Source organism: Tamandua tetradactyla, chromosome 1 (assembly GCF_023851605.1).
Source record: "Tamandua tetradactyla isolate mTamTet1 chromosome 1, mTamTet1.pri, whole genome shotgun sequence".
Taxonomy (NCBI): domain Eukaryota; kingdom Metazoa; phylum Chordata; class Mammalia; order Pilosa; family Myrmecophagidae; genus Tamandua; species Tamandua tetradactyla.
The window spans coordinates 220,725,860-220,797,948 of NC_135327.1; the positions used below are offsets into that span (position 1 = coordinate 220,725,860).

Sequence of the window (72,089 nt, forward strand, 5' to 3'; positions counted from 1 at the left end):
AGGCTGTGAGAAGGGGAATAGATTCAGGATATATTGGGGGATTAGACTGGCTAAAACAAAGAGATGAAGAGGCTAAATTTCCTTTTCTTCTTCTCTCCATTATCCTTCTCCTCTTCCTTCTCCTGCTCCTTTTTCTTCGAATTAGCCGTAATTGAATGGTGCCTGTGATGGTTAGGTGCTGGTGTCAACTTGGCCAAAATGATGCTGCCCAGTTGTCTGGTCAGGCAAGCACTGGTCTGACCATTGCTACAAGGATACTTCATGGCTGGTCGATTAAATCATCAGTCAGTTGATTGCATCTTTGGCTGATTCCATCTGCAATCAACTAAGGTGTATCTCTCACAATGAAGTAGTCCAATCAGATGATGACTTTTAAGGAAGGAGATTCTTTCACTGCTTCTTCAGTCAGCGAGCCTCTCCTGGGGAGTTCGTCCAGCCCCTTCGTGGGAGCCACCAGCTTCACAGCCTGCCCTGCAGATTTTAGGCTCTTCCATCCCCACAGTTGTATGAGACACCTTTATAAATCTCATATTTACACATATCTCTTGTTGGTCTGTTTCTCTAGAGAACCCTGACTAACATTGTGCCATAGACTGAGAAGAGCAAGTTTGGGGTAGGCAAAAATTAAAAAAATGTATTTTGGCCAGGGCCACAGCTAGCCTATAAAAGCTAGCCTTGTGAGAATTAGAAAAGCCACTCTCTTAAGGGTTAAATTGTGTTCGCCAAAACGACATGTTCTCGTCCTGCAGTCTCATGAGTGTGACCTTCTTTGAAGACAGTCTTTGAAGCTGTAATTGGTTAAGATGAGGCCAGAGTGGATTAGGGCGGGGCCCAATCCAATGTGACTGGTGTCCTGAGAAGAAGGGGAGACTTGGACAGACAGACAGACACAGGGGAAATGACCCTATGACAAGAGAGGCAGAGACTAGAATGATGCATCTTAAGCCAAGGAAGGCTAAGGAGTGCCAGCAAGCATCAGCAGCTAGGAGAGGCAAGGAAGGAGGCTTCCTTACAGGTTTAAGAGAGAGCGCAGCCCTGCCGACCCCTTGGTTTCAGACCTCTAGCCTCCAGAACTGCGAGATAATACATCTCTGTTGTCGTAAGCCACCCAGTTTGTGGGACTCTGTTATCGTTGACCTAGGAAACCATGATGCGCCCCTCTAGGAAAAGGTGCCCCTTCCATTGTGTTGAAGAGCTCATGCAGATTTCATAGTTTAACAAACCGAACATGACTGGGTAGCCCCATCTCACCTCCTCGGTGGCTGCCTTAGGGCAGTGTACAAGTTGGCTAACAGTACCCATTGACCCTGCTTTGGGCCATTTGAAGCTTGACTTACCTGTCAGGCATCCAAGTAGAGATGTTAATAGACAGCTGAGTGGGGAGGGGATGTGAGGTGGGAGGAGAGAAGAGAAACAGTGAACTAGTGATCTTGAGGAGTGGGAGAGGGAGCTGGGCAGGGTACGAAGTAGCACTTTTGGGCAGCCAGGGCTCAAGAAAGAATTGCAACTGGCTTCCTGGCCATATGCTTTTCTCCACCCACATTCAGCCACGTGAGTGTGAGAGTGAGTGTCAGGCAAGAGGAAAGCAGGCAGAATGGAGTCAAACTAAAGATGAAGTTTTTGGGGGGATCTGGGGAGTTATGTAGGACATTGCTCAGAGCAAAGGACACAGACTCTTAAAAAGAAAAAAAGGAAAAAGAAAAACCATGAAAGAAATATAGGAGAATATCAGTATAATTTGGGAGGACAAGATTAGGTCATTCACAAGGGCAGAAATTATTAATAAGAAGATTATTTAATGAAACAAAGAGAGAAACTGTATACCAAAAGATACTGTAAACAAAATTGAAAGTAAATAATGATTAAACAAATAATATTTTGAACAGTTGCTAAGTCCAGGCCCTGTACTGAGCATTTTATATGTAATATTTTTACTTACTCCTTGGAACAATATTATATTACAGGTATTAGCATAACCATCCCTATGTTACAGAAAAGTAAATAAATTAGTGGAGTCAAGATTTGAACTCAGGCCTAATCTGACTCTAAAGTCCTTGCTTTATCTATTAAATTAAGTTATAATGCTTTCCCAAACTAGCAAAGAACATTCACAATATATGTGACTGTGAAAAAATAAATGCATGTATGCAGTTAAAAGGGGGAATTTTAGATTGTGTATATGTTACTAGAATAAAAACAAATAAAAACAGGCCTGTACAACATGAACATTGGACCCTACTGTAAGTGATGGGCCGAGTTAATAGTGCAATTATAAAAGCATTCTTTCATAAATTGTAACAAATGTATCATACTAATGCAAGACGTTAATGATAAGGTAGTATTGGAAACTGTATTTTATGCATGATTTTTCTGTAAGCCTACAACTTCTCTAATAAAACTAAATACAAGAATAAATCAAATAAATGGCAAGTTAAAATATTAAAATATTTAATATTATTCAATATTAAAAGCTTCTGAAAATCTGTAAGAGAAAGAAGGACAACCTAATAGAAAATTAAGCAAGGAACTGGAAATAAGCAATTCACAAAAGATGGGTATATAAGTGGCTAATTGTTTGATTCTCAGCATTAGTAACGTACAAACAGATGCAAATTCACACAGTCATGAAATTATTTATCTTTTATTATATTAGCACAAATTAAAAACATATTGAGACTTTGTCCTATCATACAGTTGGTTGGAGTTTAAATTGATATGATCTTTGTAAAGGGCATTTTGGCAACATTGAGATCATCTCCTTTCACACAGTGATTCCTTTTTACATCTACTTTGGGAAAATTAAGCACCCAAAGATGTGTGCGCAAGGATTTTATTATTGCCTTGTTTATTAAAGAAATAACAAAACAAAATAGAAAACTATCCAAAGGTCCACCAATAAGGAATTGGTGACATAAATTGTAGTAAACTAGAAAATGAAATGCAATTCAAAACATTATGGTGAGGTAGAAGCAAAAGAATTGGCATGTGAAAAAGTCCACAGTATATGGTTTGGTAAATAAAGGAAGTCTATTCAATACATAGACTGTGTCTCTTGAGTCGATGCTATGCACCCGCCAACTTGTTTATGTATAGAGGGAGGTATTGAACAGGACACACAAAACTATCATTGTACTTAGCTGTGTGAGACTTTGGAATAGGCAATTAGCCAGAGCCTGCTCTGAATTTTCACTTCGTTTTCTATATTTCTTATTTGAGCTATTTTACACTGATTATTATCATCAAAAATGGAATAAAATGTCATCACTTTATTAAAATTGAAAGACAGCCTCCTTAGAATGTGGCTGTTCTAGTTTACTAGCTGCTGGAATGCACTATACCAGAACCAGAATGGCTTTTAAAAAGGGGAATTTAATAAATTGCTAGTTTACAGTTCTAAGGCTGAGAAAATGTCCCAATTAAAGCAAGTCTATAGAAATGTCCAATCTAAGGCATCCAGGAAGAGAGATACCTTGGTTCAAGAAGGCCAATGAAGTTCAGGGTTTCTCTCTCAAGTGAGAAGGCACATGGCGAACACAGTCAGGGCTTCTCTCTCAGTTGGAAGGGCACACGGCGAGCATGGCATCATCTGCTAGCTTTCTCTCCTGGCTTCCAGTTTCATGAAGCTCCCCGGGAGGCGTTTTCCTTCTTCATCTCCAAAGGTCGCTGGCTGGTGGACTCTGCTTCTCGTGGCTATGCCATTCTGCTCTGCTCTCTCTGAATCTTCCATTCTCCAAAATGTTTCCTCTTTTATAGGACCCCAACAAACCAATCAAGACCCACCCAAATGGGGGGAGACATGTCCTCACTTAATCCAGCTTAACAACCACTCTTGACCAAATCACATCATCCAGGGAGATGATCTGATTACAGTTTCAAACATACAATATTGAATAGGAACTATTCTACTTTTATAAAATGGGATTTTGATTAAAACATGGCTTTTCTAGGGGGCATACATGCTTTCAAAGCAGCACAGTGGCTTATCTTTTTTGTCCCTTTTACTCTTTATCTCTTCCCTCCCTCCTTTCCTTTCTCCTTTTCTTTCCAATGATTTCTTCCTTCCCTCCTTCCTTCTTTCCTTCCTCTTTCTCTCTTTCCAATGATTCCTCTACTACTACAATAGAATTTATGTGCCATCCAGTAAAGGTCACAACTCTTTTGATTTCTGGAGCAGGCTCCTCTCGTACAGCTATTCCACCCAGGCGCCCAGCATGGCACCAAGTAGGGAGTGGACTTCCATTAAGATGTACTCAATGGGGGCTTGTTAGAATGCAGAATCTTGGAGCCCAGACCAGAGATGCTGAATCAGATCTGCATTTGAACATAACTCCCAGTGATTCCCTGCAGGTTAAAGCATGGGAAACGCTGCTTTAGAGGGAAAGCGTTTGACTGCTGCTTTTTAACTTCTAGGCTTAATGTTCTTTCTAAGTCTTTGGACACAAATTATAGGACTTTGGAGGCTTTGCTGGAGAATAAACTAGAAGAGCAGGCTCTGGCTAATTGCAACATTCTTCTAGCAAGGAGAGTTTTAGGAGGGATTTTTGTGTCAAGGATGAAATATCTGAAGTCTCATGATGTGGCTTGTGTTTGATTTCCCTTTCTCTGGCTTCAGCCTCCCCTCAAAAGTTTAAGGTTAAAGCAAGAAGGTCTTCTTATTAGGTGAGGGGAACAAGGGGCTCTTATCCCTTCCCAGCCTCTACCTGAAGCAAGTCTGGGTGGTGGTAAGAAGTCACCTGGTGGGGTCTAGATATTATTTTCCATCTGGGAAGCAGCTCAGATTTAAGCTCAGCTGCCAGGGATAGAGACGGCTGCAGCTCTCGCCTCCTCTTTGCTGGCCTGAGCTTCTAAAGCCCCATGAAATCGGCCACTGCCAGCCAGCTCATCACAGACAGACTGCACCGGGCTCAGCAGGGTGTCCGGGATTATGATTGAGGGGACCTGGCAGAGAGGAGTGGAAAACAAGGTCCCTATTCCAAGCCCGCGTCATGGATGTGTGATCCCCTCACTGCTTTCCAGCAGAGCGCTGATGCAGCCGGCCATCCACCAGGCGCTGGAGTCCTATCTCCCTAACGTCCTGACTATACCCCTGGGTGGCACCCCTTAGGGGTGACACCCCCACCCCCCACAGAGCAGCAGTTCTCTCTGGCTGCTGGGCAGATCCACAGAGATTATGGCTTTCTCAATTAAAGAGCTCAGGAAGTTGCTCTACTCTCCTTTCTCTCCCCCTTCCTGAGCCTAGCCCTTGACTTCTGTCATTCTCGCCCAGTTTATCGAGAGGCAGTTGGGTGCAGGGCTGAGGTAAGCCTGAAGCAGAGCTGAGCTGGGGTGCGATCATTCTGTCCATTGAGTTGCAACTTGACTTCATGATTGGATAGCCAGTCCGGCCAGGGTAAGATTCCAAAGAGACGGCTCCTTTGCCATCTTGCCTTTGTCAAATGGCCAGTCTGCTTGTAATAGCAGAGAGAGAGATAATTCCATTTTGGTTGTATCCAAGGCAGTTGGATAAAGCAGGATTTTGATAAAGAGGTAAAATGTAATTGCAACAAGGGAAAAGTTTCTGGAGTTTCAGGCATGTCTTATAAATATATCACATGCAAGTTCCAGCTGCTTCCTTGGACAAAGTGTTCTACAAAGTGTGGACACAACATTCCAGCTCCAGCCCAAGACAGATTCGAGGACCCAGTAACTATTGATTGGAGCTGCTAAAAATTCAGTTTGTTGCTTCTCATACACTCATCTACCGGCATAACCTCTGTCACTGGCAAAAACTGCATTTAATAAATTCTCTAAAATAACAAAGCAAAGATTATTCTGCTCCTTGAAATACCTTCCCTGTTGAAAATGCAGTACTGATCTTCAAATTTGAAATTATGTAGTGAGGTGTTTTTCATGGGAAATCTGGGCATGGGCAGGAGGTCGGCTGATGTTGGAGAGAGCATAGGCTTTGGAGACAGATAATGCTGAGTAAGAATTTTAACTCTGCCGCCTATGAGCCATGAGACTGAGCAAGGAAGTTATCCTTTTGAGTTCCAGCTCTTTCAGTTGTAAAAGGGAAATGGCAATGCCCACTGCAAAAGCTTGTTGATTAAATGAACAAACATCCATCAAGCACCTACTTCTGTGCATGCCACATCATTGGTGCCAGTAAATATTAGATCTCTTCACTGGCATCAAAGGCTCTGGGTGGAGATGTGGAATGGGTGGAGGTATCTCAGTGACTTTTATTTAAGCCTACATATTTCTAGCTCCCCTGTCTCAAGCCAACACACTCTCCCCTCCCACCTTCATATCTAGTGTCCTGGAAAATCGTGCTTCCAGGTGCTGATGTCACTGATAGGAGTATGACTGTTTCAAAAATGTGAATTTCCCTTGGAGGATAAACCTGCTATGCTCCTAACACCACTGCATGTGTGCGTGGCTTGGATATGTGTCCCTATTTCTAGAAGGGAAGTGGATGGGTGGGGTTTGTGGGGACTGGAAATGGGGACATGGGTATCAGAAAATTGTCCTTGACCCCTTCTCTCTAATGCCAAGCCATTAATTTTGTGGATGTTAAACCAATTCTTTTATAGTAGAATCTCTTCCCCCATCTATTATATATTATAAAGATTTTGTAAATGATCTCAGTAGAAGAGGTCATTACAATGAACTAACTTTTCACCACATGTTGCTTTCTCGAAAAACATTTGTCCACAAATATTCCTGGGCAACAACTTTCAAAGCCACCAATTTCCTTTCACATCATAACAGGATTCAGATATTTCTTAGAAATAATTTTCTTTTAAAAACTGCAACTCTAACTTCGTTGTCCATCTCAGAAATTTATGAAACACTGAAGATAACAGAAAGGGGATAAGGAATCATATCATAAATACACCCATGGATGTCATCCAACTTCATTTTATGGAGTCAAAACTTACAAACATAAACATATTCTCCTCATATGTATACGTGAAATAATATATAAAGAGGAAAGCAAGAGAATAAAGGCCACAGACTTCAGAATGAAAGTTCCTCATGTGGGGAAGGCGATGGGACAGAATGGGGGTGGGCCACAGAGCCAGAGGGGATTGTCAAGGACCTCCCTTCCTTAGAGGGTATTATGAACCAAAGTATTTAAAAACTTGCCTTTAGAATTCCATGAAAGCTTCCCCAGAAGATGCTCAATGAAAGAAAATTCTAGATTTCTCCCAAATCTCAGGTCTAAGAAAGGACACTGCACATTTTGGGGGGTGACACACTTCATTTCAGAAACATAAAGCAATAGGCCAGCTTTAGGACTAAATGTAGGTAAATGACCCAAATTTTCTGTACGGTGGTTTAGGCAGCCCTTAGCTTAGCTAAGCCTATTCCATTTAGTTAACACAAAGAAGTTAACCAGATCACACAAAAAGCATAAACTAAAGCCCATGTGAACAGAGCACATGTAACTTTATGTTAAAGACAGTTTCCCCCTCTTTTCAAAGCAAAGGAATTTCCATAAAATGAATTTATTTGCTATCCATCTGGTATCAGACCTATTCAAGATTGCCATAAAAAGATTATTTATAACTCAACAGCTACTCTTGTTTACTACATAGATTACATCATCATCCCATATTGTTATGTTAAATCAGCATTTTCCCCACTTTTATTGCATTTGTTATCAAGCCTGTGGCTCAGGCAAAAACGCCTTATAAAAAGCAGCCCAGGATGTAATAAACAGCATGCAATTCCAATCTGCTCTGGGTTTGAAGGTTTATCTGAGCTGGATCTATCCTTGGCCCAGAGGAGAAGCCCCCATCTCCAGTTTCCTTCAACATTCTCCCCCCTTTGTGGGGATCTCACATTGGCATAGAGCCTTTGCATGAAATTCAGATGGCTCTAAGGGAGTAAGAAGAACTTGGCACCTGGTATTGGATAGTGATGATAGAGTGGGCATTGGTTGTGCTTTTAGTTCTACAGCATCCTTTCTAATTTCTTTGGTAATAGCAACCCAATTTGGGGGAGGGAACTTAGAATTACTCCTTTCCCATTGCATAGGTTTTGGGGACAGTGTCATGCCTCCCCCCATTTAAGGGAGAGTCGTTTGATATAAACTAATCCAACTGAAGTCTCCAAAATCCAGCAGGCTTTCTGGAATTTGAATCACAATTCAGCCTGTGTGGTGGACAATAAGGGATAGAGTGATGAAAAGACAGAGTGCCACTAGAGTTTATTCATTCAATGGTGATGCCTGGACAAGTTTTTCACCGAGCTCCAATCCTGTCCCCACCGATCTGGTTCTCAGTCTTCCCTGGTCTCATGAGCTCCCTCACATTCCTCCACTAAATTCCCTTATGGCTCACTCTCAGTTTGCCAGGTTGCTAAAATAAATATGGCACAGTGGGTTGGTTTAGCAACGGGAATTTTGTCTCAGAATTTCAGAGGTTGGGAGGCTTGCTTTGTCCCAGGATTGATAGCACTCTGGCTGACAATCCTTGGGTTCTTGGGCTCTCACAGACACACTGCCCTCTCCTTGCACTTCTGGGTACCACTGGCCTTGGATCCTGGCTCTCCTCATGGCTTTCTGTCACGATGTCTGAATTTCTTCTGCTGAGAAAGGACTCTAGGAATCTGAATTAGGTCCCAACGCCATTCAGTTGGGTCACACCTTAACTAAAAATAACATCTTCAAGAGGTCCTATCTAAAATAGATTCATGCTCTCAAAAATGCAGATCGAGACCAACAACATGTCGGACTAAGCTAGAGTCTCTATTAATTCTAATCAAAGAACTCAGAAGCACCGCAGTCCAAACCTCAGGGCTGCCACTCCATAGCTGGGCAACCTTGGACAACATACTCCTTACACCTCTAAAACAAAGAACGACACATCCTTTCCTGAGGAGTTGATCACTTAAGTTGGCGAATGTGAAAATGTCCAGTCTGGAGGTATATGTGGATTGAGTCTACACTGCTTAACACTTTCTCCTGAGCATTCCCCAGGTTTCTGTTCCTTAGCTGTGTATGGAATCTATTTGGACTACAATAGAAGTGCTACTGGCATCTTCGGTACCTGGTATTCAGTATATTCTCCTCCCACCCCCAATCCACCCCACCATAGGAAGACAAACAATTGGTAGAAATATTGCACCCTCCTTCCTGTAAAGCAATTCTGCAGTGAATCAGAGGCAGCCATGAGAATTTCCCCATATTGTTGATTTCCTCTCCCCTCCCCCACACCTACATTTGAAAAAAAAGAAATGACTGGCTGTGATTCATTTAGTAGCCGCAGGAAGCCTGTCAAATTCTGACTCTCTGCCCATCTCTTTTATCTCCTGGCAGCTCTAGGAAGCAACAACAGAGGGGAATCTGCCACCACTCCCCCACCCCCAGACCTGGCTCAGGATATTTTCCAGGGCCAGGCTAACTTCATGAGAGCTATATCAGGATGAGAGAAATGAATGTTCTCATGAAAACAAAACCAAAATCAAAACAAGTGAGGCTGGCTTTGAACTGGATTTCATCCAACTCAGAGTCACATTTCCTGCCTATGCTTATAACCTGGCTAGTCACTGGGACAAGTCCTTTTTCTTTCTTCTTCTTCTTCTTTTTTTTTTTTTTTTTATTTAATCAGCAAAGTGCTCTGAATTAGTTCTGGTTTAAAGACAGATGCCAAGACTTGTTACTGATGTCTTATAAAAAGGCAGCCTGAGAGGTGGTGGCATAAAACAATCATTTTATTATGTTCATTGATTATAGAACTTTGAGCAGGGCACAGCAGGGTGGTTGGAGCTGACTTGAAAGTCTGGGGGACCTCAAAATGCTGGGGCTGAGAGAGCTGGGGCAAGAGCAGGCGCTTCCCAGATGTGCACTCAGGTCTGTACAGTGGTAGGGAAGGCTGGAAGGCCGAGCTCTTCAGGACCATCAGCTGGAGCACCCAGTGTGGCCAGGGGGGAGTCAGCAGCTCCAGGCTGCCTTTTATACCCAGCTCAGAAGTCACTTTGCTTCTTTCCTTCCATATTCCTTTAGTGGAAGCCATCACAGTCTGCCTAGATTCAAGGGGAGTGGCAGAGTCCCACCTCTCCTGGAGGAGTGTTGGAGCATTTGGGGCCATGCTTTAACACCACTACAGGTTGGCGAAGGCAGGAGGAGAACGCCACAAGCAGTCATTTTAAGCATTCACACACTGATCGATTATCAGGGTTCCAAACAGAATTCTCAAAGATTTATTTCCAGACTCTTCCTTCAACCTGCCAAGGAGAAATACAATGGACTGGAAGACTGAGGTGCAAGGTCAGCGGGAATTCCACGGGGTGGGTCAGGATAAAAGGAGAGGGAGTTATGAACATAACGTAAGAACATTCTCACATCACCGAGAGGAGGGTATGGTCAGTGCCTTGCTCACCCCAGCCTCGCCCAGAGGCTCAGCCAGGTGGGCCTGACCCCTCCACCCCGGCAGGATTTTCTCCCTTGTGGGGGCGTGACTATCCCCTGAGCCAGCTCCCAGCTCTTTGCAAAACCCCTCATAAATTAAGCTGGACCCCTTGAAAGGTCATAACCATATGCACTGATGTTTTCCATAGATCCAATTGTGCAGCAAGAGATAAAAAGAAACCCACGTATATAACTGAGTTATGCAGGAAATTCATATGCACAAGTAAGACCTTGAGTGCTATGGGCCCCTCCCAGCTCTCAGCACTGAAATAGTATCAAAAGCCTCAGGCACACTGCACTGGACCCCTCTGAGCAGGCAGATAAGCCTCTCCACACAGGCTCGGAGAATCCCAACCCACACTCTACCTGTTCTTGCATGCTTGTTTCTGCTTTAGTAGCAAAACAAAGCATGTCATCTGAGTTTTCATTCTCAACAATCCTTGAATCCTTCACTTTGCAGTCTGGCATAGTTCAACTCTAACTCCTGGCCTGGTTCACTGGAGCTGTGAGCCCCCCATCAACCCTACTGTCAACCCACCCCTGGCACCGCTGCCAAAGGAAACTCTCTTACATAACTTTAATTGGAGTAGCCTAAAAGTTCCTGTCATTTAGGCCTTTCCTGTCCTGTAGCTTGTACCTTGCATGGATTGGATTGTTGTCCCATTTTTATATTCCCTCCCTCTAGTGGAATTAAATATCCATTCCCTTTACCATGTGAATTTACCACTGGTCAGACAAGTCTACATCCTCATACATTCTCACCCAATTTACGCTGTCTTTGGGCACATGACTTGCTCTGGCTAGTGAAATACAGGAAAAGACATGATGAACAGTGACTTTAAATGTTCCTGTGTGGTTTGGTTTATCCTCTTGTGCCCTGGTTCCAGAACAAAATCCATGATTTGCAGATCAAAATCAAACCTGCAGCCTGAAAGAGCTGCCCCAGGCTACCTATAGTCCCATAAGCAAGAAAAATAAATACTTATTGTTGTAAGCAGTTGCAACAGTTTGGGGATTGCTTGTTATACAGCACAGGAAAAGCAAAAGCTGACTGATACAGATCCCATGGGGGAATATAGACTGCCTCATAGCCAGTTTTGTTAGCCCTTCTGAACTTATGCTTGGAGCTGAAGGTCTAACCCTGAAAGGCTGCTTATACCCTCCAGGGCAGCTCCTGCCTCAGCCCCCCCTTAGCTATACTCCCTCTCGCCTCGTGAGTAGCTGAGGATCCAGGCTTCCCTCAAAACAGACCTCACAGCTCATGGTAGATGAGACAGATGGTTTCTTATTGTGGATCATAAAACTGTTCAGAACTCAGATATTGTTTTCCCATCTTTCTCCCCTGATTAGGGAAGAAGTTCTGTGATGGAGAAAGCTGAAAGCTCAGTTGTCCAGTCCTTCATGACAGGGCTCAGTCTCTTTTATCCATGGCTGGTGTTTCTTAACCAGGTGGTGTATCTTGGAGGGCTGCCGATGTCAAAGGAGGGAAAAGGAATCAAAACCATGATCTCTCCCTGAAGCCTCTGTCGCCTGAATGTTGCTTGAAGTGAAGGGAAAGCAACCCTCACCTCACCTGCTTGGAGAAATAGGGAGGAAAAATACCACTGCATTCCAGCTTTTTTTCCAAAAACTTTCTCTTCCTAATTTAGCAAAACTTTTAAATCTCTGAGGGGGACGGGTATAAGGCTAAGGGTTTTTAAACATTTTTTGTTAGCCCCCTCTTTTGCAACTTCTGCCTACGCAGATGTTGTATCATCTCTAGAGGCAGTTGCCATAATTTCCTTTTCTCTCTGTATGTGTGTCCTGCTCCACTCCTCCAGAAGCAGAGTCCCTTCCTGCTCTATCCCCTTGAACGTGGACTGACCCTGTGACTGCCTTGAGTCCAAATGTGGCAGACGTGCTGCTGTGCTGGTCAGACGAGTTTAGGAGATCTAGCACCTTCTCCTTTTCCCTGGGAGAGACCAGCAGGCAGGTAAGAAGTCTGACTACTCAGTCCCCACCTGTGAGGGGGCTCAAGCCTCCCATGTGGGAAGGACCCACAAAGGAGAACTGGGCACCAGACTGACAGAAGAGCCAACGCCCCATCACATTGCCCTGGGGACCCCCGCCAAGCCATCCCAACCCGCCCCTAGCTCCTGGGCTCCCAGCTGAGGCTATCACACCTGGGGCAGAGGTGAGCCCTTATTCCCTCTGTGCTCTACAGGAATTTCTGGCCCAGTATTTTGAGAGCATAAAATAGTTGTTTTATGCCACTAAATCATGGTGCTTATTATGAAGGGTAAATACCTGAAGTGGTGGTCTCGCACTTCAGTTTGGGATGTGGGAGCACACATGGTTTTATCCTCAGCCTTTTGGAGCCTCAGCAACCCATTTTAGCATCTCTTTACATTTCAAAATCCTTGGAGAAAATGTAGATATCATGTTTTCTTAACCTTAGTGGTCTCTCTTACAAGATACTATCATCAGGAAGGAAGGAGTTTCTAAAAATAAAATTTTGGCAATCAGCAACAGGCGGCCTCCTGACTTTTGGAGCCCTGGGGCAAAAGGACAGCTAGAGACCACATGGCCTCTGTGTAAATGCCTGGAGGCTGTACCATCAGGCGAGTGACCTTTAAAATAAAATGGATTCTAGCTTCAGGCTTTGAAGATACACCTGTCCAATGCCCTGAAGTCCAGGTTTGCATTCAGAACTCTCAGACTCTGGGATCCCAGCCTAGAAGGTAGGAGGTCAGGGACAGTCGCCCTGTCCTGGCCATACCTCTGCCCCATAGCCTGGCCCCATCCTCCAGCCACCCTCAGCCCTTTCCTGTGATCCCGGGGAGGGGATTCTCCCTCCCCACACACGTGGACCACCCAGCACACAGGCCAAGTTCCCCCCACCACTGGAAGGTATGTCCTCTTAGCCCGGGGGACTTCCTGCCCCACAGAAGGGTCAGCACCGGATGATGACAGAGGGCAGCCCTCGAAGGCCGCCCTGCCACGTCCGGGTGGAATGGATTGTGTCCCCTCTAAGGGGACACAATCCCAGAGGGACAGCACAGAGCAGCAAGCCCTGTGGCTGCACCGTGACCTCTCAGAGCAGCCCGATTCAAAGGGTGCGATGGAGGGGAGGGGGCCCAGATCCAGTAAGAAGCACCCCAAGAGGCCGGGCCTGGTAGGAAAAACGCTGGGGAGGCCCAGAGGGAGCCGCGGCTCGTGCGGACGCCCGCGGGAGTGGGCTCTGGGGCGCGTCCCACCGGGCCATGCAGAGAGCGGACGGGCCGCTGTGTGGTCTCCTGGCCCCTCTGGAAGGTTCCCTGAGGAAGGCGGGTCTGCTCGAGAGGCAGGTGCCTCCCGGATCAACTTCAGCGGGGAGTCCGCAGCCCGCCCCTCCTGTGGTTGCTGACTGGGTAAGCCGGGGAGACGCCGCCCGGGTGGCAGCGTCCGCAGGGACCTTGGTATCCGGAGTCAAAGGGGGATCGCTGTCTACCTGGATGGTGCGTCTGGAAACGGTTAGGACTCCTCCTACTTATCATCTGCTTGGATCAGGAAATCACAGAGAACCTAAGGCTGGAACGGCCCAGGGAACCTCGTGATAGAACAATCAATGTTCGGGAGAATCTTTGCAACCTGTAACGTGGGCTACAACAGATGCAGTAGCATTGAGATTAATTATATGTATATTTGCATATGATTTTATGTATGTAAAGTTTAGGGTGGGAAGACCTGGCTTAATAGGGATTCCTGTGAAGAAACCTGAGCCGCTTCAGGTGAAGTGTGAGTTCCTGTGACCCTGCAGCCTAGGGAAGAGGGCCTGGGCCTGGACCTTGGAAGACGCAGAGGGAAACGCAGCCAAGACCTGAGCAGAGGTGGCGGCAGCTCTGCAGCTGTCTGTGCCGGTCAGACCGCGCCTGGGGGCAGGGCCTCGTGTTTTGTCTCCATTTTTTAATGGGCATATTAATAACTGGATCAGGTCCAGGTCAGGTGCAGGGGGAGGTGGCTCAAATGACCTGACCCTGGGAACCACATCAGTTAGAACCAGTTGGAGCAGCGCAAGATTTCGAGTCTGAAAGGAGAAGGATTGTGCCAGACTTGCAAGCTGTCTTCTAATATTTGAGGAGCTGTCATGGGGAAGAAGTAATAGATTTATTCTATGGCACTGTAGGGGGTAAGATGACGGTGAAAGGATGAAAATTACAGAAAGGGCTTCAACTCAATACAGGTAAGGATTTTTGAAAATCAATGCCTTATGGAGTCATTAGGTTCCCATGCCTGGACGTGTCTGCTCAGGGATATTGCAAAGGTTTTTTTGAATCTAACGAGATACTCGAACTCAACACAGTGGAGGATGCCTAATGGTGGAAATTTCAAGAACTGGGGCAGGCTGCAATGCTCATCGAATTATACCATGAAGGCAGTGGTCTACTGCCCCTAACAGTAATGAAAGGGGTGGCTCTGGTCCCAGAATTAGATTACTTTTCCCCTTTATTTTGCAAAGGTTTGCAATAAATCAGTATCTTTGTTACCCCAGAATGAGGTTCTGGCTTTTCGTACTGGCAACAACAATTTCTCATTTGATTGTAATGACATTGGAATAAAATTAACTCATTTTCCATATGGTCAGGTGTGCAGGCCAGCCCCCGATCTGATTCCCTTTTCCCGGATTGCAGCGCTTTGTGTGTTTCCACATCTGCACTGCTCGAGGTCCCCTATTTATAGCCGATGAGAGGTTGAGATCACCCAGGGGCTGACTTCTACTCCTTCCCCATAAACCCCTCAGCAGCTATAAAAACTGGTTGTTTTCTAGAAATTGTACCTCTATTATTTTTCATATACACAATGTGGTACCTGCAAAGATGGATCTGGGCTGACCTTGTAAAACTGTGATTTGGTTTTTCTTTCACTGCAAAGAGCACAAATGATGAAAATCAGATGGAGCTTGAGGTCAGGAGAGGTAGTTTGCCAGAGGAGTTGTACTCAGGGGATGGGAAAATAACAATGGACTTGCACGTCTTCAGGCTAAGCCACTAATTATTGTGAAATGGATCTTTTCCGGGGGCAACAGTTGAACCTGTGAATTTACATAAACATACGGGGAGCTCTTGGGTATTTGGGACCCTGGGGGGGTGGATGAAAAAGTCCCAAATGCTTAGGGGGCTGGCTTTCCTGAGAATGCAACTCATTTTCCCTACGAGCTCTGGGAAGCATCGACTCCAGCCAATTCTTTCAGGGATCAGAAATGTCAGTAGACTGTGCCTAAGCAGAGACCCGTCACCAGCCTGAGATGTAGACAGGCGCCTGCTGCCTTCATCGGAGGCTGTTAGTTCCTCAAAATGAAGCTGGCTCTTGGCCACGTGATAAGTTATAATTGCATTTACTTTCTCACCCCCCACTCCCAAGTCCCCTTTTGGGCGTGAAAAAATGCCTTTTCAAGGTTTTAAAAAATTCTGACGATCTGAGAAGAGAAGTAACCTCATAGATGTCATAGATGAGTATTTTTTACCTCATTGATGAGCTATTGATAGGGGTTAACTGGGAAATAGCACGTTTGTTCTCCCCAAAAGAGCAATAAAGAATTGGTCCTGTGGCTTGAGGGATACCACTCCCTTTTTTTCCTAGACGTTTAGGAAGATGTAGGAAGATGTAGGAAGATTAGGCCACGCACTGAATGTTTTGCCTTTGGAAGCTGTCTCTCTGCATCATGGAGTTACCTCCTCCTGTAAGGGCAGCCCAGCTGTGTACCACACGTGTGTGCATGTGTGTGTGCACCTGGGAAGGCCAGGTGGGGGTGTCAGGGGACCGGGCAGCTTCTTGGCAGTGCAAATTGAGCAAATAGAAGGCTTCTTGGCCCCCAAATTATACAAAATCTGAGCTGGGAACCAAAAGGGACCTCAGAAATGACCTCGCTGCCTGTCGAAATCTGCTGGGGAACTTTAAAAAATACGACCTTCCAATGCCAGGAACCTTAAATCAAACCACTGGAATGAGAATTTCTCCGGATGAGGCCACAGATATTTGCATTTTTAAACCCCCCAGGTAATTCTGGTATACATCAGCATCAAAGAACACTGACCCCATCTTCATCTCACATTTAAGAAAGCAAACATCTTAGGGACTGCGTGCCTTTCTTCAGCTCACACGTTTGTCTAGTACGAGGAGTGGAGTTTCGGCTTTTTAAATACCCGTAAGCCAGAGGAGGGAGATATGCAGTTATTTTGGTGTCACCAGCTCTCCCACAATTCCACATTTCCTGCTTTTGTCGGGGTGAACAACCCATTGCGATCCTCTGGGCTTCTGCTGCCCTCCAAACGCCTCCCCTCCCTTTAGCTCTTCAGCTTTTAGAAAAGACCCAGGCTCGCTAACGATAATTCCTAAGAATAACTCCATGTAATTCTCTTCCCAGGATATACACATTGGAACATATTTCCAAGCCTTTGAGGTCACTTCATGCTTCTGGAATCTCGGTTTTCTCACTTGCAAAATAGGATTTGATTCAAGGATGTGATTCTCCCCATGAAATTTTAGGGCTTCGCTAACGGGTAGAGGAGGAATCCCCTTTGAAGAGGATACCTTTGGTAATCCTTGAGGTCGGATGCAGATGCCCCTTGCCGGCCTTTGGATGCAGGTGTGAGCTCACCGCCGGGACATCTCCTGTGCCGCTGAGGTCCCCAGGCCACAACCTGGCATTCGTGTCGCTGGCACCCAAGTCAGCTCTTCCAAGCTCCTTCAGGAGTCTGCAGCGAGTTGGCAGCTCCCTAAGAGGCAAACGTGGGCTGAGTCCCACCCCCACCGCAGCAGAAAAGAAAACAAATGGTAATGTTTGAGCTGAAGAGAGAGAAAGGAAATTTATAAAGTGTGTACAGGGTTTTATCGATGCATAGCAAGCTGACAGATGCTTTAAATCTTGTGTTTTTTAATACAATTTTATAACTGTGAATTTTTCTATAAGCTTTTATTATTTTTATAATCAGAAACACAAATGAATATTTCTAAAGAGCAGAGCAAGGGCTGGAGGTCCCGAAGCAGCCTCTCTGTCCCGCTGGAAGCCAGCCAGCCTCAATCCATTTCTTTACTTGGAGCTTGCTGTTCAAAGTACAACTGCTCTTGGAAAGGGGGCTTGTGAAGCCTGTGGAAGCATTTTGTGTCTCAGTGTGGTGGAATTTTTTTTTTTGCATGGGCAGGCACCAGGAATCAGTGTGGTGGAATTTGTGAGACCCCCGCCTTGGGAGCAGTTTTGGTGATAGGGCAATGGGACTGGGTGCTAAATGCAAGAAGAGGGGCTGCGGGGGTGGCTGGGCTCTGTGGTCAGTTGATCGCTTATTGATGTTTTCTTATCCTAGCCATGATGTGAGAATTGTTCTCAGGCTTTGGAAACCAGCTTGCTCACGGCAGAGAGGGTTGAGTGAAGGCTTTACTCCTATCAGCCCACTTTTGCCAAGAAGATGGAGGGCCCCTGTTGATCTCCAGGTAGAACAAGTTAGGGAAATGATGAGTACAACTTTCTTCCTCTCTGCATGTCCCAATAAAGTGGCTGTAGTTAGAAATAACTGAGAAAAGGAATTATGGGACATATGGTGAGAGGGCAGCCACACGGGGGTCATTTTTGTGCACAAGAAGCTGATTCAAGCTTCAATGAGATACAAACTGCACTTGAGATATATAGCCATGGCCAAAACAGATACAATTCCTTCTTCAAGGAGCTTATATTATAGTGCAGGGAGGGAGTTGACAAACAACAAACATAAAAAAGAAGTAAATTATAATGGAATAACAAAAGGCACTAAGTGCTAAGGAAAAAAGCAAGGGATAAGGAGATGCAGCAAGGCTGGAATAGATCCTATTCGGGCCTCGGGGGTGGGGTGGGGTGGGGTGGGGGAGAGGTTCAGTCCCTAGGCTTCCTTTGCCCTTCCTTGGAGGGGAATGAGACATAGCCAGAGGAGGACTGGATGCCTTGGAGGAGGGCAGATTCCTCCCACCGGGGGCGAGTGGGTTGTTGGCAGGGGCGAGATGCAATTGTCCAGATCAGGAGGTTCATCCTTGAGGGCTGGTGAGCTGGAGGAAAAGGCTCAGCCCGTTCTCTCGGGCTGGATGACCTAATAAGGCTTCTTGCCTTGGCGTCCTTCGAGCCTGGCCTGAGAGAGGACTCCCTGTTCTCCCTGGCAGACAGGCCAAGTCCACAGTGTTTAGGGTTTCTGAGCACCACGGAGTGTTCCAGCCAAGGATGCCACGTGACCCTCCGTGCATGTGGGTGGGAAAGGAGGGCGCTGGGAAGGGACCTTCCCATTTCAGTCCCTGGCCCCTGACTCAGCTGAGGCCAGGCAAGGAGATGGGGCAAGAAAGGATGCTGGGGCTTGAGCTGTATATAGGAAACGTTTCCAAAGTAGCTCAAGCTAAGGAGGAAGATAATTGAGAAGGCAAAGAAAATAAAGGCCTACTGAAGCCAGATATTTGGGGATGGAAGGCCTTTCTGTAGGACTTTTGTGACCTTCAGAGCATTTACTCCTATAGGACCTCATTTGGCCCAGGCATCCCTGCAGGAACTCACCAAGTTATAGGTCTTGCCTTGCGTCTTTCCCATATAGGAGAGAATACAGGGGAACAGGGACTCCTCCTCTGGGCAGAGGAAAATGGCTGGTTTGTTTCCTATTTCTTTTAGGTCTTTAGCATACTGGCTTTGGAAACACCCAATCCAGCCCTCTCATTTACAGAGAGGAAGCCGAGGCCTTCTGTCAGTCCAAATTCTACACCATCCTTCACTGGATTTCTGATGTGTAAGGTTTGCAAGGCTTGTCTCTGCTCTGCCTCACATAAATAAAAGGAAGGAACAGAAGTTTGTTTCTCTGTGTCTTGAGCCATTTAATAGCTCACTTTAATCTCCATTTTGAGGATGGTTTCATTGACAGATGGAAAATCAAAGCCAGTGTGAGCTCCGTGGCTGTCAGCAATCTTTATGCCTCAGTGGGAGGGGCACTGAGTCCTGGAGCTGGGATTTTCCGGGAAAGCCACCCTGTATCATAGCCCCTTGTGGAATGACTCGCCAGGTGTGATCACTCACAGGTATGCACATGCCCTGGGCCTGCCTGAGGCCTGGGGACCGGAGGAACATTCTTTCAGGTGGGCCCTGTGCAGGTGTGTTTTCAGCATCATGCGCTACTGCAGGTTTGGACTGGAGATGTGCTGGAGTGCGAATCCTTTTCCTACCTGAGGGGTGCAGGCACCGTCCCAGCTTGCTTGTTAACTGCCCTTTGACCTTTGACCTCCCCCTTCCGGGCCCTTTGTTTACATCATTGGAATGAGGGCAGAGCCCAGAGACCCCAGAGAAAGCTGGGGGCTGGGGCCAGAAGGAAGGTGAAGAGGGTCCCAGGATGGGGCCCCAGCTGCCACGCTGACTTCATCCCTAGCACTTCTAGCTTTGTTTCCACACTAACACAACAGCACAACATTACATGGCACAATATCAACAATAAACAAACTGAACAGAGCATACAACACAACGCAACCAACGTCACCATAACATAGCATGACGTAAAACACAACATAAAACATTACATAGCATGACACACTATAAATCAAAACATGATACACCACAACACAACACAATATTATACAACATAACATAATAACATAACATAAAACCCAACATGGAATAACATAACAATACAATATAAAACACAAAACAACATAACATACCACTGCACAGCATAACGTAATGTAGCATACTGTGACATAGTACAACGTAACATATAGTGTAATATCATGTAACAACATAGCATAGCAGGACATAATGGACTTCAGTATCAACCCATACTTAAAAGAAAGGTTCCACTGCCTAAAAAGACTGAAAACACCCGACTTAAGTGACATCTGGGACATCTCTTACCATGGATAATCTATGATGCTATTACTCATTAGTCAGCCTTGAGCAGTGTTAGAGGAGTCCGGCCCCGGTGAGTTTGCTTGCTAAGAAGCCTGAAAAAGAATGCCAAGAATTCAGGGTTAGAAAAACACCCTGTAGCTCTTCCTTTATCTGGAGAGCAAAACCAACTCACCTGACAGAATTGTGGTGCTCTAGCAACGGGCCAGTGTGGGGAGGGCATTTTATAATTTATTTTTCCAAGCCAGTGCTAGCAGTCATCATCCTTATGACACACCTGAGCAGGTGAGGCCAGCACCAACCTGGTGGGGTGTGAGCCGGTGGGTGGTCGAAGTCCTGGGCAGCATCTGAGGCCAGTTGCCAGGCATAGATGGGATATTTGCATTTCTTATTGTTTATGAGCAAACCTAAAGATCTGTGACACCTGGTGATATGGAGAGCCCTGCCATAACAACAGTGGTGGCACCCCCAAATGCAGTCTCTTGCCTTATTAAAGGTTAAGTGAAATGGTCAAGGGTGAGCTGGGTTGAAGGGAAGCTGTTGGGGTCCAGCCAAACACACTCCTCTTGGACAGAGATGTTTGTCACCCTCCTCCCTAGCCTCCTCCCCGTCTGAATCAGGGCCTGGGCTGTGTATGGGGCCCATCTGAAATTTTTTTTTATGGGGGGGTGCATGGTCCAGGAATCGAACCCAGGTCTCCCACATGAAAGATAGACATCCTAACCGCTGACCTACCCGTGCACCCCCAATTGCAATTTCTGTAATCACATTTGTGAGGGGTTTGTTATCAGGCAAGGCAATATTGGAATTTCAGACTGCAGCATCACCATGGTAGGCGAGGTGCTTGGTCAAATCAACATTTACATCTCAGGATGGTTTCATGGCTCCAGGCTCCAGTCCATACATATTTACTGAGGATGCTGGACTCTGTTCTAGAAGCTGGGGTTATGTCCATGAGCCAAGCAGACACGACTCCCTGCTTTCAAGGAGCTGATATTCTGTTGTGCAGTTGACCTGCCACCTGCTCAAGTCTTCCACCTCTCAGGAGGAAGGCATGCCCACCTATGTGTCTTTGGGGGGAGTCGTAGCCTTTAGAGGCTGGAGTTTGGGCCCTGGGGCCAGGACATTGGGGTTCAGAGCCCTTGCTTCTCCGCGGGCTGGCTTCCGTCCTTAGGTGAAGGAGATCACCTCCGAGGCACAGCCCCTTTCCCCATGTGGGAGAGGGGACAGTGAAGAGAAATCATGGCTGCAACCAGGCTCAAACACGACGAAGGCTTGGAGTGCGTGGAGTGGCCCCAGGTGCCAGGAGAGCAGCTCGCTGCTGTGCCTGTGCTCTGTTGGCACCGCTTGCCCCGTTTGCTGTCCGTGGCGTGATGTCTGGGGAGAGCTTCAATGGGTTTGGTGCTGTCAGACCTTCGGATCTCCTCTGCTGCTGTCAGGGAAGAGAGTGCTGGCTGAGCCCAGGTCTGCAAGGACAGCCCGGCCTCCCTGGGCAGGCGGCCAGATTGCTGCCCCTACCTGCAGATGGGCACCCCTCGGGGAGCTTTGGCTTTTCTGACTTGGCCAGACACCTTTCTGGGTGAGAAGACTCGTGGCCCTCGCCCTCTGTCCCACCCCGTGGCAGACTCTCTGTAGCCTGATGGGTGTAGAGGCCACTGGGTCTGAGGCCCAACCCTGCCTTGAGTGGACTGTGGGACCTGAGGCAAAACGCTTTACATCTCTGGGCCTCAGTTTCCTCACCAGTAAAATGGAGCTAATGCTAACCACCAGAAGGTTTTCTGAGGGGTCAATGAGGTTAGAAGGTGGAAGGCAATAATATAATGCAATGTAATGCAGTAATATAGTCCAACAGAATCTAAAATAATAGAAATGTAAGGCGCTGTGCTACTCAAGCCATATAGCACAGTTTTAGTCTGTCCAATCTTTGGAAACTCTGACCTTCAAGGGCATCTGACCTTGCTGATTCCCACTTCTTTAAGTCTTGCCTCCTAACCTCCACCTAGCACCCTTGGCTCCTTCTGCGATCATGAAGCCAGGGGTGATGCTGGTGGCACAGCTCCCACAGTCATCAGACTGAAAGCTTCTCAAGGCAGGGACCCTCTTTTACCTCTTCCTCGGATCCTAGCATGGAAGACACACTCCACAAATGCTTATTCCTGTACCGGTGAATGAGAAGCCGGCACCTCCCTCCTGAAAGCCTGTTTATTTTGTGTCGTGTCAGGGCATTGTTTCTGAAACTGTTGCTCAGAGATCTAAATTTAGGCTTTCCTTCTGCCAGGAGCCATGGCATGCTTTGGAGATTTATTCCTTAAGGCTCAGCTTTCCTTCTTGGGTGGTTAGAGACACGGCCAAGTAGCCACATCTGGACAGCTTTCGGGTCAGCGTCTCTGACGGAGGCTCTGGGTGAGCACAAGGTCCCTCCTGTGCCCTGTGATTCCAGGGCCGGACCCTCAAGCCCCTGCCTGGAGCTCCCAGGCCATCTGCCCTGTGCCTTCCTGCCCTCGGCAGTGCACAGAGCTCTTCCCAGGGACGGGTGGTGATGAGAACCCATGGCCCAGTGGTCTCTGCAATTGGGCTGGCCTGGGAACTGGAAGCTACAGGGGATTCTGCAGACACCACTGGCAGGAAAGTCCAGTTATTAAAGTCGAATGGAGAGGCAAGGCTGGCTTGGGGTAATGTGTCCAAAGCACCAACTTGCACCTGACTGAGTATTAAAAAAAAATGAAGACATTAATACCTAATGTAGGAAACAGCCTGCCAGTGCAGGTCAGGATAATTACTTTAACCCTCCAGCCTCCATTTTCATGAGGATCTGACTAGAATCAACCACGTAAGAAGAATCTCCAGATTAGTCTGGGCAGGAAAAGCAGAACAATGAGCACAGAGGCTATGGATATTGATGAGGACCAAGGAGAAAATAGAAGAAACATTCCCCCAGGCCTCCAGGTATGATGAGATGGGGTCTGCAGGATGGACAGGAAACCCATCTCCTCACCCTGGCTTCCCACTGGCCGCCACGTCATCATTGCCTAATCAGTGAGTCTCAGCTGTCCTCTGGTAATGAGCTGCAGGGTGCATTTGCATCATGGCACACTCAGGCTGGGGTGCTGATAAAATGGGCATGGCTGCCATAAACCGTGCCTTCTAGTGGTCAAGCTTATGGGTAGCCACCCCGTCGCACCCCTGGAATCTAGGCTGGCCCTGCCACTGGTTTTAACCCACAGACTGGGCGGGAAGTTGGCCCCTACCAATGGCGGGTCCAGGGCCTCTGAAGGCCTCGCAGTCCCTGCTTGTGCAGTTTGGGATACTCTGGGCCTCCATATAAGAAGTCCAGCGACCCGAGAAGAGACCGCAGGAGAGCCATGTGCAGAAGCCGGGTGGAGAGGTCACGGCCCTGAGACTGCACGGAGAGAAGTCCAGCCAGCCCCACGCCCCAGCGGAGTCCAGCCAGCAGCAGAGTGAGAGCTGGGTGCACCCGGCCACGTCCCCGGTGCCCAGACAGGCAGAGGAGCCACCCAGCATAGCCCAGTCCCAATGGCGGAATCATGAGAAATAACATGGTCGTTGTTTTTTTGTAATTTAAAAAAATTTTTATTTTAATTATTTTTAGAGCAAACCTGGAGGTTCACTCAACAACAATCATAATTGTACATTAAAGTCTGTTCTTCACAGAGACTCAGTTTTCCAGGCAGAAGAGAGTTGGTGGTCTTGAGCTTCTCTATGGAGTCCCAGGCTGACTTCCCGAGTATTCCCTGCTTGCAATCCCTTTGGGATCCCAAGCCAGTAATAGAGCAGAAGCCCAAACCTACTGCCTGGGGCAGCTAAATTAAAGTCACTTTGGGAGTGGCTGCCAAGACAGTCTTGTCACTTAGAACTCCTGCCCCAGAGGTGGAGTGGGCCTGGGCTCAAGATCAAGTTTGCACTAAAGTATTACTTGGGTTTTCACAAAGAACTTCAGTTAAAAGCAGAAAAGAATTTCAGAACAGAACTGTACTCTCTGCCCGTCCCATACTTAGGAGAAAGCATTAAAAATGTACCACCTCCTAGGAATTAGATCAGCCAACCTTTACCAACAAATTATAGTAGTTGTTTGAGGCCATTAAGTTTTGATGAGTTCTATTATGGAGTTTTAACAACTAAAACTAATGCAGTTTTGAGGAGAGAGGCTGAAACCACCTCCAACAGGGACACTTGAGTATCTCACCATGCCTTGGTGGGAAACTGCTTTTCTTGATTTTTTGAAGAGGGTAGGATATGGGCTTTGGAGCGAGAACTTGGCTAGGGAATAAGGAGACCTGAATTCTAAGCCAGTGTCTGCCACTAACTTTATCATCAGCAAATCTTTTACTCTCTCTGAGCCTCGGTTTCATTCAAAGCGTTCATTGTGATATCTGGTGGTGTCCTTTCATCTCATCATCTCTTAGAAGCCACCGTAACAAGATGCTTCTTCATATGGGCAAAAGTCACAGTAACTGAAAGCATATTCTTAATCACCCACAGGATGTGAGGCTCTATTGTTCCAGCAGACAAGAGGAAATGAATTCAGTGGATCCTAGGTCATTGGATCAGGTCATTTTTATCTCAACTATAAATATGTATATGACTGAATGTGTGCCTGTGTGATTTTCATGTAAGCATCTTAAGTAAACATCTTTTTAAAAATAGTAAAAATATTTATGACCATCTGGTGTGAGCAGTTTTTACCTCATGGTGAAAAGGAATGAAGTTCTGACACAGGCTACAATGTGGATGAACCTTGAAAACATTATGCCGAGTAAAATAAGCCAGACACAAAAAGATAAATAGTGCATGATTCCACTTAAATGAAATGTCTAGAATAAGCAAATCCACAGAGATGAAAAGTAGAGCAGGGCTTCCCAGAGGCTGGGAGAAGGGAGGCCAGGGAGTATTTGCTTGATGGGCACAGAGGTCCTGCGTAGGGTGACGAAAAAGTGTTGGTAATGGATGGTGGCGATGGAAACACAATTTTGTGACTGTGATATCACTGAATTGTATACGTAGAACTGGTAAAAATGGGATGTTGTGTGTTATATGTATGTCACCATAATATAAATAAAAAAAATAAATCCTCACCTTGCAGGAAGTGTCTGCTGCTTTGGTTGATGGGGTGGCAGTGGCCTTTGGGTGCTGCCCTCACAGCTGCCAGCCCACCCCTCCCCCACTGTGTGAAGGTAGAAGAAGGGCTGGACTTTGATGGATCTGATACTGTTGGAATAATCCTAGCTCTTCGTTGAGGGAAAGGCATTAAGCTTGAATTGGCCCAATCAGACTGAAATTTACAACAGTGTGTGTGTGTGTGTGTTTGTTTTCGGGAGAAGGGGATTCTCCTCTCCTGGGTGGTGTGGTAGGTGTGACAGCAAGCATCGTGCATCCTGAAGGAAGCCAGCCTAAGCACCTGCATGCGGGAGAGAAAGTGGGGGAGCTGCAGAAAAGTAGAAGCAGACCCTGCTCAGTGCACGCTTTGAAGCCCATTGTACCTCTGGACTTCTAGTTATGAGACTCAGTCCCTTTTCATTTTCTAGGCTTTTCTGAGTTAGGATTCCTACTGTTTCTGACAGAAAGCATCCTAGTTGGTGCAGGATAGATCCCATTTATCTTTCAAGACAATTTGAAAATGTCAACTCCCTGACCTCTGTCTCCTCATGGTTAAAAGGAGGCTCTTTCAAGTTAGATCACTTTCTTCTGTAAATAGTTCAAGATCCAATAACACACAGAGGGTCTTAGATGGCATCGACGGAGCTTCCACTGCTCTCAGGCTGAGGGCTCTACTCTTGAGAAGTTCTCAAGGCTGCAGGAAAACAACTCAGATGACAATTTCGAAGCAAAGGCAGGGCAGGGCAGAGCAAGACTGCTCAAGGAAGTTTCTGGAATTTGTAGAACTTCAGTGACCTCTGTGTTTTCGAGCCCCATAGGAAGACAGAGAGTTAAATGTTGAGAAAGTTTACAGATGAAGCATCAGGGTTAGATTACGCAAACTTGAAGGGTATGATTTTTTTTCTCCTGTTTCTTCTTTTCTTCCCTTATCCCTGCTCATTGCCCTTAAAGTCTCTGTTTAGGAAAGCCTTGGCTATCAGTCACATACTCACTAGTATAAATAATGTAGGATTCAAGGATCTCAGGATTAGAAAACGCATCCATTTTATCAACTCCATCCTCCAATCTATCCTTGAATTTTTTCTCTAAGATCCTCTCGGCGTGATGGTCCTGCCTTTATTTGACGACATACGATGTGGGAAACACTTCCATTCTCAAAGCCTGTGACACCCGCAAGGGGCTCTGACTTCAGGATCCCTTCCACACGTACAGAGCTGACACTCACACTGGCCTTCCCCTTAGCTCCTTAAAAATGTCCAGTTCTTCCCTTGGAAGCCCCAAAACCTTTCTACTCACAATTTCCTCTGCTCTTTTCCAGATCATTTTCTCACTTGTGTAGCTAGAATTGAAGGTTCAGGAGCTTAATCATTTCTCTTTTCATTGTTTTGCTTGTGTAGAAAGGATAATGATTTTGAAATACCAAATCTCATTTATTCTAAGATGAAATTTTTTTCCCACATTTTAATGAAAATTAGAAACATCAGGGAGTTTTAGCTTTGATGAGATAAATACAAAACAGGTTTTTTTTTTTCTTTCTGTCTTTTCCCTTTCCCCCACTCCTTTTCAAGCGGTTATTCATTCCCCCTGGCTCCAAGGAAGAGGAGCCCTGTGGGCAGAAAGCGGAAAAAGTCAAAGTCTTTGGTTTTTGTGTTTCCGCAAACCAGAACCTTTCAAGAGACTATATCAGGTGCCCTTGAGGCAAAAATTATCTTTGTCTTTCAGGAGAAAGTGCCTCCGAGGAAAATTCTTAAAGAATTCTTACTTCCCTGTCTTGAGGGGAAAGATTTCCTTGGAGACTTATTCCCCAGTTGTAGGAAAAACGGAGTGGTGTAGAGACTCCTGTCAGGCTGGCAGAGTTCACCAAGTGCCAGGCATTCTTCTAAGAGCTTTGGAGATTAACTCACTTATTGCCCGCAAGTGGTCTTGTGGGACGAAAACTGTCATTTCCAGAGACTTTGGGAAATTGCATACCTGGCTCAAGATACACACTGGCAGATCAAGGGTGTGCTCTCAGGGTGCCTGAATCCAGACATGCTGCCTAGCCCACTGTGTTAAAGCTGCCTCTTCAAGATTCCAGGAAGTTCTGTGGGGATCCAGAGTTGAAGAGGCCTGTGGCCTACTTTTTAAGGTAGAGTCCTGGAAGGCAGCCAAACCTGACAGGAGGTGAGCCTCACCACGTGCCTGGGCAGATGGGGCCAGCGGTCCGAAGGGAAGATGCACAGTGCAGCGACCACTTGCAGGGATATAGGGCTCAAGGCACCAGGAGAACTTCCTGGCATTTAGACAAAACCCTGGGGAAAAAGGGGGAAACTCAAATGGCCTGACATTAACCCTCCATTATCTGCAAAATTTGCTTTTTAAATAGACATTTAATTCAGTAATACAGATGCTATCTTTCTTGCATCTCTGAGACTCAAGATCTCTGCACATAGGTCATTCCATACAAGTTTGTTAAATAAATGATTGCTCTAGAAATCCCATTCCTATCATGTTTATTCATTGGTTTCCATACCTTGGGGCTGCACCCACCGAGTTTAATGCCTGTTCCATGTGGCGCCTTCTTCTCTTTGCCAAATCAATTACTGACAACCCCTCCAGAGGGATCTACATATATCATATTTTAAAAATATTTTATTAATTTTTATTTACACTCTATATCATAACATATTTTTTAAGATCAACATGATTGGGCTATAGTTTATATACAATAAAATGCACCCATTCTACGGGTACAGTTTGATGAGTTTGAACAGATGTACATACCCATGTAACTGTTACCACAATCAAAATGTAGGGCATTTTCATCACCCCCCTCCCCCAAATTTCCTTATGTCCCATTGCAGTCAACTCCCCCACCAATGTTGGCTCTGAGTAACCACTTTTCTGCTGTAAGCTATAGATTAGTTTTGCCTTTTTAAAAACTTCATATAAACAGAATCATATGTGATATTTTAAGTTTTTAGAAAATAAATAGAAGAGCCAGAGAAGCTCCATCTGTTGGAATAGGGTAACTGGCATGGTCTGCTGGGCCAGCATTTCTTGACAGAAGGCAGCCCGTCTTGCAGCCCCAGCATCTTGCTCTACCTTATCTCTTGTGTGCACTCGTGCTCAAGGGTGCTCTGCATCCCTCACCGTTTCCCTTTCCCTCACTCTTGGAATTGTATTTCCTTTCTTGGACTGCACCGGCCAGTTGGGAAATTAAACGAAAAGTGAAACCAGTGGAGAAGCATCTTTGCTGAAGAGCTCGCTAGTCTTTGGGGAGAACCAGACAGGAAATGTGCCCTCCGGGCTCCCGCTGACATTCCAGGTCCTGTGAACTCCCCATTTCCTTTACAGCTGGCCCCAGAATCAACTTCTCTGACACAATGAAGGAAACTTGAGTTTTGTTATTTAACAGCCCTTTGCTCTCCTGGCTCCTAATGCTCTCTTTCCCTCTTTTGTCAAGAGTTTTGTTTTCCTTCTTCATCTTGTCCACCTCCAGACTTAGGAGACTATGAGAGAGAAAGAGAGCAACGGACTGGTCTTTTAATCATTTCCTCTTCTCACTAATCTGTCTGGTTCTTTATCCATGTGCGGAACATTTTTTTATGACCGAGTAGACAGAAATGGGCTTCTGGGTCCAGCTCTCATTTGACATATTGTTGTTACTCTTCCCAGTAAAAACACTTCCACAAAAAGAGCAACTGGTGTTACTGAATATGTCTGCAGAAAAGAGAAAACGAATGTGCAGTCCATATAAGCCTGAAAACACTCACCTCCTCTGCTGCCTGGCACATGTCAGCGCAGGAAGTGAGAAAGGCTGGTGCCTTCCATGCTGCACAGGGTAGACCAGTAGTCTCAAAACATGGTCCCCAGACATCATCATCATGGTATCATAGCACCCACTGTATCCATGGCTATGGAATAAGTTACCCCAGAACTCAGTGGCTTAAAACAATAACAAGCCTTTATTATTTCTCACTCTCTGGGGGTCAGGGATTTAGAAATGACTTATCTGGGTGATTCTGGCTCAGCATCTCTCATGAGGATGAAGTCAAGAGGAGACCAGTGCTGCTATCCTCAGAAGGCCTGACTGGGCCTGGAGGCTCAGCTTTCAAGGTGGGCCACCCACGTGGCTGGCAAATTTGTGTTGGGTATTGGTGGGAAGCCTCATTCCCTCTCCAGTCTCCTGAAGTGGCCTCCAGATATGGGGACTGGCTTTGTCCAGTGTGCAGGGTCTGAGAGACAGAAGGCAAAACAACTATGCCTCTTAGAAACTTCTCTTGAAAGCCACACGCCATCAGTTCCATCATATTTTTTTAGTTAGCCAATAAATCCTGCCCACACTCAAGGGAAGGAATCTTCGGCCCCACCCTTTGAACGGAGGAGCGTCAAAGAATTCCTGGGAATATTTTAGAAACAACACACCTTGCCAAGAAATGCATAGTCTGTAAAATGGAATGATCATATGGTAAGAAGGTTTGTGTTTGTATGTTGGTATGTTTAATAAATAAAAAAAAAAAAAAAAAAGAAATGCATATTCATGGACCCCACTCCAGAACTATTGAATCAGAAACTCTGGAGCTCAGACTGAGAAAGCTATTTTAACAAGCTCTTGTGATTCAGATGCTGGCTAGAGTTGAAGGAGCATTAAGTTAGACCAGGGAATGCAAGAGAAAACTCAACTCATCCGTAAGTAACTGAGAATTCTTAACAACCAGGGCTACCTTCTAGAAGATGGGTTTTAATGAATTTAAAGAAAGGTGTGGGCCTTCTTTCACGTTAGTGCATAGTGAAGTGTGGTTGGCAGAATAATGGCCCCCAAACATGCCCGTGTGCTAATCCCCAAAACCTGCTGTTTCACTTTGCTAAAGCTGCCTGTATGCAATATACCTGAATTGGGTTGGCTTTCACAATGAGATTTATTAGCTTACAATTTACAGTTCTAAGGCCATGAAAATGTCCAACTCAAGACATCAACAGGATGGTTCCTGAACTCTAAAGACAGGCTACTGGCATCCGGGATGCCTCTGTCACATGGGACGGCACGTGGCGGCATCTGCTGATCCTTCTCTCCTGGGCTTCATTGCTTTTAGCTTTTAGCTTCTGATTCCAGTGGCTTCCTCCATCAGTTTTTGTGGGGCTTCTGTCCATGAGCTTCTCTCAAATTCATCTCTTCTCTGGACTTTTTCTGTCTTTTATCCCCTCAAAAAGGACTCTAATAAAAGGATCAAGACCCACCCTGGGGCAGGCCTCAACTGAAATAATTTAATCAGAGATCCCACCTGCACCAGGTCTGCACCCACAGGGATGGATTAAAAGAACATGGGCTTTTCTGGGCTACATAACAGCTTCATACTACCACACCTGTGAACCTTGCAGATGTGACTAAGCTAAGGATTCTGAGAAGGGGGTGACCCTGGATTATGCAGGGGGGTCAATGTCATCACAAGGGTCCTTCAGGAGGGAGGCAGGAAAGTCAGAGTCAGTGAGAGAGTCAGAGAAGGAGATGCAATGATGGAACTAGAGCCTGTGAGATATTGAAGATGGTTTGTTGCTGGATGCGAAGATGAAGGAAGGGGCCACCAGCTAAGGAAGGTATGTGTGTCAGTTTGAAAAGGTTTATGTACCCTAGAAAAGCCATATTTTAATCCTAATCAACCTTGTGGGAGCAATGGTTTCTTCTAATCCCTATTCAGTGCTGTATGTTGGAAACTTTAATTAGCTTATCTCCATGGAGATGTGACTCAATCAAATGTGGGTATTAAACTTGATTGGGTGGAGACGTGTCTCCACTCATTGCAGGGTAGGTCTTGATTGGTTTTACTGGAATCCTTTCAAAGAAGAAACACTTTGGAAAAAGCTAGAGAAGAAGAAGAGAGAAAGCCCCAAGATTCTGAGAGAGCAGTGAACGCTGCAGAACCACGAAGCACAGAGTCCACCAGCCAGCAACCTTAGGAGATTCTGAGACATCAGAGAAGGATGACAGAGGGCCGCAGAACCACAAAAGTAGAGAGTCCACCAGCCAGTGACTTTTGGAGATGAAGAAGGAAAACACCTCCCAGGGAGCTGGAGAGGAAGCTAGCTGATGACGCCATGTTCACCATGTGCTTTTCCAGATGAGAAAGAAACCCTGACCGTGTTCGCCATGTGCCTTTCCACTTGAGAGAGAAACCCTGAATTTCATCAGCCTTCTTGAATCAAGGTATCTTTCCCTGGATGCCTTAGATTGTGCACTTCTATAGACTTGCTTTAATTGGGACATTTTCGTGGCCTTAGAACTATAAACTTGTAACTTAAGTTCTTTTTAAAAAGACATTCCATTTTTGGTGTATTGCATTCTAGCAGCTGGCACACTAGAACAGTATGTGGTCTCTAGAAGCTGACAAGGCAAGAAAACAGATACTCTCCTAGCACTTCCAGAAGCAACACACCCTGCCCATACCTTGATTTTAGTCTCATGAGACCCATTTCAGACTTCTATACACCAGAAGTATAAGAGAATACATCTGTCCTGTTTTAAGCCACTGAAGTTCGTGGTAATTTGTCATAGTGGCAATAGGAAACGAATACAAAAGGATTCTTTTTGAGCCATTCTTTCATATTATGTATATTATATATATATATACTATGTAATATATTATATATATAGATGCAGTATTTTACAGACCATACTGTACCTGTTGCTTTATTGTGATTCTTGTCAAAAACAATGAAGTTTGGGTAAGAAGGGAGAGTCTGTGGTAGATTCCATCAGCTATATAACTCTCAGTACCCAAGGGGCTTCTTAACAGAATGGGCAGCACCATTGCTGAAGAAGAGGCTAGCTGGGTCTGTGATGAGAGCCATGCTTTTGACAGGTGGAGTTACTCAACTTCTTTTTTTGAGCATTACAAGTATTGAATGGGCTGAGATTACATTTCTTGCCTGTGACAGTAATTTGGCTTTTATCAGATACTATCTTGCATTAGCAGTATAAGTCCCCCAATAGAGTAAAATTCCCTAAGCACGGCGAGCATACCTTGTGCTTCTGCCCATTGTGGGCAGAATAGGTGTTCAGTAAATGCTGGCCATGGCCATTGCTCTTCTAAGGAGGGGACCCGGCTTGGTGGGGGGTGGAGGGGGCTGCCCAGGCCCCATGGCCTCTCTGGCCCTCAGTCTTCTCCATCCCCAAAGAACCGGAAGATTTGCTAATTCAAGAAGCTTTATTTCTTACTGCATTTGACTCTCTTTGATTCTGTGATTGATGAAAATGATTAGAATTGAGGAGTTTCCAACTTTAAGAAGGGAAATTACATAGGATAGTAATGAAAGAAAAATTAGACCATATTTAAGAGCAATCATTAGTTCCATTATACTATTAGAGCATGTAGCCATTTATAAATGAGAAACACAAGTCTTATCTTAAAATACCACCAGGTAGATGTACCTGGTGGAGAAGAAGCTAACACTTGGGTGCCGTCCTTTGAGCAGATATCTTCCAAGGCCCTAGGCAGCCTTTGCAGTATGGTTCCATGTTCATATATTTTGTAAACCAGGCAAAAGTGAGCCATTTTAGTGGTGATCAGCTAAGACTGCCATCTCCTTCTGCTTGCATTTTCCCTCCTATTGACTGATTTTGGAGAGACCTTAGGCCTTTTGAGGATCCAGCTAAAGGAAAAAAAAAAAAGAATGGGCAATACATTTACTTTGACTGTGCTAGGATACATTGATATCGTTCACTCAGAGAATTCTAGAAACTCATTAAGAAAAGACTTTCGGGTTTTTCCCATTTCTACAAAAACTCGTGAAGGGGTTAATGAGTCAAAGACATTGTTAGGTAGTAGGAAAATAGGAGAGCAGGGAGAAAATGAGAAAGTCTGAAGGATCCTCAAATTGAATAGTTTGCCTTTGAATGTCCAGTCGCCTTCATCACCAATGGGACAGTGCAATTCAGCCTGGCAAGAATAAGGGCTTCAACTCTTACCTGTGCCAGAAGTCAACCCTGTAACTTTGCACAAATTATTTTTCTTTCAATCTATTCCCTCACCCATTGATACAAATATGTGCTTCCTGTCTGTTGGAACTTTAGCTGCTAGAACATACATATGTGCATAATAAAACGCCCCATAAATTAGAGCTACTTTGTGCCATGCCATGGGATGATTCTCTTATGATATCCTTAACTGGAGGATGACAGATTCCAAGGAGGGGGAAGTAGTTCTCCCTCAAAGATTGTTGAAGTTTTTGTGGAAGGGAGGGGTCTTAGAAATGTTTAGAGGAAACTAGGGAGGTACAAAGCAGTGGCTTGTATAGTTTCATGCCTCCAGGGAGCTGCAAAGCTACTCTTAGAACCCACCTGCCCTAACTTGTAGTCTGGTTAGGGCCGGTGGGGCCCCCTTATGTTGAAAATAAATCAAGGAGGAAGTAGGTTCTGCAGAAGGCCGTGGACAAGGCACTTCTGTGTCAGTAAAGAAAGGCAGTGATCTCACATGAGTCATTGCACTGCACACATACATCTCAGTGCAGACCTCACAACCACCCACTGACATGGTGGTGGATAGCTCCCTTTTACAGACGAACAAGCCGGAACTTGGAGAAGTTAAGCATTTGTTCAGGCTCACAAGTACTTAAGTGATAGCTTAATACATAATTAAGCGATAGCTCTTAAATTCTAACCTAGGTCTGTGTGACCCCAAAGCCATGCTCTTCTTCCCTCTTCCATACGGCCCTGACCCTCTAAGGGATGCACAGGTCCTTGCACAGGTGCTCACACAGGTGTTCGCACAGGTGTTCTCACAGTGCCTGCCCAGATGTTCTCCTGGGCACACTCTTCACCATTAGCTGAACTGCATCTGCAAAGCCACTGACGGTGCTTCATCCTCCTTCATGCCCACTGTAGCCTTGGGATGTCACCAAGGCCACCATTTCTTTTGTCACCTGAATGCTACTAAAATCATCTGTCTTGAGTGTAGTCATGATTTCCTATCAGAGATATGAAAACTGTGGTCACAGATTTCTCTGAAATATTTTTCAGGGAATTAGGGGGAAAACGCAACAAAACATTTAGGTCTTCTCGTAAGCGGACATGTCTGAGCCCTCCCAAGTTTCTGACAGTGTCTTTCATTGAAAAAGCCCTTTAGCTCAATGGCTCTTAACCTTGGCTGCACATTAGAATCACTTGTGAAGCTTGAAAATCAACCCAGGCCAAGGCCCCACCCAAAACTAATAAATTTGGAACCTCTGGGACTGGGGCCTGGCATTGATAATTTTTAATACTTCTCTGATGATTCTAATGTGAAATTAGGTCAAGAACCACTGAGTTTAGATAAAGATTGATGGGGAAACATTTTCTGCCTTGCTAACTGAAGTCCCTTCTGTGGAGGAAGTTTCCCTAATGATTGTATACAGCCTTGTGGAAAGGCTGATTAGTATTTTTTTTTTTTTTAGGGCAGTTGTTTAAAAACTGTATATTCTTTCAACCAGCCTTTGAATTTCCAGGATTTGATCCTGAGAGGAGGTAAGAGATATCTGAGAAGAAGTTCCTATGAGAGTTCCTTAGAGCATAACTTAAAACAACAAATTTGGAGAGGGCCGAACCTATCTGCAGTGATTGGTTAAGAAAGTTAATGGCGTATTCATATGAGAGAAAACTGTCATTAAACTCTTATTTAAATTCATGTTAACCAGCACAAGAGATGCTGTAATAGGAACAGTATGAGTTAATTTTTGGTTAAAATCACACGTTTTTATGTGCGTAGGGGAAAATATTGACAGTTTACTTTTAGACATTATGTTATTGGTTGTTACCTTTGGATGGTTGGCTTATGAGGGACTTTTTTAAACGCCCTTTAGGGTTTGCAGAGTTTCTGTTTCTCATGTTATTGTCGAATTTGAAACAATAATAAAGTGGTCCTGTAGAAAGTGCTTGTTTAAGATGAAATCTAGAAATGTGCATGTCTCTGCCCGACTCACCTTTCAGGTGGACTTTTTCAAGGCAGATATTACTAGTATTTGTTAAGACAACTGTACAGCTGTCTTCAGAAAATGACATTGCACGTTTCTGTTGATGTCTTCGGGTCAGATTAGGATCTTCTTTTTTTTCTTTTTCAAAAAAAAGATCCCAGATCCCCCTTGACTAGTGTCAATAGTTAAGCTCAGATGGGTTTCTGGAAGAGCCTCGGCTTGACTCTCAAAGAGAAGAACCAGGAGACGGCACCGTGCCTGACCCTCTGCAACAAGGCACGTTCCTTGAGTGAACAAATGAAGAACAAATTTGTTAATGCACCTGGCCAATGAAAACATAGATGGAATCACGTGTGTATCTTCCAGAAGAAAGAGCCAGCTTTTTTTTGTTTTGTAAAAAGAACTGAACTAGCCCTTTAAGAATGGAAACAATTCGTGTGTTAAACAGAGAAAGTAGGCAGTGAAGTGAGAGCGAAGGAGGACACTTACTTAGCCTGAGCAGGAGAAGAGAGAGCTCCAAGAGGGCGGACAGATACTGCTGCGGATTCCTGTAAAGGGAATGCCTCTCAGCAGAGCCAAGGCCTGTGCTATTTCACAATGGCATTTAAAGAAAATAGCACTTCTTTCAAAGACTGGAGACTGGAGTTACAGCCTCTGTTTTTACGGAGGTATAATGATCAGCCACTGTGAGGATTAATATTATATTCAGTTGGGATTTGATCAGGAAAGGAAAAGGCAGGAGAGGCCACCACAAGGTGGACAGGGTGCATTCACCGTGGCGCCCCTAACCCAAGTGGGGTTCGTAGAGATAGCCCACCCCCAGCAAGCTATGCCCCACCCCGGGAAGGCAGGGCCTCCGCCGGGGCTGGACTTGTGGGAACCTTGGGGATTGTTTGACAGCTGCTCGACAGCTGCTTGGATTGCAGGGGACAAGAAGTTAAAGGGAAGGGGGTTTTTCCAACTGACTTGCGCAAAGGAATTTCTATTTTAAGAGAAGCCAGGCTCTGAGTCCTCAGTGGGTGGCACCTGCAGGGTGTGGACTGAGAAGAAAGGAGGTGGGGATGGGGAGGTCCTGTAGTCCTGAGGAGAAGGTCAGCTGCTGCATGGAACTTGCTCCATCTCAGTAATTACAACACTTTCACTAAAGCAAATCTGCTCAGAGACTGGTCAGTGGAGATTTGCTCAGAAAAAGGAACGTCTGCCTAATGAAGGAGTTTGTATCAGCAACCTCCTTAACGGATACAGGTAAAGCGTTCGGAGCCCACATGGGGTCTGGTCATCTCGGTCTCCCCTCAGTCCAGGGTGGGTGTGAGCTCCATGAGGTTGGGTGGCGTAGGAGAATGGACTGAAATCAACTCCATGCGCCACAATTGTGGAAATGCCACTTATGTGCTTCCCAGCTTGATTTGGATTTGTAAAAAATGTTGCCTTCAAACATTATTAGTCATGGTTGCTGAGTTTCTGGCTTCCAAGGTGAGTGCCTTGCTTGTTTCACCCTGGTCCTGGTCCTGTCCAGCCTAATTACTTACCAGTTTTGTAAGCTTGTGCAAGTCCCTCCAAGTCTTGCTTCCATCATTTGAGAAATGGAGGGACTAGTAGAACCCATCTTCAAGGGTTTCATAAAGCGAAATGAGATGATGCATTTATCTCCTAAGTCATCTGAGGCCAGACTTGGGGAGTTGAGCACAGCAGATTTATGGCTAACCTGTGTCCCTCAATGGAATTATTTGCTTGAAGAGAAAAAGTCTGTCAGTGCCCACTAAAGCATGTTCTTGCCAATGAAAACCTCATCCTTAAGGACATAAAATGATTCATCAAGCTATCTCTTGGATACTTATGATATTGCCTAATCCATTTCCAACTGTGAGCCAGTCTTTAACATGGGCTGGGTTATTGGTGGTTAAAAAAAATATATATGAGAAACCCATTGTTGCTGGAATGGAAGAAATGCCCTTTGCCAAGGATCCGCCAAAATTGTGATGTGTGCTGGAAAAGAAAGAAGCATCACGGACATGCTACTTTAGCTCTGGGACTTGCCAGGCCTGGGTGGGATATACACAGGTCTGAGAAATGAACTAAAGTAACGTGTGAATTTGGGCATTGCCGGGGCTGTTATAGGCTCCATAGCACCCTGAACACGATCCAGGCATGGATTCATGGTGAAAACACATGTTAAGAACCACATTCTAATAAACCTACAGTTTCTATAGTAAAAAATAAACTTAAAGGAAAAGAAAAAGAACCACATTATACCAACCACATTTATCCTTTCACACTTTTGGGGAAATTATAGTTTATGCTTTCAATTAACATTTCACGCTTTCAAAAGAATCATTATTTAGAGTGTCATAAAAATATGTCACTGCAAAGCCTTATAGATTTCACACTTGCCAGTAAAATTTGAAATCATCTCTTTGAACATTGAAGAACTTTCAGTCAAGGAATTCCTTCTGGGCTAGTGAATTTTGTGGAATTGTTCCATGCTTAAGACCCTATGTATTAAATATGTTGGTCCTATTTCTTAGGCTAAAACCAGTTTTAAAAGGAGCAATAAGAAGAGATGTGGCTGATGACCTTTTGGGTTTCAAGTCCCTTTACACTTGGAGTCTGGGAACAGTTTCTGGTGGGCAAAAGTAATGTGTCCCCCACCCCCCAAGGATGTCTGTGCCTTAATTCCTGGAAGCTGTGAATATGTTACCTTACCACCTTACGTGGCAAAAGGGATGTTGGAGAAGTGATGGCGTTAAGGTCCTTTAGATGGGAAATTATCTTGGTGTGTGCAATCTAGTCCTTAAGATCAGAAAACTTTTCCCTGCAGTGATCAGAGAGCGATGTGACCACAGAAGGAGGGTCAGAAAGTTACAACTTTGATGCCTTTGGAGACCAAAGAAGGGGTCGCAAGCCGAGGAATGCAGGAGGCCTCTAGAGACTGGGAAAGTCAAGGAGACAGAATCTTTCCTAGAGCCTCCAGAAGGAACACAACCTGGTCAGCACCTTGTTTCCATCCACTGACACCCATTTTGGACTTCTGAGAGCCAGAACTCTAAGACCATAAATTTGTGTTATTTTAAGCCACTAAGTATGTGGTAATTTGTTACATCAGGAGTAGGAAACGAATACACAACTTAAATCATATAACTTACCATTAGGTCATTTTTATGACATATTATAGATGTATTAGGTCTTTAAAAGCAAACCCTTGCATATTAATGTTTTAGAATATTTTCATCATTGCGGTTTGCATCCTATTTTCTTTCTCCTCGTCTATCTCCAAATGGCATGGTCTGTAGATTCCTGATGGACTTGTACTTGTTAAAAGGAATCCAAAATTATTCCCCAGGAAGCCCCTCCTTCCAGACCTGAGAGGGGAGGATACTCTAATCACCTGGACAAGCACACTGAAATTAGAAGAAGTAACCATGGGACCTGTGCCATGGAAAGCAATATGGAAACCCTGGAAATAATGTTTAATGAAACATAAACACTGAGTTAGCATGAGGGCCACAGTTTCTGGATGGTTGATTCCAACTTTGGCAATCAGGATTTACAGGGAAAATTCTCTAGTTTTAATGGCCTCCAGATGTTCTTCTGGTCCCTGCTGAAAATTTTTCATCATTTATGGTTAATATTTTTGTCAGCAGCAGAGTTTTGTTGTAACATCACTAAATTGTTGGTAGTGTCCATTTGTCAACAGACAAACCCCAAATAAGAGTCTAATCTTGTGGTCACTTTTGTTTAGTAGTGTAGCCTTCAGAATTTTCTGCTTGTGCAACAATGATCAAATGACTTTATCTAATCACAACCAGTTATGGGATTCACGGGTAAAATGCAATGTCCTGGTTTAACAAAGGCTGACCATCACAGCAAATGTCTAAAAGAATGAAAATAACGATATTTGCTCCCAAAACAGATGAATAAGAGGCAACAGATTTTTTTGCAAAATATAGTGGGTTTCTTCGTTATAGAATTTAGATTAAAAGCTTCATTCACATTAATCAAGGAACACTAAAACAACTCTTTTCTGAGGAACACTCGTGGGAAAATTCCAATAAAAAAGAGACCCAGTGTATGACCACCTTCAATTAATAAAAGGTGAGTTTGTAAGGTCTGCTTCAGGGCATGATTATGCAATTATGTAACACAGTTTGAAAATAATTAATTGAATTCATGCCCCAATCTTATCTATTTGAAGAATGAGAAGAACACAGTTTATATTTCTAGATGTCTCTTCGGAGAATTGGTATCCATGCACCATCTTGAATTCCTGCTGAAAAGACTGCAAGCCGCACTGGGTGGATGAGATTAGTTATCACCCACCTCTCATTCCATGGCAGGACCTGGTGAGGCCAATTACTTTGGAAAAGTGCTGGAGGAACAGCCTATCTTTATGTATCTATATATTAATGGCTTATCTATTGCTTGCATAAAGGCACATACATGTTGTCCTGTAGCTTTCATAAAGAGTTTCTGTCAGTATTTATATTTATTAGTATGACTAATGTAATTTTTGAGGTTGACTCACCAGGGCATGTGGTTTTGTGGCTAATTAGAGACCTGGGTTATAGGTCCTCACACCACTTAGCGGCTGATTCATTTGTGGCTACTGAAAAATAAGAGAATCTCTTTGGGCCTCTGCATTGTTTCAGTAAAATGATAATAAATCAATCGCCCCTGTCCTAAGTCTTTAATCATTCCCCCCACCACCCACCTAGGGAGCGCTTTGGGATTTTCACTGCTTACAAAGGGGAAATGTCCTTTGCAAGAACTCTTGAATAAAGGAAAGATATTCTCATACATTCTAAAAATGATGCTGTGCAGATGTCTCGTCTGGGAAGATACCTCATCCACCAAGAGCATCAGTGGAGGTGTTGGCAGGAGCAAGACACAGTAACAGTGGGTCCCATCCCACCCAGAGTATTTGGGGACAGCAGTGGGTGGGATTGGGGACTGGAAAGCAGCTTGAACTGACAAGATTTTTTTTTCTCTCAATGCATTTTGGTTTTCACAAATTCTGTCCTGTTAGTAAGTACTTTTGAAAACTTCAAGCATAAATTCATGGTTTTATGACGTTTTCCAATAGATAGCTACTACGTGAAATCTTCTCAGAAGCTCTTTATCCCGCTTCGTGCCCCAGGATCATTTCTACCTGTAACATCTGCATTTATAATCTCACTGAGGGCTCCATAATACCAAGGCAATAAGTATTAATCCCTAACGCTCTGAGCAACAGGAACTTGAAGTGAAGAAAGGCATTCCTTTGATAGCTGAAGTCCTGATTTTTCCTCCTTGAAATCAGTAGGAAATAGTTTATCAATTTCAGATGATGTGACGTGATGTGATATGGTGTGATATAAGGAGCAGAGAGTCAGAAGTCCCTGTTCTGATCGTAAATAACAGTAACAAAGAGAGCTAACACTTAGTAAGCCTTGGTTATATACCAGACACTCTTTTAAGCATGCTACATTAATTATAACATTTAATCCTCAGAATAACACAAGCACATGGAGCCATTAATGTATTCATCCCCATTTCACAGATGAGCCTTGAATGGCCAAGATATTTGTCTTCTGGGCCAAGCATTATCCTCTCTCTTCCCTTGCTTTCTTTTTTTTTGTCTGCATGGGGTCAGGCTTCGGGACTCGAACCCAGGTCTCCAGCTCAGCAGGCAAGAATTCCTGCCACTGAGCCACTGTTGCACTGCCCTCTTGCTTTGTTTTTTAAATGCATGCATGCTTTCATTCTTTCAACAAAGATTGATTGAGCACCTACTGTGTCATGTGCACTGTTTCAGTCTCTAAATACTCTTGGGAAAGATGTGATGAACTCCACAAATCCCTCTGTTCTAAGAGAAGAAAGAGGTGTGTAAGGGCTTTGGGCTTCTGAGAAACTGAGGGAACACAACACTCAAACTTTACTGACTTTGTACTTCTGTGGGGGCAGTAACCACAAGCTGATCTCTCTTGGATAATGCCTTTTCCACAAGGGCCTGAGAATGGTATCTGGGGAATGTGAACTGTCTTTACTCCCGGCTCTCTGTGAAGACTAATGAGTAGGTAGGGACTGATAAATGAAAGGGAATTCCCAGGCCTGAGAAAACTCACTAATGAACTTGAGGTCTCTGTCTGAAAGGGCCCCAGAGGCCTTTGAGTTCAGCCTGTAAGCTAACTCTCTATCTGATGCCAGACCCACTCTCGATAAGAAGATTGTTCTTCAAGATAGTTAGGAATCTGCCACCACAGAACTTCCATTCCTTGGTCCCAGCTCTGTTCTCTGAGGTCATGATAAATGCATCTAATTTCCCTTTAAGGGATCGTAGAGATCCCTTGAAGTCTCTACAATCAGCAATCCTGGCCTCACTAAGACTTTCTTTTCTTGTTCATTCAGCCTTTCCTTAAGTCTCATGATGCCTATAGTCTCTGCTCTCTTAGCTCCAGCAAGAGGAAACTGGAAATCAATGGGCTGGAGAGACTTGTGGCCCACAGGAAAGACCCACTATGAATACACAGACCCTTAAGTGACAGGAGACTGTGAAAGATGGGCTGGGGCATTGTCTTTGGCCACTGGGACATGGACAAAGAGTCTGTAGAGTTCAAATGGTCTCAGAGGTTGGGATGCATCTGGCTAGTCTTTGAGTCCCTCCAATAGCACTGAGGACCCTTTAAATGGCCTTCATAAGGCCAGGCTGCAGTACCTGATAGAGTAGCAGCGAAGCCCCTCTGAACACACTTGCTCCTGGCAGATGATGTAGCTGTCCCTGGGGAGAATTCTATTTATAGGGAGGCAATAGGTAGGTGGAGTTAAGGCTTAAAGATTCTTTGATACTGTAAATTCTTTGAGAACAACAACTATCATAAACTCCAGTTCCTCGACCCTCATAAACTCTTCTTTTTCTGTGTTTTGCAAAAAACCGAAATTGAGAAAAGTTCACCAAAGGCACCCCAAAAATGCATGCTCTGTCTAATAGTACCATGACACCCCACCTATTCTCTCTACATAGTTTTGCAGTGAATGAGGACTTCGTGTGTGTGTGTATTTAAATAGACTTTATTTTTTAGAGTAGTTTTAGGTTTCAGAAAAATTGTACAAAAATACAGACAGTTGCTATTTACATCTCCCCCCATGCACGGGTTCTCATATCAGTAACACCTCGCATTAGTGGGGGACATTTGTTTACATTAGGATTTATTCTTTATATTGTACAGCTTTGTGGGTTTTGACAAATGCATCATGTCATGTATCCACCATTGCAGTATCATACAGAGGAGTTTCGCTGCCGTAAAACTGTCCTGCAGGCCCTATCCATTCCTTTCCCCAATACTTCCCCTTGGCAACCGCTGATCCTTGTACTGTCTTTATAGTTTTGCCCTTCCCGGAATGTCGTATAGTTGTAATCATAGAGTATGTAGATTTTAAGAACTAGCTTCTTTCATTTAGCAGTACGCATTTAAGTTTCCTCCATGTCTTTCCATGGCTTGACAGCTCATTTCTTTTTATCACTGAATGATATTCCTTTGTATGAATGTAACAAAATTTGTTTATCTGGTTACCAATTGAAACATCTCTTGGTTGCTTCCAACTTTTGACAATTAGGAATAAAGCTGCTATTAACATTCATAGGCAGGTTTTTGTGTGAACATAAGTTTTCACTTCATTTTCTTAAATACCGAGGAATGAGATTGCTGGATCTTAGGGTAAGGCTATGTTTAGCTTTGTAAGAAACTGCTAGACTGTTTTATGCAGTGGCTGTACCGTTTTGCATTCCTGCCAGCAACAAATGAGAATTCTGTTGTGCTATACTTTCACCAGGATTTGATGTTGGAGTTTTGGATTTTAGCCATTCTAATAGATGCATAGTGATGTTACTGGACAAAGGCCGTGGATTCTTTTGCCTGTTGCACTCAATGACCAATTCCTGAGATACCAGGGTTTCAAAGAGAGAAAGAGTTTATTACTAGGACTGTAGTTGGAGAGCAGATGGCCTCTTGGCCCAAAATCTGTCTCCCCGAACTGTAGTAGTTCTGATAGTTTTATCAGACGATGTAATCAGAGGTGATGTAATTATTGAGCATGTGCAGATTGGTTACGTGCGTAGTCAGAGAATGTGTGTAAGAAAATGGTGGAATGAGATCTAAGAGACTGGTAGTTTAAAGTCTAAGCTACTGTACATGTCAGGTAGGCTCATTTGGTTAGAGGGTCTCACTTATCAAGATAACTTTGGACTTGGCATTGTTTGGTTGAGGGCTGACCCAAGACCCTTCATTAATAAACACCAGGGGCTGTCTTTAGTGATTACAAGACTCTAAAGTTGTAAAACTGGATAACTGGGTACAAATGAAAGTTAGTCATAAGGTTTTCACAATCACAGGGGCAGAAGCTAAGGGCTGTACAATCATTATCAGACATCGAGGCAGCTGGATTACAATGCAAAGATTTCGGGAATTTCCCTTTTTCTACTCCAATACACCAGAAAGCAAAAAGGAATATCTACATAATGATTCAATAATCAAAATCATCCCTTAAATCCTGATTTCTTGGTTATAGTGATATGTCATCTTGTTTTAATTTGCAATTCCCCTGAGACCTAGGATGTTGAGCATTTTTTTCATACTCTTATTTGCCATCTTTTTGACTCCTTTGGTGAGATGTCTGTTCAGATCTTTTGTCCATTTTGTAATCAGGTTGTTCGTTTTCTTGTTGTTGAGTTAAGAGTCCTCTGTCTGTTTTGGATTCACGGTCCTTTATTACATTTGTGTTTGTAATATTTGCTCATTGTCTGTGGCTTGTCTTTGTTCTCTTCAAGGGGTTAGTGCATTAGGGGAGAGTTTTAATGATAAAACCTAAAGACCTAAGCTTGCAAGCCAGGACCTGTAATAAAAGCTCATTTTTACTATCACCTATATATGATGATAGATTATTCTGTTGTTTGCCTCACTGGTACTTTGAGAGGAATTTGTTTGTTAAGTACCCGAAGCATGGTCACAAACTGACTTTCTCAGTTCAAAGCCATATTGGTGTAATGATGCAAATGCTACTTTTCCGTGGTTCCTGTTGCTTAACAGAATGACTGCTCTTATTTGTTAACTATGTTAATTGCTATACTTTGCTACTAGCTTTGATTGTGATCACAAAACCTCCGCACTTATCTAATGCTCCGTAGTTCCCAGGGAGTTTTCACATACAATCTCCACAGTGCCCAGATGGGAAGGTGGATGGCTTTCCATTCCACAGGTAGGGGAGCTGAGGCTGAGACTGAGTGCAAGATGAGTTCATGACATATTCTGGGTTTTGTGGCCCAAATAATATACCAGTCTCTATCCAGTGCTATTCACCTCGCAGAAAGAATATGCTCTAGGAGTCTGCTAAATGTCAGGCACATGAAATGCTTTTATTCAAGAAAATGTTTGGTGGTCAAAAAGATTCGTCACTATCCATAGTGACGAAAAACATGTCACTAAGATTTGGCGACTGCGATGCCAATTCCACAGATCTGGCCAACCCCAAAGTGGCCTCTTAAAGAGAAAAATTGAAGGAGCTTCATTTAATTCTTTGGAGGGTTAGGATAAGCTCTTGATGACTGGATACTGTAATCTATTTCTTTGGGGATAACTGGATATATTCTTTTCACTTTGATGTAAGATATATGTTAGTCTTGGCTCAAAATGAGCAACTTTTATCCAAGATTCTCAAGGAACTCTTCTGAGATGAACTCATTCTAGAGAAACATAACTTCCTGCTTTTATTCCACAGAGATTTAAACCGAGTCTTGGAGGGAATGTTTCCTTTCCCAATAAGGTGTAAGAAACTAGAGTGTTAATTGTTACTTAGCTCAGAGTCTGTTGACTCCTAATAGATACTCCTCCATTTCATTTTGAAGCAACAAATGTTAAGAGCCACAATACTGCATGAATTTTAAATATTAGTAACATGCATATCTCAAGGAGGTATTTGGGCAATTGCTGGGCCCAGTGTCTTCATCTGACCATCCACCATCCATCCATCCATCCATCCATCCACCCGTCCACCCACACTTTCACCCATCCATTCATCCCTCCATCCACCCATCTACTTACCTATCTATCCATCTTTCTTCCTGTGTAACATCTATCCACCCACCCATCCACCACCTGTCTATCTAGCCACCCATCCATCTATCCAAATGCCCATCCACTCTTCCACCCATCCTTCAGATCCTTCCATCCACCTGTCTACCATCTATCCATTACCTATCTATCTGTCCATCCATTCATCCAACCATTTATTCATTTAGCAATGAGTAATGATTAAGTGTACACATTCTGAAGCCAGACTCGGTTGAATCCTAGCCCTGTTATTTACCAGCTGTGTGAACTTGGGCAGTCATTTAAGCCCTCTGGGACCCAATATCTCATCTGTAAAATGGAGATTATAGTAGCATGCACCTCACTGTATTATTGTGAAGGGTGAGTTAATATAAATGAAGTACTCAACAAGCACCTAACAAGCACTATTCAAATGGTTGCTACTGTTATTATTACTTATTGATGAAACAACTCAGACCCAGAAAGGACAAATGCCCCATCCCCGGGTACAGAGTGATGAAATCAGGAGGTAGAGAATCTACCTCTGTTTGTTTTTCTTTGCCAGAGAATAGAAGAGGAGAATCAAGGAAGAGGCATCACTTGTGGGAGGGAGTAGGAGATAATTTTCAAAGGACTAAATTATAGGCGTACATACAGAGCTGATTCTGGGACTTTTCCCCCTTCTTGTTCCAGAGGATTTCCAAAGTCTCTGAAAGAAAGTTGAGAAAACGGCCTTTATCTGTTTATTTATTTGTCTGTTCAACAGCCCTCAAGGCCACTGTAGATCTGTCTCCACCTGCATGCCATAACCCAGTGCCCTGGAATCTTGGGATGCCTGAGAAGCAGGAAAAGATGCCAGTGCTGGGGAAGAAACAGCCCAGAGGCTGGTCAGAGTCTGCTTTCAGAGAAGGGGAAAGCTGCTGCTGAGCTGCCGTGGAGCAGGGTCCAGGGAAGCTGCTAAGACGCAGGTAACCAGGAGGTGAGTGTGAGGCACCCACAGGTGAACCAAGAAGTACTGGAAGAGGATGAAAAACACCTGACACTATCGTTCCAACTCCATTCAGGTGCCCCTACTTCTGTGTGACTTGTGGGTAAGACCAGTGGGGCTACTGGGGGCCCTCCCGATCAGCGGGAGTGCCAAGTCCCTGCCCTCCAAGACGCCTCTGTCCACTTCCTTCAGGATGCCTGCTGGCTGGACACTTCCTGTCAGGTGTGCTCCCCGCCTTTCTCCGTAGGTGCCCACCCACCTCAGACTGACTTTGAAAGCTTTGAACTAAGCGGCCACACAGAAGAGCTCTGGGCCAGGTGCCTGGTTGGGGGTGGGGGTGTCACCCCGAACGAGAGTGGTCAGGCGCCCCTGTTTGTCTGCAACTGTCCTGGTCTTAGCGCCAGAAACCCCCAGGCCCTGGGCACCCTCCAGCCCTGAACAGCTGGATGGCAGTGTAGATGGCAGATATTTGGAAGAAACAAGATGGGAAGACTGCCTGAAACGCACTGTGCTCTTCCTGGAAGGACTTTTGAAGCTTAATCCACTCCATTACCTGGCGTCCTTCTCCTGCACACTGGAAGCAGTTTCTTCAGGTCCCAGGACTGGGGACGCTGTGATTCTCTCTGCCTCGGTCAACAGAGAGCCTGTGGCCGTCCTGAAGCCCCCGCTGGGTGGGGGATGGTGGTGACGCGACTCCAGGTTCATCTTCTTCTCCTACCCTCCTTTCTCCTGGCCCCCGTTCTAACTTTTATTTTTGTCCCGGGCCGCATGTATTTTCTGCAGGCTATTTGGAAGTATTAAAACAGGAGTGTATGAATAGGGTGAAGTTGCACATGGTTTGGGGCCATCCATTGGCCAAGGCGTCTGACTTTCTGGAGGTGTGATGCATCTCCCTGTCTGTCTCTGGTAGGCACTGTGCGCTCCCTCTGCGGACGGACTTCACGACGCTGCGCTGGCCCCGTGGAGAAGGACGGACGTCTGCATTGGCACGAGCCTCTCACAGCCCTGCCCTGCAGGCAGCAGGCAGTGAAGAAGCAGCGGAAGCAGCACACCAGGAGCCTCCACTGGGGGCTGCAGTGGGATGAAGCTATGAACTAACCATAGCCTTTGTCCTGCTTCATAGATCCCTGTGGTCTACAGGGGAGAGAGGTGATCGCAAGGGAGGTAAGGAACACGTGTGCACATGGCCTCTCTGGGCCAACCCCCAGGGACGGGGGATAAAAGGTCTGGGGATACCAGGGAGCAGAGGGCTCCTGGGTCTCCTTTCCCCTCAGCTCTATGTTACGGGGAGATGATAAGATCCCCCAACAGAAATGGTGCCTGGCAGTGCCCTGGATTCCATGGCCAGGTCCACCCAAGCAGGGCATGGGTATGACTTAGAGAAAGCTGGGTCAAAGGAGGCCCCCCGCAGAGAGATCCCAGTGGGGAGAGCCCACGAGGAGATTCCAGTTCTCTCCAATCCCACACTGTGCCTCACAGAAGTCAGCCTGCCCTCTCTACCCCCTGGAGAGGAGGGGACCCTGAGTTGCCAGAGATAAATTTCCTTCCAGTGGGGGCTCAAATATACATTACATTCAGTTTTGGAGAGCTCCCCTCCCGAGTTTGTGGATTGATGTGAGCTGGCAGGCACGCTTGGGTGTAGAGACGGTGGAGGGGATGGTAACTGGTATTCTGTAATAACTGTTGCTTCTCTCTGCTCAGCACATGACCTGCCTCGGGTCATGAAATCCTCACAACAGATAGGAACCACCAAGTCCCTACTTTCGAGGAAGTTGAGGCCCGAGAGGTTAAGTACCTGGCTCAGGGTGGCCTGGGAGGATGCAGGTTTTGAATTTAGGTTATTTCAGGGACGTTTTGCAACATGCTTCAGATATTATAAACCAGTGGGTCAGGAATTCTAGCCTATTTCCAAACTGAAGCCATTTCATGGGAGTTTAAACCATTCCTTCTTGTTTTGTCCTTAATCGAAATAGCTAAGAGTTACTCCTGCGAGCCCTAGCTTTTCTCCATTTCCTCTTCTTTTTTTTTCAAGCCAAAATGACCTCAGGGACCTCAACCTCTCCCCAGAGGGGCTGCGACCTGAGACTTGAACTATTTCACTATTTCTGATCTGCGCTCTGCTTTAGTTTTGGGCATGGATTGGAGCAGAGGTCACTATAGGGTGGGTCTCACAGAGAGACTGTCTCTTTATAGTTCTCAAATTAACGCTTTCTGATATTGAGTCTAGCACTTTCTTCTAACAAAACCCAGCTTACCCCATAACTCTCCAGGACCCCCAGATCTCAGCCAGCCCCACTTTTCGAAGACACTCTTGGAGGCCTTTTCCCCAAGTCCTCTGGGAAATCTGCTGTTTGACCTCACAGATTCTGGCCCGAATGCCTGGCCCTGCTGTCTGTCTACCTAAATTATGGTGGCAGAGATGATAAAAAAAATGTAAGGACAAAAAAGTCATTTTTCTCCCAGAAAAACACCAAAATTCTCTGAGCCTTTCATTCCCTTCTGCTTTTTTTTTGCCGATAACAATGAATAATGGCTTTGGCATTGCTTTTATTGGCTTAACATTTGGGTTCTTAAGAATCTCCCTGTCTCCCCAAGGAAAAATGCACATGGGGGATTAGCTAGATGGTTTCTCTCATTTAAAAATTTGTAGTTATAAAAGGAAGAAAGAATCTGCTGAACTAAGCTAAGTCATAATTTCAGATGGGAAACAGAGACCAGAGATTACCTTTCATTTGGATCAGGATCTCCTGGGATCCGGGTAGGTCAGTTCTGGGGGTCCCACTTGAAACAATTCTATTTTAAAACCAAGAACTGTCATGTTTAGACATTTGCACATTTGAGCCAGATCATCAATAAGGAAAACTGATCTTGCCTGGCCTTTTATTCTATTAACTGACAATTAAAACTTTCTTCCCATGCCACCTCCTCAATGTGAGGTGTGTTTAACAAATAGCTATTGCCTTTTTCTCGTCATCTGTTTTTTCCCTAAGTCCCTGTTATGGAATTATTATATTTAATTATGAATTATTGCCCACAAAGACATGTTCAAGTCGAGTTCTGTGGATTTGAACTCGATGTGTCTAGGATTTTGAAGATCCTACTCATTAAGATGAGGCCGAACTGAATGAATGAAGAGGAACTGAATGAATGAAGCAGAGGAAATTTGGACATAGCGGGGGGCAGATGGGGAGTAGGGGGCCATGTGATAGAGGCAGAGATTGGGTTAGGATTGCTGGATTGACACCACCAGAGTGCTTCAGCCTTCAGAGGCAGCATGGCACTGCTGACCCCTTCATTTCAGGCTTCTACTCTCCAAAACAACCAGACAAGAAATTCCAGTTGCTTAAACCAACCAGTGTGTGGTTACTTTGTTACAGAGACGCTGGCAAACAAAGGCAGCGTCCTATAATCTGCCACTTACCCTCACCCCTCTGTTGAAACTGTGCCCTTGGAACTCAGCACTCCTTTAGCCCAGTGAAAGGAAGTTCTCCTGCATTCTTTTCTGGAATCTCTCGATTCTCGCGACACTATTAACCCTCCTGCCTCTACTTCAAGCCTCCTCAATCCCTGCCTTCTTGGATACCTAGCGGCCATCCTGTCCCTTTGGATAGTTATCACAGATATACCAGTTACTGTCCCCTCCACTGTCTCTATACCCGAGCGTGCCCTCCAGCTCACATCTCAATCCACAAATTTGGGAGGGGAGCTTTCCAAAACTGAATGTAATGTATATTTGATCCCCCACTGGAAAGAAATTTATCTGTCCCCACCTAGTGCCCATCCTCTCTGGGGTATTTTCCAAAGCTCAGCTCCTGTCTCTAGACTTCATTCTTTCCATATTAACCTTGGATTATTCTCCCACCTTCAACTGTCAGTATTGTCTATATAATCCCAACAACCACCTCTCCTGGCTGCCTCTCTCTTGAGCTTCCAGCCAGTGTCTCCAGCCACCTTCTGAACAAATCCAAGTGCTGCATTGCTGCACCCTGGCACCTATGCTCAGTGGACCACCTGCCAAACTTGTCTCCCCTCCTCCCTGTCCACACTCTTTCCTGACTCCTTCCCCATGGCGCTACCACCTCATCTCTGAACCACTCCCTCTGGAAAACTTGGGGGTGTCTGTGCATCCTTTGCCCAGGCTTTAAGTCCCCTGGGGGCAGGAGGAGCATCTCCCTGGGGCCTGGCACAGCGCCCGCACCTACTAGGGACCTGATCTATGTTTGCTGAATTACTGAGTGAATGTTTATTCATGACTTATACTTCCCAGTCATCAACAGCCTTACCCCACCACCCAATCTACACACATTCACCCGGGCAAGTAGGGCAGGGGTGTGAGTTCTAAAATCATGGCTCAGTTGCTTACTAATTGGGTGACATTAAGCGAGTTACTTAACCTCTCTGTACTTTGCTTTTGCTGCAAAATGAGGAAAATAATAGTACTTAAGGGTGTGTTGTTGTGAGGAGTCAATGCGAGAAACTCTAGGCAATGGACATATTAAGTGTTGAGTAAATGTTATTGTTGATATCATTATGGTGGCAGAGGAAACACGTGAGCTGGAGCTGAGCGAGGTCTGGAAGTGTGCCAGGTGCCGCGAGGACACCATGCCAGCCAGGGCAGGCGGGCGAGCATGTTAGCAGGATGCCAAGTCCAAAAGCATGTTTGGGCAGAGGGGAAACCATGCAGAGTAACGAGGGAAATGGATCTGCTCGGGAAATGGGCTTTCATTGGCACTGCTCAAGGCCCTGGGGTCTCCCTGGACGGGGTGGGGGAGGGGTGGATGGGCTAGGTGGGGAGCTGGGGTCTGCAGAGCCCAGGGGGCAGCTGAACCAGGTGGGTGTGCTGGGCCCGGACATGGGCCTGAGGGAGCAGCTCTCCTGGGGCTGACTCATATCTGGGTTCTCTGGAGGGACCTCCTTTGAAGAAGGCGCCCTGCTGCTTTAAAAAGGAGGGACGTCCCTGTGGTAGCCTTGAGTGCCAGCCTGGGGGTGAGTGTCACATCGTGGGCAGTGGGAAGACCAAAGCAACTCTCTGTTCGAATCACTCTCCTTCTAATTCATTTGGTGTGGGGATGGGGGCAGGAGTGGGTATTTGGCTGGAAAGAGGAAAAAACATATTGTCCAGCCAAGAAGAGTCACTGGAAATGGATCTTTCCTCCCAAATTCCTTCCCTCTGTCTTCCTTCCTGTCCTTCCCTCGGCCAGCAGCCTCACTTGCCTTCCACGAGGTCCCAGCTAGAGCCTGGCAGCAGCCTCCAAACTTCTGCCTTAGGACAGGGGCCCTGTGTCCAGGTGGGGCTCCCTAGAACCCTGTCCTGGTTTGAAAGGAAGTATGCCTCCTAGAAAATCCACGTTTTAATCAAAATCCCATTTCAAAAAGATAGAATAATCCTTATTCAATACTGTATGTTTGAAACTGTAATCAGATCATCTCCCTGGATGATGTGATTTAGTCAAGAGTGGTTGTTAAACTGGATTAGGTGACGACATGTCCCCATCCATTTGGGTGGGTCTTGATTGGTTTGTTGGAGTCCTATAAAAGAGGAAACATTTTGGAGAAAGAGATTCAGATGGAGTAAAGCAGAATGACACAGCCACAAGAAACAGAGTCCACCAGGCAGCAACCTTTGGAGATGAAGAAAGAAGATGCCTCCCTGGGTGCTTCATGAAATAGGAAGCCAGGAGAAGTAGCTAGCAGATGACACCGTGTTCGCCATGTGCCCTTCCATTTGAGAGAGAAACACTGAACTTCATCAGCCTTCTTGAACCAAGGTGTGTTTCCCTAGATGCCTTAGATTGGACATTTTTATAGACTTGTTTTAATTGGGACATTTTCTTGGCCTTAGAACTATAAACTAGCAACTCATTAAATTCTCCCTTTTTGAAAGCAATTCCGTTTCTGGTATATTGCATTCCGGCAGCTAGCAAACTAGAACACACCCCAGTGCTATCATCCCACTGCATCTGCCCAAACCCCCAGAGGCTGTCTCTCGGCTGGACACTCCCAGCCCCTCAATCCCATCTGCCAAGAGTCACACTCCTGTCCCCAGCCGGGGACCTTCTTAGGGGACCTAGTACTCACAAACAGAGCACATTTATGTTCTCTTGTGTGTTTCATGCTGTGCCCCAGTCCTGGATCCCCAGCACACACACACACAGACACACACTCATATCTGCACTCAGTTTTCTATCCTTGTGGATTTATCCCAAACCACGAAGTCTTTCTTGCCTTGATCATTTATGCCGTGTCCCTCACAGGAATGCCCGAAGTAGCCCTGCCACCCTCATACTCATTTTGGCAGTGAGCAGGGTGTTTGGGACACCGGTGTCCCTGAATGGCACTGCGCTCCTCACGCATCAACAATCCAGGATAAATGTAATCTCGTTGCACTAGATTTGCGTTGCTGCTAAACAGGAGCCCGGTCATAAAGTGCCTCTGAGGCCCATGGTCACCCCGACCTGCCCAGATCTCCCTGGGGCTCCTTTCGGGTCCCCAGGCAGGAGGTGCAGAGGTGGGGGTGGCGGGGGTGTTGTCAGGAGCCCCAGCCAGCAGGCGTTCTCCATGGGGAGTTGGTGGAATGTTCCAGGATGGAGATTCCCGCGATTGCTTCTGCCGGAACAGAAGCGCTGCCCCGACAGGCTGGGGGGCGGGCCCAGCTCCCCTCAGTCGGCCCTGGCAGGTGCTGAGCTGTCCTCCCTGAAACTGCAAGGAACTGCAAGGAAGCAAGAAGAGTGTCAGGACCTATCGCGGGGTGGGAGGGGGGGCAGAGGAAATCACCTCCCGGTCCTGCGGAGCTCCAGCCCCCTTTCCCCAGCACCCAAACCCCCTGTCCCCCTACCCCCCCCCCACCTGCCACGGCACGAAGCTGCACCCATGCCCCCGCAGCTATAAACAGCTCTCTTTGCCTGGCAAGTGCTGATGCTCTGGTGAGACCGACTGCTTCCAAGTCTGCTGCTCCTGCTTCCTCCTTCCAGCTACAGGAAGCTCGGGGCCCCTGGGGCCCCTGCTCAGCCAGGCGGTGTGGGGAACACATGGGGCTGTGGGCCCCAGGAGCTCAGGGGTAGGGGGGGTGATGGGGGCTGCCAGAAAATAAATGGAAGTGACGTAAGATAAATTCAATATAATATAATATAAAATACATAGATAAAACAAAATATGAAAATAAAATAGAATACAAAATAAAGCAAAATAAATAAATAAAGTAAAATACACAGATAAAATTCATTACAGTTTCCCGGAGGTGCCTGCTCTTGTTAAAAAAAAAAAGAAACATGATATGAAAATTATCAGGCTAAATGCCGGCTGCTCAGAGCGTGGAGGAGCTGAGAGGAAGGCTGCACCAGGGAAGGGTGCAGAAGAAAAGGAGGACTTGAGTTTCACCTTAAAGAATGAATAGAACAAGATGGGCGAGGGGAGGAGAGGAGGCTGGCCCATCGCCAGACACTGGACCCGGGATTAAGGCAGGGCCTCCGCCTGGTCTAGACTGGGTGCTAGTGTCACGGGAGCATGCACAGAGCATCCTTTCATCCACGCAGGGCCGGTGGGGGTGCCAGGATGACAGAAGGAGGGACCCGGTGGCCCCAGCAGCGGACGGCTGAGAGGACACACAGGAAGAGTGCAGAGTTTGCCCATATCCTTGGATTTCTGGCCTCATTTTTTCCCATGTTACGGGGTATCCCAGCAGTCAATGATGATGCAGATATCGTGCGTGGGCTTCTGAGCCTTGACTTAGGATGTGATCCGCTGTCACCCTGTCTGTCACTGAGGGGACAGATAAAGTAGGATTTCAGGGGACAGAATGTGAAAAACTCCCTGGGCTAGTAGAGAGAAGCCCTCCAACCTTTGCATCTGGGAACCCTGTGTTTTTACAGGGGCTTATGAATAGTCAGTATTTCCACCATGTAGGAAAAGGAAAAGCATGGAGAAACCTAATCCATGTATAATTTTTGTCCCAAGTTTCAATCATGGTTTCCAAAATCTTCCTCATAAAATGTTTGCCGGGAGCCATCATGAAATGGAAGCGTTGTTTGATTTCCCTGTTATCTTTCTGTCTTTGATTAGTAAGTTGACTGACCTGGGGTGACCCATTTGAGAGCTTGCTCTTTCCAGTGTATAATGAGGGTGGTGCTAGTGGTCTCAGCACTAATATTTTCTGATCTCCAAATAACTCCCTTCCCTTCTGCTGTGCTTGTAAGTGGGGAGGTTGCTGAGTGAGGTGGTAGAGGGTGGTTAAAGCTTTGCCTCCAGGGTGTAAGTGGGGAGCTGGAGCCCTGGCTTGGCCCAACTGAGTGAGCATCCTGCATCGTAATGCATGTAAAATGCTGCACGAGGCGTGCCAGGCTCTAGCAAACACTCCTGACTCTGTTAGCTTAATGAAATCAAAAGATCCAAAAGGGGCATAAGAAAGAAGGGGGTCTAGAGAAACCAAGCCTAAAAATCCTGAGTCAGGCTTGAACTGGATTTGTATGCAGTTGGTTGTCTAATGGATTTGGGACAGGGTTGGGACCCCAGCGGTCGCTCAGCAATGTGACATTGGGAGAAAACCAGGAAGAGTATCAACATCCTGATCAAAATAGAATTTGTCACAAAAACAACCAAGGCAGAACTAAGCCTTTTAGATGTGAATTTGGCCACAAGGAGTGACAAGATGCACGGTGGCCTCCAGGCTCACCATGTGGCGAGGACTGCCGACAGCCCCTCCTTCCAGTCTGGCTTCTTAAGAAACCGCGTGACTTAGCCCCTGACGGTGGCTGAGGGTGGGAGTTTAGCTAAGAAGTCCTGGACGAAACCTTTGCACCTTTCCATGGGGAGAAGACTTTCTTGGTAAAAAGAGAAAGTCAGAAAATCTTTCTGCCCTAAGCCACATTTTTAAAACACTTTATCCTAAATTCTCCCTCCAGGTATGGAATCGGAGGTCCTTTCCATGTACCCTAGTTGTTAGATGTGCTTTTTTTTTTAATTGGGAAGCATTTTTGTTAGTATCCCAAGCACAGGGAATTTCCTGCTACCTGGCAATGGCTGAAAGCTGCAGGGAGCCCGAGGTGCTCTGGCTGCTCATGGGTCCGCTGCCCCTAAGCCATGGGAATGGCGGCACCCCTGGGAAAAGAGACAGGGCCCCCGAATCTACACGTGGGGTCAGAGGTACACCTGTGTCCAAGCAGGCAGGCCCAGGCCCCAGGATTTCTCTTCAAAGCCTCCCCTTTTATTGGGGGCTCCATCCTATTTTATAAGGAGACACCTCGGCTTATCTGCGAGTGGCTTGTCTGCCTGAGCCCAGGTCTCTATGTGTGTGCTGTGGGGCAATAACATGTGCATTCCCCCCCCCACACACCCCCGAAGTGGATGGGAGAAAAAAACAAATAAATTACAGCGCTGAAGCCTTTCGTGGGATTTTCTTCTCTCACATGCTTTACAGCTAGAGGACGGGGGTGCTTTCTTTTATCTCACAAGCAGTAAGGATGGAAACGCGTTCTAGAGAACTTGAAAGGGAAATCAGTGAGTTCTGACATTCCCGAGAGAAAGCAACATTTTGCTTTGAAGTTTCCAGACACAAAGCGGGGCTAATTCCTGTGCTGCTGACTCTGGTGGAATTGTTTGAGTCAAAGGGCATGAGCTCCGAGGCGAGGGACAAACAGTGGTTACTTGATTGGGAAGTCCCATCCTGGGACTTAGTTATGTCCTTATCTGCTACTTGCCTGGATGTGGTCATTCCATAATGAGTGGCAATGATTTCAAGAAAGAATTAAAGGTTAGGAATAATAGTAATAAAGTTTGGGGGGAAATATACACTATGGTGCTATGGATTGAATTCCTCCCAAAATGACAGTTTCAAGTCCTAACTCCCTGGATTGTGAAGGGACCTTATTGGTAAATAAGGTCTTTAAAAATGTTATTGGTCAAGGTGAGGCCACCCTGGATTAGGGGGGACCCTCATCCAACATGACTGGGGTCCTGATGTACAGTGCATTTGTACACAGACAGAGGGACAGGGACAGAGAGGGAGAGAGCCAGGTGACAGAGGCAGAGATTGAGTGATGCTACCACAAGTCGAGGAATGCCAGGGTCACCCACCAGAGGTCAGGGGAGAGGCAGGGAACAGACACTCCCCTTTGAGGAGAAGGACCCTGCCAACACCTTGGTTTCAGACTTCTGGTCCCTAGAACTGAGACAATGTGTTTCTGGTGTTGAAGCCACCTGGCCCGTGGCACTTTGTTACAGTAGCCCTAGCAAACTGAGACAGAGAGAAGACTGGTAGCCTCAATGTGTCCTCGAGTTTTCCTGAAAACAAGGCTGGGTAGGAAGACATGCTCACCTGCCAGGTGGTCCCTGGGTATCACCTGGACCATCAGCCTCAGGGTATTTCTCAGCCTCTCCATGTGTGCCTGGCTGCCCGAGGACTGTCTTCAGCAATTCGGATCCAGAAAGTCCAATGACTGTGCGGTGAACACAGTTCACCAAATGCACGATAGAAGTTTTCATTGTGCTAGTTCAAGTTTTGGACAAACATTTGGTCCAGCAAGTTTCCACCAGTGAGCCCTAATTAGAGAGGCTGGCTCTTCACCCCCATCAAGGGTGGACCCAGGATTTGTGGGGCCAGATGTTTATTCACCTTGAAAATAAAGAAAAGAATGCTGAATGACAGATGCAAAATCAAGGTGGAATAGATTGTGTGCTTTATTCGATTCAAAGTACATTTTCTCAGTCCCCACCCTAGGGTATCAGAGGAGGTCAGGCAGGCCCTGCAGGATCTTTGGGTAGGGGGCCCCAGCGCACTGCTGGCGGGGACGGTGGGCCTTGGGGTCCTGAGCAGGTTCTGGTTCCTCCAACAACTCAGGCTCTTTTACAGAGAACAAAGCAAAGAGGGCTATGCCCCAGGTCCGAAGACGACGGATGGATCATGTTTCTCTTATCCAGATTCTTGCACCCCCGCCTCCCCCATGCCGGCCACAGTGCCCAGTCCCCAGCCCACACCAGGGGAATGTGTGCTGAAGTAAAGGAGCAAAGTGAAGCCAAAAAACTGATCCCCATGTGTTTTAGTTTCCTCGGCTGAAAGCAGATGCCATAAGATGGGTTTGATTACACCATGGGAATTTATTAGCTTACAGCTTGAGGCCAGGAAAATGTCCAAATCAAGGCATCTTCAAGGCGATGCCTCCTCCCAGTTTCTTTGCTTTCAGCTTCTCGCTTCTGTGGCTTTCCTTTTTCTCTCTGTGTATACATTTCATTTATAAAGGACTCTAGTAATAGAATTGAGACCCATCCTTAACTGCAGTAGGCTCATCAAAATGTCTTAATTACAAAGGGTTTACCCTCACAGAAAGGGATTATATTTAAGAACAAGTTTTTCTGGGGAACATACAGTTCCATACTGCCACACGTTTGTGAGACAGAAATTCCCAACCAGGTTTCACAGGTCAGGGGGAATTCCCTTTTGTCCCTAGTAGACTGGAGGTAGGATAATAAATCTCTCCTTGTTAGTAAGTGGAGAGAGTTCCTTTGGCATAGATTTGTACTCTCTAGAGAAGATGGTGCTGCGGCTTTCTTCCCTCTTGCATCCACAGTCATCCTTGGCTCTTGTGCTGTACGGAGGCCCCTGCCTGCCAGTTTCCTCACACCTTGTGCATCTACCCAGCACTTTCATGGTAAGAAGTAGGAAGATGAAGACGACTCTGCCTTAGTCTGTGAGCTAATAGAGCTGCTGAGCCAAGCAGCTCTGGGAAGTCATGTGTGGCACGATACCTCTCCATGAGATGACATATTGACTGGTGGAAGAAAAGAACAATGATTTGGATAGATGGGGAGGGGCCGTGGGATGGAGTTGGAAAAGTTGTTGGCAATAAAACTTTGGGAAACGTTAATCTCTCCTCCTAAGGTTGAGATGTCTTGGAGAGGGCATCTTTCTGTGTGTAGATCCCGGACAATGCTAAACAGAATGCGCTCTACAGCATTCCAACCAGCGAGATACCGTGCAGGAAGAAAGCGTTCCAGGGACACATAGGTTTGGGAAAGAGCTGACAACCTCTCCTCTTGGAAATTCATAACGTATGGTAGCATATTAAAGTCTAGACAGCTTTGCAGTTAAAAAACAATCCCCCCTCTAAAACTTTAGACTTGTCCAGCATTTCCCAGATGTACTCGGTCCCAGGGCTCTTTCCCATGGCCTGAGTCCTACAGGGCATGCCACGGAAAGCACTGGAGCCAACATGCAGACGGCTTAGGAAGGAGCTGCTGCAGCTGTGGAATTACTTGGTCGGTCCCTTGCTAGCAGTAATGCATGTCTTGCCTGGGCCAGAGAAAGAAGGAACTTCTGTGAGGTTGAGCAAAGTCAGCTGATTAGGAGATGGAGAACTTTATTAAGAAAGTTCTATTCTGATGACTATTAATTGCGGCCCTAAAATTTCACTATTTTTATTTACCATATTATTACTGTAGGTAACATTATCCACTGCTTTATTGTTTGTGGTGATTTGGATCTCCTTTGATCCTTGGGGCAGCTCTGTAAGACATATGATGGGACTTAATGTTAGTCACGCTGTAGATGAGGTGACAGAAGCCTAAGCAAGACTTGCTGGAACTTGCAAACCCAATAATGGTGGAGCCAACACTACACCCCAGGCAGCCTGTCCCAAGTCTTGGGCTCCTTATCTAAGAGAAATGGGCAGCTCTGTGGCTCTGTGGTTGCTCTACCTCAGAAAAGACTGAAGGAGAAGGCTAGGGCCCTGGGCCTGCGCTGAGGCCTGGGTGGAAACGCAGGCCCCTGCAGGTGCCTGTAGCTTTCTCCGTCTGTCTTTTCTGAGCGGCTGAGTTGGGTGAGTTGGGCGAGTTGGGAGAGGACAAAGGGCATCTCCTCTCCCTGCACATTTACCTCTTTGGTTCCTGCCAAGCCGGAAGAAGCAGCTAACAGATCTCTGGCCCTGTGCAGGTTTCTCTAAAGGCTTTGACGAATAGGCACACAGACTTCAGACTTCTCCTAATTCTAATTTGGCCTTTCCCAAAACTTAGAAAGGTGGACTGAAGAAACCCTGTTCCGTTTTAAGACCATCTTGAGATTCATTAGGGTTGTTCTGAGGTTCTGAGAACCTAAGAGTATGAGCTGACTCTAGGGATCTAACCACACAGCCCTGAGGTGCAGAGGGTCACAGTGGAATGATGGGGCCTTAAATGTAATACCATCTGAGCCTCCAGGTGTGTGTGTATCTTGAAGCCGAGCTGGGAAGCTGTGGCTGTGAACAGTCTGGCTTCAGTCCAAGGTCTTGAGTCACCACAAAGGGGCCTAATCCAATAGGCCACCTGGTCTACCCCTGGATGCTGAGAGAGCAGGTGTGAGGGAAGCAGAGCTGAGGAGCAAGCCTTAACGCTTAGAACCAAGGAGGGTGTGGGACACCCAGAGGAACCCAAAGCACAGAAAGCAGGACCCTGTCAGACGCTGCCCTCTCTACCAGGTATGTAACTGAGAAGAGCTGGGAGAGATTACATTTAGTAGGGAAGTTGTTGGAGTGGGAGGTGGGGTTGAGGTGGGGGTGCATGAGGAAAGGGGAGACACCACTGGGGATTGCGCTGGTGAATTTGAACAGCAGAATGGGCCTTGCTGAGATTATTGTGGTGAGGGTGTTGGGTGGAACAGGCCACAATGAAGGGGGCAAGTCCCAATGGGAGAACTCTTGGAACAGCACTTCTCAGGAAAGAGAAAGCTCCCGAGGGTCACTACCTAAGGGGACAGGGGTCGGCTGGCCTTCACTGTGAGCGATGGGGTGGTGTACTGGAAATGAGTTTTCAAGACCACATAGACCATTTGATTAGACCTCAGGCCAGAAATTAAGAAAACTCCAAAAGCAGTTCTGAGGGTCTTGCCCATGACCAGTGGGTCTGTGAACTCCAGATCCAGTGACATCCCTCCCCTACCACCCACCTCCTCTTCTGCAAATCCATCTTACCCTTTGCTGGGTGGATCCCGTTTCTATATGTGCTCTCTGATAAGGTTGCCCAGTATTCTGTATGTACCTTCTCATCCATTTTGCTTCTTATATCAAGTTCATCTGCTCAAATCCCCCTTCTGCCTGCCTCAGTAACAAGAATTTTGCAAAATGTGGAAATAAGGCAAAAGGAGAAGTGCAGTGCCTTTCAATGTCATGCTGGAATTTTATAAAAAATGCCCATCCAAGAAGTATTCCATTATATGTAGCTTTGCTTGACTTGCCATTGATTACTGATTTGGGCCCAAGCTCTGAAGGTACTTATTAATGTGTAGACTTTTGCCTGATAGAGATGCAAATTATTTCTGTCTGGTAGAAAACATAACCCAAAGGCTATGGTTATGGCAGGACATAAACTAACTTCTTATCTAACCTAGCTGTCATATTCCAACATTCTTCCACCATTCAACTGCTATAAATGCTCAGTACTTCAAATACTCTTTGAACTAGTTTTTCCATCCTGCTTGCCTACTCATTAATCAGCTAAATAAATCTTTAACACATGTTTATACTATGTTTGTATGCATTCATGTTTTTCACATTTTGGAAATTACACTTTGACCCTTTTAGAGATTACCCAAATGGGCTCACCTGTCACAGTCAATTAAACTGGGCTGCCAGAGAAATGCACCTCAGGCTCTGTTTAAGCCCAAACTTGTCCTTTCTTGCTTTTCAAAGTAAGGCACAAGCAGCAGTACAGTAGATCTTTGCTGACTCTCTTACAGGGTTTTTTGAATTCTGACTCTGTGTTTTTCCCTTGTTTCTGGTTCTTGCCCAAGTCTATAATTCTATATAACTAGCTATCTCTTTCCAAAGCTGATTCCAGGGACTGGTGGGTTCATTTCCTTACCTTGGGTCACTAGGCTGACCTGAGCTAAGAATTAGATTCGCCCTGTGCATCAGAGAACTTGTGGTTTGGGTCACACTGCTTTCAGAGCTAATGGGTGTTGGGCCGCTAGGCTGGTCTCGACCGCAGGATTGAGAGGGCACCTGTGCAGGTGTGAAAGTGGCCTGTTGTACAGCGGCTAAGTTAACTGGTCTAGGGGAGAACTGGCCTTATGGTCTGACCACTTGGTGACCTCTGTTGGGTCTGGTGGACGATGAGAGACTCTGGCTGGTGACTCTCTGTTTGTTGTTCGTTTGTTTCTTTGTGAGTCAGATCAATTAAGAAAATATTTTGTGCCCTCTGGAAAGGAGAACAGCTCTTTGAGATGGGGATTGATGAGTTTTAACATTCCTGTGCTTACTTTTGACCTGCAGTTAAGACCGTAGAACCAGAAAAAAAAAATCAAATTAAATGTAAAAAATAAACACTGTGGAACTGAAAGTACAGGCTCTCAGTAAATCTGTGTGTCTGTAATTGAGAAAATCCTTTACTTCTTCTCATTGTGTGCCTATGAAATGGATTTCAACCTCCAAAGGATATATTGAAAAATTAGTTTACAATCTCGATTAAAGTAAGGGGGTTAAGCTCTGATTGGTTTATAAAGAATTATGAGTTCTTACTGATATTTAATATTCCCAGATTTCTAGACGAAAAAGGTATCTGAACTTCCCTTACTTTAAATGTGCTGGTCTCTTAAGATGAAAGAAAAGGACTTCTCACAGAAACTGCAGGTTTCAAAACTATTTTAATTAAGAATTCAAGTTCACAAAAGCAAGCTGAATTGTTAAAGAAACAAAGTGTTATAAAAATTTCAGTATAAAAACAGCTACATGTCTTTTCTCTGACTTGGTAACTGCGGAATATGATACAAGCATACATTTTATTTATTTTAAGATTTTGATTTGTTTTCTCATGAAAAGACTAATTAAAATGTGACCATTCTAAACTTTTTATACTGGTTTATTGATTAGTTAAGCTAAGATTACTTCCACATAATGTTCAAAATGAGGAAAACCAAAAAATTTGTGCTCAGCTAATTTGAATTATAAATCCTCATTTTTTTCAGCAGTAATAATATTTTGTAGTGTTATCAGTGTAAATATTATCCCCCAAATCCTTAGCTAACCTAAAACCTTGGGTTTATTTTAAGTCAAAATAATTAGTGAGCAATTTCTGGAGCTCTGAACAATTTCTAAATAAGATAGATTGGTGAGACGTTGATCTCCATCTTTCTGTCTCTTTTATTTAGCCAGTTACCCAGTTCAGGTGTCCACAGTTTTTTCAGTAACACTGATTAAAATTTTTTATTAATACCTTTTGAAATTATTAATTAAAACTTTTTAACAAGGAGCCTACATTTTCATTTGTATTGGGCCTTGCAAATTATGTAGTCGGTCCTAAATGGAAGTGTCCACACAAACATATGTATGTCTGCACACATACATGTATACTATATGTCTTTGTTTCTTCTTATTATTCATTATAGAGAAGCTATTACTTTGGGCTGTGTTATCAAAATGTTTGTATTCTGCCTCTTAAAAAGTGCAAAATGGATATATGCGGCTATAGGCTATCCTATTATCTATTCTTGTGAAATTTGCTGATTTGTAAACTATTTGTTCATGGGCAAAGACTTTTTTATAACTTATCTCTTAATTTTCTCACTGATAAAGTTATAATTTATGTGACTACATAATTAATATTTATTTGTGTGAGACAATTATAAAGATAGACTAGGCATAATAATGGCAAATAAATACAACTATATAAGCAAGGTAATGAGATGTGTTTTTGTATTTCAACAGATAAAGAGAAAGGTCTTATTCTTAAAGTGTCAGCTGGTTCCAGAGTTTGAAAGAACACAGTGATGGACAAAACTCGAGTGGGTTTAACCTGTTGTTGCAAGTTTGAGGGAACTAAGTGTATTTGCCTTAGATTATTATAGTTGAAAGAAATGAATTTGAAAAAAAATAACAGAATGTGTTTAACTTTGCCAAAAGTTGCACTTCTGATGTGTTTGTTAATAAGATAATAATATTCGATTCTGATGAGACGTTAATGTGAAATTAGAATTTTGCTTTCAGGGCAAGAGGGCCCTGAAGATTTGTTAGTGCCCTCGCTGTCAATCATTGAGCCTTGCTCTCTGTCACTTACCCTCCAGCAAACACCCACCACGCTTTGTGGAATAGTTGGGTATAATACTCCAAGGGAGGATTTGCTTCTCTGTTCTGATATTGTTAGTAACTATAGTATATTGACCGCAACAATTCAGAATTGTTCTCAAGGGGTAGTTTCTGCTTTCCCTTTATGTTTGCCAGAAGCTTCTATAATATCTAGGTTAACAATTGGGTCTTTAGACTATAAATACTTCAAGAACTATACACAGGGGTACAGGTTTCAGAACTGAAGGCAACATCACTAGGATAAACTTCAGATTGTACTGGAAGACTGAATCAGGTTTTGAGGGCTCTTTAGTCCAAAAAGAGTTTACGCTATAAAAGTGGATTCTGACCTAAGAACCCAGCAGAACAAAAATTATTAAGAGATCTGAATGAATGGATGAGAGAAATTTAATTGTGGTTATTTTGTGTGGAAAATCATTGAAATTGTTTTTAATATTCTATTTTCTGATGGGTATATGAGGAAGCTCTTTCCTCTTCTTTCATATCTACTTTAACACTTCATTTAGGAGACTTTGCTTTTGCAACTGAAATTTAACATTCAAATTGTTTTCCTTAACCTCCCAGAATTCAGGGAAAATTACTTTTTATTATTTCTTCACTTTTCATGATACTATAGTTCTTTTTATAGATTCAATAAGTATTTGACCTCCTTTTTAGCAGGATGTAATTAGACAAAATAATTATGCAACCAAGGTCATACCTGGAATGCAATATTTAAAAATAAATCTTACTTAATCAGATATGTCAAATGCACTATTAAAGAATGAGGGTTTTTGCTTTATACGTGGGACTCAAAAATCGTTCTAGTCTCTGTCCTAAAGCTGTCAGAGTATCAGCCTATTAACAAGGTAACTCCTGACATGAAGCCTCCTTAGCAGATTTTGAGGCCCTAGAGAGAGAAGAACTTATCCAAATGTCTAGTGAAACCCCTGGAGATGAATTTCTTAGGTTTGATTTCCTAACTTGGGGTAGAAAGTCCAATAGAAACAACAACAAAAATCTCTGGAACAATAGAGTCAACTGAAAGTATGATCCTAGCTTTCTTATGAAGTTTCCAGACATAAGTCAAATCGTTGGCCGTTGCTCAACACTCTAAACCTCAGTATTTGCTGACTGAATACAATGAGGCTCCAAAGTTTCGTTGATAGCTCTTGCTGTAATTATGCAAAGTAAGCAAGTACAAAACATAATGAGTGTAATCTATTTTTATTTTTTTCAGTATGTCAGATAGAAAATTATATTTGGATATCTCCACCCAAAACTGGGAAATGAGGCAAAAGGAAAACCATGTCTCCTTTCACTGGAACATTTTTTAATGGATCCATCCAGGATTATTTGATTGTCTGTGGGATGTACCTTTGTTTGACTCACTATTTACTATTAATTAGAGTCCCAAATCTCTGAAGAAATGTGTTAATTGTAAATTTTTGCTGATGAAGATGAACTTTTTTTCTATCTAGAGAAGTAAAGACAAGCCCAAAGGTTATGACTTCATTGCCTTCTAGGACATTAACCAGTTTTGTATCTAATCTCATGATCGGATTCCAATGTTCCTTCTCTGGTGACTATAAATACTCAGTTTCTTAAATACTCTCTGAGCCAACTTTTACTATCCTATTGGTTCCCTCATGAATGAGTTCAATGAAGCTTTAACATTTATTCAAAAGAAAACTTCTTTCCCCCAGGCTATCTCTTCCCCCATCATTCTGACAGCTCAAACATCCTCATCTCTTCCTTAATCTATGAAAGGGTATAGATTTCCTTTATGTCTCAACAAGAATACTGGGCTTATGTAGCTTGCACCCGTATCCAGGTTTTCTTATCCTTAAATTGTAGAATGTTAGAACTCAATGGGATCCCCGAGCCCCTCAGTTATGGAGAGGGCACAGAGGCTGGTTCAGAGAGCTGTGATAAAGAAATGCTGCAATTTGATGTCTGGCCGCATAGTGACATAAAGCTTCTTCGTATCTATGTATCTTTTTTATGTGCATCTGCGTCTGAGATGATAAATTCCCAAGGCTAGAGAGACCGCATATATGATCCCCAGCCCTGGCGTCTTTGATGCTGCTCCAGAGGGATTTCTTACAAAAGAAGAAATGTTTCTGGAAATTGCCAGTGTAAACGGTTCAAAGGTCAGGGGATGACTATTCCTCTGTTTGAAATTGCTTTAAAGAAACGTCCCTTCGTTGGGGATTCATTCCCACCCTCAAGCTGTCTCCAGAGCCCACCCTGAGGCTCTGCATGCAGAGGTAGTCTCAGGGTATACCTGTGAAGACTTTTGCTTGGAGCAACAACCTCTGTTACTTTTGGCAGATATATCTAGAGAAGGGCCGAGAAAGAATGTGACAGAAGTTCACCATTGTAATTCTGAAAACCCCGTGTTTTCAGGGCTGGTCATTTCTTGTCAGAGCTTTGTTTTTTCCCTCTTTGGTCATAACGACTGGAACTTCCAGGGGATTATTCCTTCTTATGAATCAAAGAAATTTTCAGAGCCAATTTCAAGTCTTTCCTGACTTAGAGGAGAAAACAATAAAAGGATAGTAGGCTTGGCTTTGGATAGTAGCCAGGGGCACCACAGGAAAAGACTATTATTTATTATTACACTTCCTAACAGAGCCATGTTATTTTTAAAAATAAAATTATTTTGTGTTTTGGAAAAAAAAAAGTCTAGCACATACCTCTCATCAGTGGTTTTCAAAATCATAATTTTGGCTTTTAGAGGTGATGGGAATGATACAGTCCAGAGATTAGGTTTCTTTCCAAGGTAAATTTGGAACCAGAGCTGGGAGTGCATATGTGAATGCATCCTGTGCCTGTCCTACTTGACAGGAGCCTGGGGCATAATCATTACAGCCCTGGGCTCAGAATCAGGAGCTGGGCTCCCTTCAGTTCTGGCCTTGGTTGACCCAGGGTGGGTAAGTGCTTGAGCCTCAGCTTCCTCCTGGGGTAGAGGGGGGAAAGGTCCAACTCAAGGCATCAGTAGGATGATATCTGGACTGTGAAGACAGGCTGCTGGCATCCAGGGCACTTCTGTCCCATGGGAAAGCACATGGCCGGTGCCTGCTGGTCCTTCTGTCCTGGATGTCATTGCTTCAGCTTCTGGTTTCAGTGACTTCCTTTCTGAGCTTAGCTTCTGCGTGTTTTTGCTGTCTTTTATCCTTTTAGAAAGGACTCCAGTAAGAGGATTAAGACCCACCTTGGGGGCAGTGCAATGGTGGCTCAGTGGCAGAATTCTCACCTGCCACTGGGTTCGATTCAGGTTCGATTCAGGTTCAATTCGAGTCCAATTTCTGGAGCCTGACCATGCAAAAAAAAAAAAAAAAACAAAAAAAAGACCCACCCTGGGGCACTCTTTAACTGAACCTAATCAAAGAGTCCCATCCACAATAGGTCTATATCCACAGGAATGAACTAAAAGAAGAGGGTTTTTCTGGAGTACATACAGCTTCAAACCAACACAGTAACCATACCATAGATGTTTGTTGAATTAATCAACTACATAGCACATATCAAATCTTTGAAAGTTCTTGGGGGTATATTTTCTACCCATACCATTGAATAGAGCATAGCCATTTGTGAAAGGTAATAAGGGAAAATTACCTTCAGTGAGAATTATGAAATATATAGTTGTTGATCTTTTCCATGAGGATTGACTGGGCAGTCATGAGAAATATTGGCACCATTACTGAAACAGTTCCTGGGCAATGCTTAACCATCCTTTATGTACTGTCACCAATGATTTATTTTGCTGACCTTTCTTGTAATTTTCAGTGTAGGTCATATTCTCAAGAGCATAAAGCTATAAAGTCACTTATATTAGAGACTGGATTACATTAAAGCAAGCTTCTTGAAGTCCCACTAAACTGACTTCTGAGGTCTTACTGATTTAAATTGTAAAACGATTCAGAATTTATTAGCAGAATCAAAGTGTCATACCATCTTTGCCTGTTGTAGTATGAAGAGCACAAAGAAATTCAACTTACTTGAGCACATTCTAAGGTTTATGGTGTTAGAAACAACTTCCTACTCATGGTGACATTGGAGGGAAAGAGTTGATAAAATTCTCCCAGGCTGCATTGTTTGCCTTGGCTATTATGCATAATTATGTTAAAAGATATAGTCTTCCCCTATATGAAGCTTCCAGCTAACAGCCAGCAGGACAACTGCCACCCTTGGAGAGTTAGGAAAGTCTCTGGGGCATCACTTTTGCCTTTAGACATTATCTAGTGGGAGAAAAGTCTACCATCTTTAAGTCCAAAGAAGATGAACAAGGAAAAGAGCCAGGTAAAGATAGTCAATCAGGTAGAAAAGGAACCCAGAAAAGGATGTCATTGATTGTAGCTGGAGCTTGGAAAGGCACTTTGGAGAAGGTGTCACCTGAATTGCATATTGAACACTAAATATAATTTCTGATAGACAGGGAGGTGAGGGAAGGGCATTCTAGGAGGAAGATAACATAAGCCTGGAAATGGAGGAGGACTGCATACAAGAGTACAGGGCTGAAGTGGTGGCAAAGAGGATGAAAACAGATTGTGGTGGGAATTAAAGATGGATGAGTATTTTATTATATACAATTGATCACAGAGTTGAAAATGATCTTCTGTAGTTTTCACATTGTGCTTTGTGCCCTGAGTCGTCCTCGAAATTTTAAACTCCTTAAAAGGCAAATATAAACACATAAAGAAATAACTTATCTGAATATTTGGCTTTTGGCATTTTGCTCCTCTGGAATAAAATCTTGAATGTCAAAATGAATGAAAATGTGTATGTGTGTGTGTGAGAGAGAGAGAGAGGAGGAGGAGGAGGAGGAGGAGGAAGAGGAGGAGGAGGAGAAGGAGAAGGAGAAAGGAGACAGAGAAATATAATTTGTCACATGAGAATATGGCTGATGTGCTTAGTGGTGTCACTTAGTTGGCATGGGAAGGCCACATTCCTACACTAAATTTGAGCACCTTCCATATTCAAAGCATTATGAACAATATGGGATTGTACAGATGGATAAGATGCTCTTTGTAAACGGTGCTTTCAGTAAGTTAGGAGGTCTGTAATATACCTTGGAAATTTTCCACCAAAATAATTACAATAAGCAAAGTCTCAGTCATTGCAAAAAAAAAAATCACTTGCTTATTTTCTAACAATGTTTGATAATGAAGCTCTAGAGTGTGCTGTGCTAAGCTCAGAGCAGGTGTGCCCAAATTACTTGCCAATTGAATTGTTTTGGTTTGAGTTTTTTTCCACAAAATATGTAAAACCACCACTTGTTCTCTGTTGGTAATTCATTTTCATGCCAAAGAACTGCTTCTCCTCTCCCCTTCCCTATTCCAAGGAAGAGCACCACCGCCCTCTGAACCCCTAGGCTGGAGCTCTGGAGGCACCTGCAAATCTTTCCTCTTTCTTACCACCCACATGCAAGGAGCCTACAGGTTCTATAAATTCTGTTTCTGTAGCATTTTGTGCATTTGTTCCTTTGTCTTCATTCCTACTTCCACTGCAACAGGTCATTGTTTTTCACCCAGACTACTGCAATAGCCTTTAAACGACAGCCATGTCCCCATGTTCTTCCAAATCCCTTCCATTCTGCTCAATATGTTAAAATAATTGTCCTGGATTCTAGCTCTGACCCTTTCTCATTCTATGAAGGGCATTAACACTATTCACAAGCTATTTCCAGCCTTCTGCCTTTCTGCAAAATGGTTAGAGTGCACTTTCTCTCTCCTTTGTTGTTAGAAGTAATCTCTGTCACTTCTGGCCCACAGCACTTAATTGCCGGGACAAGACCTCCACAGCTCCCTTCTTCTCTTCTGATGCAGTGACCAAGACACCCCAGATGGTGGCAGCTCCATTAGCCTGAGCCCTGAAGTGTGGACATTGTTGGACTGGACATGTAACTGATCTGTGAATGTAATGTTGCAACAAGTCAAATGTTGTGGTTTTAAGCCATTGAGATTTTGTGCTTGCTTGTTACTGCAACAATACATAGCCCATCCTGACTGATCCATACCCTACCCAAAGTCTCAAGTCCAAACCCTTTAACACACACTGAATGACCTTTGATCCTAATCTGCCTTTCCTGCTTTCTCTCCCAGGATATATCTCTGTATATGATATACCTGAGCTAAATTGGGCAGGTCACCATTCCCTGCCTCTATTCACATGATTCACTCTTCTAAAATGCTCTTGTCCAGGCAAACACCAAATTTAAAAATGGACAAAGGACTTGAATAGACTTTTCTCCAAAGAAAATACATAAATGGCTAAAAAGCACATGAAAAGATGCTCAACATTGTTAGTCAATAGGAAAATGCAAATCAAAACCACAGTGAGATACTATTCCACACCTTCTAGGATACTGTTATCTTAAAAATGGAAAATAACATGTGTTGGCAAGGATGTGGTGAAATTGGAACTCTTATGCTTTGCCAGTAGGAGTATAAACAGTATAGCCATTGTGAAAAGTTTGGTAGTTCTCAAAAAGTTCAACATGGAACTACCATATGACCTGGCAATTTCACTTCTAGGTTTATACCCAAAATAATTGAAAACGGGGACTCAAACTCATATGCCAGTGTTCTCAGCAGCATTATTCACAATAGCTAAAAGTTGGAAACAGTCAAAGTGTCCATCAACAGATAAAAAGATAAACAAGATGTGGTACATACACAAAATGGAATGTTATTTAGCCATAAAAAGGAATGAAGTTCTGGCATATGCTATAACATAAATGAGCTCAGAAACATTAAGCTAAGTGAAATTAGCCAGACACAAAGAGGCAAATGTGCTGGTTTGAAACTGTACCCCAGAAAAGCCATGTTCTTTTAATTCTAATCCAATCTTATGAAGGCTGACCTATTATTTGGGTGGGACCTTTTGATTAGGTTGTTTTGGTGGAGGTACACCCACCCAATTATGGGTGGGACCTTTGATTAGATGGAGATGTGACCCTGCCTATTCAAGGTGGGTCTTAATCCCTTTACTGGAGCCCTGTATGAAGAGAATAAAAGACAGAAAATGTAGAGAGAGCTCAGAGCTGATACAGAGAGAACAGAGATGAAACAAGAGACAGAGATGTTTAGAGATGCAGAAGGAGGATGCCCCGGGGGATGCCAGATGAGAGAGCCGCTTGAAACCAGAAGTCAGAAGAGAAGGTCAGCAGATGCTGCCATGTGCCTTCTCATGCCACAGAGAAACCCCAGATATGATCAGCCTTTCCTGAGTGAAGGTGTCCTCTTGTTATGCCCTCATTTGTACATTTCCATGGCCTTAGAACTGTAAACTTGTAACTTAATACATCTTTATAAAAGCCAATCCATTTCTGGCATCCTGGCACATTTAACAAACTGAAACAGCAAATATTGTATCATTCCACCTGTATAAAATATCTAGAAACAGTAAATTCATAGAGACAGAAAGTAGATTAGCAGTTACCAGGGGCCAGATGTAGAGGGTAATGGAGAGTTATTGCTTAATGGGGACAGAGTTTTTGTTTGGGGTCATGAGGAAGCATTGGTAATGGTTGGTGATGATGGCATCATAACATTACAATATAATTAATGCCAGTAAATTGTGCAGTTAAAAATGGTTAAAATGGCAAATTTTGTGTTATATCTATGTTAGCGCAATAAAATTTTTAGAAAGGTTTTCCCCAGATCCCCAGGCCTCCTGTCAAAATCTGCCCATCCCTCAAGCCTCCTGAAACACTGTCTTTTAAATGGAGTCATTTACGATTTCTCTTGTCCCCACATGAGTCATCTCTCCACCCTGTGTGCACCTGTATCACTTGGGATGCTCCTTACGTGGGTCATTATCACACTGGACTGCTGCCTCTCACCACCTGCACTCTCATCTTCCCTGTAGGTCCTGGAAGCCAGGGGCTCTGCTTTGGGCATCTTTCTACTCTGTATGGTATCTCATAAATTGAATTGCACATAATGACTTGAGAAAAAAAAAAAGGAAAATACAGTTCTACCATAAACATATGTGGGAAATATTTTGGTATGTACAGCATTGTATTGGGATGCTTTCTAAATTTTTCTTCTTATTTCAAAGGTAGGACATATTGCAACTACTTTGGAAAACTGACAACCCTACTAAAGGAACTATAATCTTCCTTTGGCCCAGCTATTCCATTCCCAGGTGTATCGCTAGCAGGAATGCATGCACATGTTCAGCAAAGGACAGGCACTATAATGTTCACAGCGCCCTACTGGTAAGAGCTTAGAGGGGGAAACTTCCAAAGTTTCCCAGTAGGATGGATCAATACATTGATACAGTATTTGCTTTACTTATATAGCATATAAGAACTAGCAAAATGAAAAATTTTGCTTTGGGTAGCAAACTAATTTAACTTGTGTGGTCATTTTATTCAAACACCATAATTACATGGAATCTTGATTAGGGAGTGAGTTCTTGTGGGTTTGTACAGGTTAGTGTGATGCTCTGATACATCTCGGAGTAATTTGGACAGAAAATAAAAAGTATTTGCAAAGTCCCTTTGGGGGTCTGGGAAGAAAGGAGGAAATATTAAACTTCTCCATCTGGGGAATTCCTGATATTCTTCTAAGTATTGGGGACAACCAATTTAATAGACTGAGCCCTCAATCTTGGGTCTCCTACTCTATGAAGCTTATTCCTGCAAAGGAGAAGCTAAGCCTGCTGATAATTATGTTTCAGGGTCACCTCCAGAGAACCTCTTTTGTTGCTCAGATGTGGCCTGTCT

The 72,089-nt window shown here is 44.6% G+C and overlaps 2 long non-coding RNA genes across 8 annotated transcripts; one reads left to right on the plus strand and one right to left on the minus strand.

Annotated features, from left to right (window-relative positions):
• Nucleotides 1-9,689: 9,689 nt before the first annotated feature.
• Nucleotides 9,690-20,732, minus strand: LOC143677108 (uncharacterized). Of its 6 annotated transcripts, none has more exons than XR_013172387.1 (6): nt 20,425-20,732; nt 20,256-20,344; nt 15,224-15,278; nt 12,683-12,876; nt 11,607-11,972; nt 9,690-10,212 (listed from the first exon to the last, which is right to left on the minus strand). It is a non-coding gene; the product is annotated as an uncharacterized LOC143677108 (long non-coding RNA). The 6 variants fall into 6 exon arrangements; XR_013172388.1 differs by having other exon boundaries at nt 11,648-11,969; nt 20,425-20,718; XR_013172381.1 differs by having other exon boundaries at nt 11,607-11,969; nt 20,425-20,716.
• LOC143677120 (uncharacterized) lies at nt 19,680-47,137 on the plus strand. Of its 2 annotated transcripts, none has more exons than XR_013172390.1 (3): nt 19,680-20,534; nt 24,750-24,818; nt 46,113-47,137. It is a non-coding gene; the product is annotated as an uncharacterized LOC143677120 (long non-coding RNA). The 2 variants fall into 2 exon arrangements; XR_013172389.1 differs by having other exon boundaries at nt 19,680-20,322.
• Nucleotides 47,138-72,089: the final 24,952 nt, after the last annotated feature.